Source organism: Nicotiana tabacum, chromosome 4, assembly GCF_000715075.1.
Source record: "Nicotiana tabacum cultivar K326 chromosome 4, ASM71507v2, whole genome shotgun sequence".
In the NCBI taxonomy this organism is placed as follows: Eukaryota; Viridiplantae; Streptophyta; class Magnoliopsida; order Solanales; family Solanaceae; genus Nicotiana; species Nicotiana tabacum.
In genome coordinates this window covers 15,773,189-15,845,277 of record NC_134083.1, presented here as the reverse complement: position 1 = coordinate 15,845,277, position 72,089 = coordinate 15,773,189, and the positions used below count along the sequence as shown (strand labels likewise).

Sequence of the window (72,089 nt, the reverse complement as noted above, 5' to 3'; positions counted from 1 at the left end):
TTTTGGAAGTGACACACATGCTAGGTGACTGGCATGTGGGTGTGCACCAAGGTGATTATGACTTGGTCCGTCCCGTGGAAATTGTAAAGTTGAATAACTTGTTGTTAGTTATGCGCTCTCTATGTGTTGTGGAAATTTGACTATAAGTCATGTTAGAAACCATGTTTAGGCTATATATTGGTACTGTTGGGACCCACAGAGGTCGTGTACATGATGAATTATCTGCTAAATTGTTGTTTTGTACTCAGTCACAGTTCACTTGTTAATTTATCTCAGTCTCTATTGTTCCTTATTGATGCATCATATTATTGTTGTTTGGGCTGATTATCATGACTATTGAGAGCCCGAGAGACTGGAGAGATTTATTACTGAGTGTGGCCTAGGGCCTGATTGTGAGATATTATACTATAGCACGTGAGTTGTCCGTGCAGCATATGAGTTGTCCGTACAGATCCTTATATTATACTATAGCACGTGAGTTGTCTGTGAGGATGCAGATATTTATACTATGGCACGTGAGTTGTCCGTACAACACGTGAGTTTTCCGTGCAGATTATAGCGCTTGGGCTGTAGGAGACCCTCATGAGTCTGTACACCCCCAGTGAGCACGGGTACCCATTGAGTGTGAGTGCTGAGGGCTGAGAGCCGAGTGGTTGAGCTGTTGTGACGAGTTGAGTGACTGTTTCCCTGAGAGGCTATACCTGCTTTTCATTTGTTGTTGTACTTAGTTTCTATCTGTCATTGTTGTGAAATTCTCTGAAAGATTTTATATCCAGATTACATGAACTTGAATTGTATAAAACAGATTTGTCTTAAACTGCTGGAATTACTGAAAATGAACTATAACTGTGTAGCTTGTCACTATCTTCAGTTCCTTATTTATTATTTTTATTTGCTGAGTTGGTTGTACTCATACTACACCGTGAAATTTGTGTGCAGATCCAGGTGTTCCCGGATATAGTGGGTGTTGATTCTTTGGCACAGTTGACTTTTTCGGAGACTCAGAGGTAGCTGTCGTATTCCGCAGACCTTACCTCTCCTTCCCTATCTTCTTATTTACTGCATTTGGTCTCAGACTATTATGGACCGTATTTTCAGACTTGTAATCATATTAGATGCTCATGTACTCAGTGACACCAGGTTTTGGGAGTATTTATATTTGTACTTGTGAGATTTCTTTCGCTGAATTTAATCATTCTCTTTTCAAATTTAAAAGAATACGTGGTTTATTGAGATTGTTGGCTTGCCTAGTATTGAGATAGGCGCCATCACGAAGGGTGGGATTTTGGGTCGTGACCAGTTGGTACCAGAGCCTAGGTTACATAGGTCTCACGAGTCATGAGCAGGTTTCGTAGAGTCTTGCGGATCGGTATGGAGACGTCTGTACTTATCTTCGAGAGGATGCAGAACCCTTAGGAAAATTTCTCTTTCTTTTATTCTGTCGTGCGAATTTGTTGATTCCGGAAACTAAATTTCTGTTATTCTATTCTCTCACAGATAGTGAGGACACGTACTACAGGATCAGACGGTCAACCACCAGTGCCACCAGTTAGGGTCGCGAGTGGCTGGGGCCGAGGTATAGGTCGAGGCATAGCTCGTGCAGCAATTGGAGCAACACCTGTAGTACCACCAGTTGCTCCAACTCAGGAGTAGATTTTGGATACAGTTGAGCCGGCAGGACCAGCTCAGGCACCAGCTACACCTATTGTGATTCCAGGCCTTTAGGAGGCTCTAGCCCATATATTGACAGTTTGTACTGGTCTTGCTCAGGTGGTTTCGGCTCAGGCCGCACCTGCCACTTCTCAGGCCGGGGGAGGTACTCATACCCCTGTTGCCCGTACTCCAGACCAGGTAGTACAGGGACTTCAGATACCGGGGGCACTCCTAGCCCAGCCGGCTGCAGCTGCTCAAGCCCTAGTAGTTCCTGTTATGGTAGATGATGATAGCAGAGGAGACTTGAGAGATTTGAGAGGCTTCGACCTCCACCATTTAGCGGTACTGAGTTAAAGGATGCTCAGGGTTTTCTGGATAGGTGTAAACGGATGCTTCGGACAGCGGGTATACTGGAGACCAGTGGGGTCTCGTTCACTACTTTTTAGTTTCCTGGGGCTGCCTTCAGATGGTGGGAGGTTTATGAGAGGCACATGCCAGTTGGTGTAGTACCACTTACATGGCAGGAGTTCTCTGTTCTCTTTTTGGAAAAGTTTGTGCAGTCTCGTAGAGAGGAGCTGTGCAGACAATTTGAGCAGTTACATTAAGATGGTATATCTGTGACGCAATACGAGATGAGATTTTCAGAGTTAGCTCGTCACGCAGTCTGGTTTGTTCCCACTGATAGGGAGAGGATTAGGAGGTTCATTGATGGCCTTACATATCAACTGCGGTTACGTATGACTAGGGAGAGGGTCTCTGGTGCTACTTTTGATGAGGTAGTTGACATTGCTCAGCAGATAGAGATGGTTCATAGCCAGGAACGTGGAGAGAGGGAGGCCAATAGGCCTCGTGGTCCAGGTGATTATAGTGGTGTTCCTTCAGGGGGTCAGTTTTACCGCGGTAGGGGTCGTTCTTACAGACACGCTCAGACAGGTCGTCCAGCTCATCGTGGTACATCAGCTAGCCACGGCTCTTATAGTGCTCACTCAGGCCAGTCTTCATTTAGTGCACTACCAACGCAGAGTTCTCATCATGCCTCGTCCGCTCAGGCTTCTACAGGTAATTCTTCGGGTTATCAGGAGCAGCAGTTCTGTCAGAGAAGGGGTTGTTTCGAGTGCGGAGAATTTGGTCATTTCAAGAGAGATTGTCCTAGGCTGTTGAGTGGGACTCCACAGCAGAGTTCTCGACTGACGGCACCAACACCAGCAGTTCTACCACCCGCCTAGCCAGCTCGGGTAGGGGTCGCCCAAGAGGGGGAGGCCGATCAGGTGGCGGTTAGGCCTGATTCTATGCTTTCCCTGCTATGCCAGATGTTGTTGCTTTAGATGCAGTGATCACAAGTATTGTTTTAGTGTGCCACATCAAAGCTTCTATATTATTTGACCCCGGTTCCACTTATTCATATGTATCATCATATTTTGCTTATTATCGCCCATGACTAAATTGACCCAGAAAGGTGCTCCGTTCAGGTGGTCGGATGAATGTGAAGAGAGCTTTTAGAAGCTCAAAACAGCTTTGACTACAGCTCCAGTATTGGTGTTGCCTACAGGTTCAGAGTCTTATACAGTGTATTATGACGCATCGCGTATTGGTCTCGGCGCAGTGCTTATGCAAGATGGTAGGGTGATTGCTTGTGTGTCCTGACAGTTAAAGGTACATGAGAAGAATTACCCGGTCCACGATCTTGAGTTAACAACTATTGTTCATGCCTTTAAAATTTGGCGGCATTACTTGTACGGTGTCCAATGTGAGGTATATACCGATTATCGGAGTCTACAACATTTGTTTAAACAGAAGGATCTTAATTTGCGGTAGTAAAGGTGGTTGGAGTTGCTTAAGGATTACGACATTACCATTCTCTATCATCCCGAAAAGGCCAATGTAGTGGCCGATGCGTTGAGTCATAAGGAGGAGAGTTTGGGCAGCTTAGCATACTTACTGGTATTAGAGAGGCCTTTAGCCTTGGATGTTCAGAGCTTGGCTAACCAGTTTGTTAGATTGGATGTTTCGGAGCCGAGTCGAGTTTTGGCTTGTGTGGTTTCTCGGTCTTCTTTATATGATCGCATGAGAGAGTGCCAGTATGATGATCCTCATTTGCTTGTCCTTAAGGACACGGTTCAGCACGGTAATACCAAGGAAGTCACTATTGGAGATGACGGTGTATTACAGATACAGGGCAGGCTATGTGTGCCTAATGTAGATGGTTTGCGTGAGCTGATTCTCCAGGAAGCTCACAGTTTGCGGTACTCCATTCATCCAGGGCCGCGAAGATGTATCAGGATTTGAGGCAGCACTATTGGTGGAGGCGAATGAAGAAAGGTATAGTTGGGTTTGTAGCTCGGTGTTTAAATTGTCAACAGGTAAAGTACGAGCATCAGAGACCGGGAGGATTTCTTCAGAGACTTGAAATTCCAAAGTGGAAATTGGGCACCCAGGTTGAATTGAGTACATCATTTCACCCTCAGACGGACGAACAGTCCGAGCGTACTATTCAGATATTAGAGGATATGATATGCGCTTGTGTCATTGATTTTGGGGGTTCATGGGATCAATTTCTGCCACTCGCGGAGTTTGCTTATAATAATAGCTACTAGTCAAGCATTCAGATGGCTCCTTATGAGGCTTTGTATGAGAGACGGTGCCGGTCTCCGGTGGGTTGGTTTGAGCCGGGTGAGGCTAGGCTATTGGGTACTGACTTGGTTTAGGATACTTTAGAGAAGGTCAAAGTGATTTAGGAATGGCTTCGCACGACGCAGTCTAGACAGAAGAGTTATGCCAACAGGAAGGTTCGTGATGTTGTTTACATGGTTGGGGATAAGGTTCTGCTCACGATTTCACCCGTGAAGGGTGTGTTGAGGTTCGGGAAGAAGGTCAAGTTGAGCCCTCGGTATATTGGGCCTTTTGAGATACTTAAGAAGATTGGAGTGGTGGCTTATGAACTTGCTTTACCACCTAGTCTATCAGGTGTTCATCCAGTTTTCCATGTATCCATACTCCGAAAGTATGTTGGGGATCCGTCTCATATTTTGGATTTCAGTACATTACAGCTGGACGGTAATTTGACTTATGATGTGGAGCCAGTGGCTATTTTAGACCGGCAGGTTCGAAAGCTGAGGTCAAAGAATATAGAATCAGTAAAGGTACAGTGGAGAGGCCAGCCAGTCATAGAAGCTACTTGGGAGATTGAGCAGGATATGCGGAGCAAATATCTACACCTATTTGAGACTCCATGTATGATTCTAAACCCGTTCGAGGACGAACGTTTGTTTAAGAGGGGGAGAATGTAACGACACAGCCGGTCATTTTGAGTATTATAGCCCCGTTGCCCCATTTCTACTTCTTTTTGTGTTCTTCAGCTATATTATGATATGTCGGGTTAGTTGGTTCGGGTCCGGAGTGGTTTCTGAGTGAATTGAGACACTTAGTCTCTTTATTAAAAGCTTAAGTTGGAAAAGTCAATCGGATGTTGACTTATTTGTAAACGATCTCGGATTTGAATTTTGATGGTTCCGTTAGCTCAGTTAGGTGATTTTGGACTTAGGAGCACATTCAGGATGTGATTTGGAGGTCTGTGGTAGAATTAGGCTCGAATTGGCGAAAGTTAGAATTTTGGCGATTTTGGCCGGTAGTGGAAATTTTGATATCAGGGTCGGATTGGATTTCCGGAAGTTGGAATAGGTTCGTGGTGTCATTTCAGACTTGTGTGCAAAATTTGAGGTCATTCGGACGTGGTTTGGTAGGTTTCGGCATCGTTTGTGAAATTCAGAAATTTCTAAGTTCATTAGGCTTGAATCCGTGTGTAATTCATGTTTTTGGTGTTGTTGGAGGTGATTTGAAGGTTCGACTAAGTTCGTATGATGTTATGGGACGCGTTGGTATGTTTGGTTGAGGTCCCTAGGGCCTCGGGTGAGTTTCGGGTGCTTAACGGATCATTTTTGGCCTTGGTCAAATAGCTGATCTTCTGTGGTATTTTGGTTCTGGTTTCCTATTAAACGTTCGCGAGAGGGGGCTCGCGTTCGCAAAAAGTGTTTCTGAGATAGTGAATTTTTGTTCTACGCATTCGCGAAGGTGAGGACATGAACGCGAAGGGTAGGGCAGTGTGTGCATCGCGAACGCATGAGTGGTGTCGTGTTCGCAAAGAGGAGTAAGGCTGTTGGGACCCCAGGTCCTTGGTATACGCGTTCGTGAGGTGAGGGTCATATTCGTGAAGGTTTGAGCTGATAAGGCATCGCGTTCGCGAAGCAGTTGTCGCATTCGCGAAGAATAAATCGGAGAGGCAGTCTAAGTTGGTCTAAGCGAACGCGAGTGGACGATCGCGTTCACGAAGAAGGAACCTGGGCAGACAGTGTTAAATTCAAAAATCGAGGGTTTGATCTCATTTTTCATATTTTAGCTAGAGATCACGGATTTGGGCAATTCTTGAAGGGATTTCCGCGGAGTTGATTGGGGTAAGTGTTTCTCACTTGGTTTTGGTTAAATTCTATGATTATATCTTGATTTTTATCATCTAAATTGTGATTTTGGGTGATTAATTTGGGAAAATTTGGAAGAGTTCTTGAGATGGAATTTTGAGGTTTTGAAGGGGATTTTGTTGTCGGATTTTGGTAAATTTGGTATGACTAGACTCGTGAGTGAATGGGCTTTCGATTTTTGTGACTTTTGTCGGATTTCGATACGTGGGTTCGGGGACCGGGTTTGAGCCGATTTTGGATTTTGTTATAATTTTGTATTTTTCTTGTGGAATTGATTCCTTTAGCCTATATTGATTGTATTGTATTGCTTGTGGCTAGATTCGGGACGTTTGGAGGGCTATTTGAGAGGCAAAGGCATTGTGGAGTAGGAGTTTACTCGGATTGAGGTAAGTAACAGTCTTAAATCAAGTTTTGAGGGTATGAAATCCCGAGAATTTGTATTATGTGAATATTTGGAGGTGACACACATGCTAGGTGATGGGCGTGTGAGCGTGCACCATGAGGGATTGTGACTTGGTCCGTCCCATGAGACTGTAAAGTCGAATAGCCATTGTTATTACTTGTTTTTCCTTGTCTTTGAGCAATTGACTGCCTTTCATGTTAGAAACCATGCTTAGGCCATATGAAATCACTATTGGGACCCGTAGCGGTCGTATACTTGTTGAATTGACTGCTAATTGTTGTCTCGTACTCAGTCAAAGTCTTATTGTGTGTTATATCTCAATTTCCTCTCATTTCTTGTTGATACTTGTTGTATCCTCTGTTTGGGCTGGTTATTATGATATCTTGTGAGCCCGATGGGCTGGAGAGGTTAGTGACTGAGATAGTGCCTGAGTGTCGGGTTGAGAGCTATGTGAGATATATTGGATCGAGCTGCACGCTGCAGCAATATTGGATCAGGTTGCACGCCGCAACAAGCCTTCGGGCCATATATCGGATCGGGTTGCATGCCACAGCAATATATGGATCGGGTTGCACGCCATAGCACTATTGGGTCGGGCTGCACGCCGCAGCAATATATAGCGCTTGGGCTGTAAGAGCCCCTCCGGAGTCTGTACACCCCCAGTGAGCACAGGTACCTTTGATTGTGAGTATTGAGGCTGGGAGCCGAGTGATTGAGCTGTTGAGATAGATGAGTGACAGTAGCCCTGTGAGGCTGTACTTGCTCTTAATTGTTGTTGCACTTCGTTGCTAATTGTTGTTGTTGCGAAATTTTCTGGAGGGCTTATATTGTTGTACCTAAGCTCGAAATGTTTTGATTTAAAACACCGGATTGAAAGCATGCCTATTTTCCTTGCTGAAATTACTGAAATGAACTGCATTTGTGTAGCTCGTCACTGCTTCTCAGTTCCTTATTTAATTTTATTACTTACTGAGTTGGAAGTACTCACATTATTCTCTGCACCTTGTGTGCAGATTCAGGTGTGACTGGACGTGGAGGTTATTGAGTTCGTGCGCAGTTGATCTTCCGGAGATTTACGAGGTAGCTGACGGCGTTTGCAGACCTTGTGCTCCTTCCTTATTATCTTTCTTTCTCGGTATTGATATCTAGACGCAGACTATTGTAGACACTATCTTGTAGATTGAGAGTCTAGTTGCTCATGACTTAGTGACACCACGATGTCGGGCTATTTTTCTGTTCTTATGTTTTGTTTGGGTTTTACCCCGTATTTATGAGAAACTCCGATTATTTTAAATGTCTTAATTCATTTTTGTTAATTATTTTGAAAGTGTTTTGGAAAGGTCGGCTTGCCTAGTACCACGATAGGTGCCATCACGACGGGTTAGGTTTTGGGTCATGACAATACTACACCCTGCACTTCGTGTGCAGATCCAAGTGTTCCCGGATATAGCGGGTGTTGATTCTTTCACACGGTTGACTTTTTCGGAGACTTAGAGGTTGCTGCCATGTTCCGCAGACCTTGCCTCTCCTTCCCTATCTTCTTATTTATTGCATTTGGTCTCAGACTATTATGGACCATATTTCCAGACTTGTATTCATAGTAGATGCTCATGTACTCAGTGACACCAGGTTTTGGGAGTATTTATATTTGTACTTGTGAGATTTCTTCCGCTGAATTTAATCATTCTCTTTTCAAATTTAAAAGAATACGTGGTTTATTGAGATTGTCGGCTTGCCTAGTATTGAGACAAGCGCCATCACGACGGGTGGGATTTTGGGTCGTGACAAGTTGGTATCAGAGCCTAGGTTACATAGGTCTCACGAGAAAAGAGGAACAAATTTATAACAAAATAACACTGCCATCTTAATAGAATCTTCATTAGAGTCAAATGTTTTTGTAAGAAAACAATGCACAAGGTGTTTTTTAGAAACAGAAGGGTAATCCACAAAGTACTTTCCAATTGAACGATTATTCTTTTGCGTAGCTTCACTAGAAAGTTGTACATCACCGGTACATTTTAATCCACTCACACAAGCAAACTCAGCCAAACCAAAACGTAGCTTAACCCCATTGACAAGAAACACCATTTCATTCCCATTCCCCTTTTCAACCTCCTTGGTTAACAAATAGTATATCAATTGTGTTTGCAGTTTTATACTAGGAAAATCCAACAAATAGCCAAAACAAGTTGACTTAAAAAGTTCAAGTTGTGTTGTTAATAATTTTGTTTTCAAATTGCTAACAATCTCAGAATTGAAGTCACGGCCAAGTTTCGGTCTATCACTTGCACTAAGCTATAATAGAATACATTGTGATGACCCAAAAGGTCATCTTATGTTTTAGAACTCGAATCTGTGCTCTTAAGCCTTAAAAATCTCATTTTTACCCTCCTTGATTTGCGTGCGCAGTTCGGGCAGGTTTCAGGAAAGCTTTTATGTTGAAAATTGATGAAAATAAGAATTTATGCCTTTAAAAGTTGATTTTATTTGACTTCGGTCAACATTTATGGTAAACGGGCCCAGATCCGTATTTTGACGATCTTGTTGGGTCCGTATCTAATTATGCGACCTAGGCGTATGCCCGTAATCGAATTCGGAGGTCCCTAGCATGAGTTATGAATTTTTGATGAAAATTAAAAGTTTGAAAATTATTTATTTTTAAGAATTGATTGATATTTGGCATTGTTAGTACCGGGTCCGTATTTTGGTTCCAGAGCCCGGTACAAGTTCGTTATGATATTTAAGACTTGTCTGTGAAATTTGGTGAGAAACGGAGTTGATTTGACGTGATTCGGACGTCCAGTTGAGAAGATAGGAATTTTAAAAGTGTTTTGAGAATTTCATTTGATTTGGTGCTAAATTCGTAGTTCTAAGTGTTATTTTGGCGATTTGATCGCGCGAGCAAGTTCGTATGATGTTTTTAGACTTGTGGGCATGTTTGGTTTGGAGCCCCGAGGGCTCGGGTGAGTTTCGGGTAGGCCACAGGATGTTTTGGACTTTGAAAATCTAGTATTTTGCTGCAGCAGGTGTTCTGGCAGGTCCTTCTTCGCGTTCGCGAAAGTGCTCTCGCGAACGTGAAGAGTAAACTGAGCAGCTGAAGTTTTCTTCTTCGTGAACACGAAGGCTGAGTCGCGAACGCGACCAATTCCTCGCGAACGCGTAGTGTTAGGCACACCTGGGGGAGGGTTGGTCGTTCCTTCATCCCAAACGCGAGCAATGTCTCGCGAACGCGAAGGCCTGGGGGGAGTAACCATTGCGAATGCGAGCAGGGTCTCGTGAACACGATGGCTTGGCAGCCAGTACCCTTCGTGAATGCGACAGTGGCCTCGCGAACGCGATGCACACTGTCGTCCAGTGCATAAAACAGAATCAAACACGGGTTTAAGCCATTTCTTCAACATTTTTCAAGAACCAAACGGGTAGAGGCAATTTTCAAGAGTCATTTTCTTCCCCAAATTGTTGGTAAGTGATTCTAAACTATTTTCTTTCAATTACCCATTACATTTCTTGAATTATCAATCTAAAATCTAGAGTTTTCATGGTAGAATTAGGGGTTAGGGTAGAAACTAGAAATTTCGGAACCTCGGGTTTTGACCAAGCGGGTCCGGGGTCGATATTTCGACTTTTTGGAGGAAAATTTAATTTATGCAATATAATTGATTTCTTTAGCAATATTTGATATTATTGAGTCATTTTTGAATAGATACGAGTAGTTTGGAGGTGAATTCCAAAGAAAAAGCTGTGATTGAGAATTAAGTGGCCTTCGGAATAAGGTAAATGTTGTGTCTAACACTGACTTGAAGGAATTAGAAACCTTAGATTATTTTCTAAGTGAAATTTATGAGAGCGGCGTATATGTGAAGTGACGAGTACTTATGCGCTGCCAATTTACCTGTTTTTCCATGTTTCTTCCGTTTTTTTATATTGTCTCTTCCTATGCCTAATTGCTACATGTTTATACTAGTGTTGTTAAATTGATCGGCATTATCATGTTTACGGATTTTTTGTCGGTAATCGAGTATTTATTTAAAAGTTGAGATTTATATTGTGGAACCAAATGTTGAAGTAAGGTTTGTACTTGTTATTTTATCTCTCTGTTGTTATTTATGCATTGCATTATGGTAAGGGGGAGTGTTAATAAGGGTGATGCCGTGCCATATTATGAGTGTAAAAGCACGAAGGGTGATGCCGTGCCATGATACGAGAGTTAATGCACGAAGGGTGATGCTGTGCCATTTCTATTGATTTTATGGTGAGATTGAGAGTAAAAGCACGAAGGGTGATGCCGTGCATTTTTTTCCTTACTGTATTTACTATTCCTGTTGATTCATGGTATATTGACTGCTCCGGTTATCATTATGTTGTAGTTCTTTATCTTGTATTCCCCTCAGTATGTTCCCCTCCTGACATTTCCTGTTTAGTTCTTCATTTCTGTTATTTGTATATACACTGTTAAATTGTACAGGTTGATTTGCAGGTGCCTTGCCTTAGCCTCGTCACTAATTCATCGAGGTTAGGCTCGACACTTACCAGTACATGGGGTCGGTTGTACTGATACTTCACTCTGCACTTTCTGTACAGATTTTGATGCCGGCTCGAGTTGATCAAGATTTTGTTATTGGTCCGCTGTCCGGAGACTCAAGGTAGATCTGTCGGCATTCACAGACCTTGAAGTCCCCGTCTATCTAATCTGTTCTACTGTTTCTTTCATTCAGACAGTTGTATTTCTTTCAGACTATTACTTGTAGTAAATTCTAGAATGTTTGTGAATTGTGACTCCAGATCCGGGTGGTAGTAATTAATACAGTTTTATAATATTCCGCACTTATTATATTTCATCTTAGTTAATTATTGTTATTTACTGAATGGAAAAAAGGAATTGGTTTAATGATTCTCTAACGTTGGCTTTCCTAGCAAGTGAAATGTTAGGTGCCATCACGGTCCCATTGGTGGAAATTCCGGGTCGTGATAAGTTGGTATCAGAGCACTAGGTTGCCTAGGTCTCACGATTAACAAGAAAGCTTAGTAGAGTTTGGAGGATCGGTACAGAGACGTCTGTGCTTATCTTCCAGAGGCTATGAAGTTTAGGAACAAGTTTCACTTCTATTCTTCTCTATCGTGAGATTTTGCTTTCTCAATGCTGATTGAACTCTTTTACTCTTATTCTCTCGTAGATGGCGAGAACATGAACTGCTTCCTCAGCTGAGCAACAGCCAGAGCCTCTAGTGGCAGCTCCTACGCGGGGTAGAGGTCGAGGCCGAGGCTGTGCCAGAGGCCGAGGCAGGGGCAAGGCTCAGCCTAGAGCCCGAGCAGCAGCCCCAGCAGTGGAGCCTCAGATAGATCTTGATGAGGAGATTCCAGCACAGACTATTCCTGCCGGACCAGCTCAGGTTCCGGAGGGGTTCATTGCTACTCCAGTACTTCAGGATGCTTTGGTCCGTTTGGTGTGCCTTATGGAGAGTGTGGCCCAGACTGGCGCATTTCCCATGGCATCAGCAGTCTCTCAGGCTAGAGGAGGAGCCCAGACTCCCACCACTCCTGCTCCGGAGCAGATAGCTCCCCAGTATCAGGCTCCAGCAGCTCAGCCAGTTGGATCAGTTCAGCTGGTTATTGCGGCACAGGTCAGAGATGGGCCAGCTATGTCTTCTGAGGCTTTATGGAGATTGGACAGGTTTACCAATCTCTTTCCTGTTCACTTCAGTGGTAATCCTTCAGAGGACCTCCATGAATATCTTGACAGCTGTCACGAGGTCCTACAAAACATGGGTATAGTGGAGACCAATGGGGTCGATTTTGCTGCATTTCAGATGACTGGTTCCGCCAAGAAGTGATGGAGAGATTACTTGTTGACGAGACCAGATGAGTTGCCTGCTCTTACTTGGGACCAGTTCTCTCAGCTCTTCATAGAGAAGTTTCTGCCTATCACATTGAGAGAGGAGCGTCACCGTCAGTTTGAGCGTCTCCAGTAGGGCGGTATGACTGTTACTAGTATGAGACCCGTTTTGTGGATTTGGCTCGTCATGCTATTCTTCTACTTCCCACCAAGAGAGAGAGGGTGAGGAGGTTTATTGATGGACTTGCTCAGCCTATCAGATTGCAGATGGCTAAGGAGACTGGGAGTGAGATTTCTTTTCAGGCGGTTGCTTTTGTCGCCAGACGAGTTGAAATGGTTCTTACTCAGGGAGGTCAGGGGCTGACAAGAGACCTCGTCATTCCGGTGAGTTCAGCGGTGCCTCATCTAGAGGCAGGAGTACTTTTGGTAGAGGCCATCCTCCCAGGCCGTTTCATTCAGAGCTCCAGGCATCCCACGCTGCCTCAGGTGGTCGTGGCCCTCAGATGCATTATTTCGACCAGCTAGCCTATGGTGCACCACCAGCTTCTATTAGTGCACCTCCACTCCAGAGTTATCAGGGTGGTTATTTAGGTCGACAGGGTTAGTTTCAGGGTCAGCAGTCACATCAGCTGAGGTTATGTTATACTTGTGGTGATCCGAGGCACATTGCTAGATTTTTCCCTCGGGCAACGGGCAACGGGAAGCTCACATCATCAGAGTTCTCGTGCTATGGTTCCAAAACCAGTTGCTGCACCACCTACTCAGCCAGCCATAGGCAGGGGTCAGGCAACCAGAGGTAGAGGCTCAGGCCGTTAGAGGTGGAGACCAACCAGTTAGAGGCCATCCCAGGGACGTAGTTTAGGGTGGTGAGGCCCAGCCCCGGTGTTATGCTTCCTATCCTGGCCTGAGGCTGAGTCATCTGACGTTATCACATGTACTATTTCAGTTTGCAGTAGAGATGCTTCAGTTTTATTTGATCCGGGATCTACTTACTCTTATGTGTCATCCTATTTTGCTTCCTATTTGGTTGTGCCTCGTGATTCTTTGAGTGCTCCTGTGTATGTGTCCACACCAGTGGGAGATGCTATTGTTGTATATCATATTTATCGTTCGTGTGTGGTCACCATTGGGAGTCTTGAGATTCGTGTAGATCTTCTACTTCTCGACATGGTTGATTTTGATGTCATACTGGGTATGGATTGGCTGTCACCTTATCATGCTATATTAAATTGCCATGCCAAGACGGTGACTTAGCCTTGCAAGGTTTGCCTCGATTAGAGTGGAAAGGGAATCTTGGCCATTCTACTAGCAGGGTTATCTCTTATGTGAAGGCTCGGCATATGGTCGAGAAGGGGTGTCTAGCTTATTTGGCTTATGTCCGCGATTCTAGTGCGGAGGTTCCTTCCATGGATTCAGTGCCGGTTGTTCGTGAGTTTCCAGAGATGTTTCCTACAGACCTACCAGGGATGCCATCCGACAGGGATATTGATTTCTGCATTGATTTGGCTCCGGGCACTCATCCTATTTCCATTCCGCCATATCTCATGGCCCCGCTAGAGTTGAAAGAATTGAAGGAGTAGTTGCAAGATTTGCTTGATAAGGGCTTCATTAGACCTAATGTCTCTCCCTGGGGTGCACCTGTGTTGTTTGTGAAGAAGAAATATGGATCAATGAGGATGTGTATAGATTATCGGCAGTTGAACAAAGTCACTATCAAGAACAAGTATCCATTGCCGAGGATTAATGATTTATTTGATCAACTTCAGGGTGCCCAGGTGTTTTCGAAAATTGATTTGAGATCCGGCTAACATCAGTTGAGGATTAGGGCATCCAATGGCCCTAAGACAGCTTTTCGGACTCGGTACGGGCATTTCGAGTTTCTAGTGATGTCATTTGGGATGACAAATACCCCAGCAGCATTCATGGAGTTGATGAACCGGGTGTTCAAGCCCTACTTGGATTCCTTTGTGGTTGTGTTTATTGATGATCATGATCTACTCCCACAGCCGAGAGGAGCATGAGCAGTACCTTCGGATCGTTCCTCAGACTCTGAGAGACACCTAGTTATATGCTAAGTTCTCAAAATGCGAGATTTGGTTGAGTTCAGTTGCTTTCTTGTGTCACGTTATATCAGTAGAGGGTATTCAGGTGGATCCTAAGAAGATTGAGGCAGTTCAGAACTGGCCTAGACCCACATCAGCTATAGAGATCCGTAGTTTCCTGGGTTTGGCGGGCTATTACCGTAGATTTGTGGAGGGGTTTTCATCCATAGCAGCCCCATTGACTAGATTGACCCAAAAGGGTGCCCCGTTCAGGTAGTCACACGAGTGTGAAGTGAGTTTTTAGAAGCTCAAGACAGCTTTGACTACAGCACCGGTATTGGTGTTACCCACAGGTTTAGGATCTTATACGGTATATTGTGACGCTTCTCGTATTGGTTTGGGTGCAGTATTGACGCAGGGGTTCAAGGTTATTGCATATGCTTCGTGGCAGCTGAAGGTTCACGAGAAGAATTACCCTGTTCATGATCTAGAGCTGGCAGCCATTGTTCACGCGCTGAAGATTTGGAGGCACTATCTTTATGGCATGCCATGTGAGGTATTCACTGATCATCGGAGCTTGCAGTATTTGTTCAAGCAGAAGGAACTCAATTTGAGGCAGATGAGGTGGTTGGAGCTATTGAAAGACTATGATATCACTATATTGTATCATCCTAGGAAGGCCAATGTGGTGGCCGATGCCTTGAGTAGAAAGTCAGCCAGTATGGGCAGCCTTGCTTATATTCCAGTTAGTGAGAGACCGCTAGCATTGGATGTTCAGGCCTAGGCCAACCGGTTCGTGAGGATAGATGTTTCTGAGCCCAGCCGTGTTCTAGCTTGTACAGTTGCTCGGTCTTCTTTATTTGAGCGCATCAGAGATCGATAGGATGACGATCCTCATTTACTTTTCCTTAGAGACACCGGTGGTGCCAAGCAGGTTACTGTTGGAGATGACGGAGTTTTGAGGATGCAGGGTCGTATTTGTGTGCCTAATGTGGATGGACTTCGTGAGTTGATTCTTGAGGAGTCCCACAGTTCCCGGTATTCTATTCATTCGGGCGGCGCCAAGATTTATCAGGACTTGAGGCAGCATTATTGGTGGAGACGAATGAAGAAAGACATAGTTTCCTATGTAGCTTGGTGCCTAAATTGCCAGCAGGTAAAGTATGAGCATCAGAGACATGGTGGTTTACTTCTAAGGTTAGAGATTCCTGAGTGGAAATGGGAGCGTATCACTATGGATTTTGTTGTTAGACTCCCACATACTCAGAGGAAGTTCGATGCAGTTTGGGTCATTATGGATAGGCTGACTAAGTCAGCGCATTTCATTCCTGTGGCAGTTACCTATTCCTCAAAGCGGTTGGCAGAGATTTACATCCGGGAGATCGTCCGTCTTCACGGTGTGCCCGTGTCTATTATATGTGACCAAGGTACATAGTTCACCTCACAATTCTGGAGGGCAGTACAACGTGAGTTGGGTAAGCGGGTTGAGTTGAGCACAGCATTCCATCCTCAGACGGACGGGCAGTCCAAGCGCACTATCCAGATCTTGGAGGATATGCTCCGCGCATGTGTTATAGACTTCGGAGGATCGTGGGATCAGTTCTTTCCCCTTGAAGAGTTCACCTACAACAACAGATACCAGTCAAGCATTCAGATGGCTCCCTATGAGGCATTATATGGTAGGTGGTGCCGGTCGCCAGTTGGGTGGTTCGAGCTAGGAGAGGCTCGGTTGTTGGGCACAGACTTAGTATAGGATGCCTTGGATAAGGTCAAGATTATTCAGGATCAACTTCGCACAGCTCAGTCCAGGCAGAAGAGTTATGCCGACCATAGAGTTTGTGATGTTTCATTCATGGTCGGAGAGAGAGTGTTACTTCGGGTACCACCCATGAAGGGTGTAATGAGGTTCGTAAAGAAGGGCAAGTTGAGCCCTAAGTATATCGGACCTTTTGAGATTCTGGAGAGAGTGGGAGAGGTGGCTTACAGGCTTGCGTTGCCACCTAGTTTAGCAGCTGTTCATCTGGTATTCCATGTGTCCATGCTTCGAAAGTATCACGGCGATCCGTCCCATGTGTTAGATTTCAGCTCTGTCCAGTTGGACAAGGATTTGACTTACGAGGAGGAGCCGGTGGGAATTCTAGCCCGGCAAGTTCATCAATTGAGATCAAAGAGTTACCCTTCAGTTTGAGTGCAGTGGAGAGGTCAGCCTATTGAGGCAGCTACTTAGGAGTCCGAGTCCGAAATGTGGAATAGATATCCCCACCTTTTCACCATCCCACGTACTTTTCTATGTCCGTTCGAGGACGAACGGTTGTTTTAGAGGTGGAGAATGTGATGACCCAAAAGGTCATCTTATGTTTAGAACTCGAATCTGCGCTCTTAAGCCTTAAAAATCTCATTTTTACCCTCCTCAATTTGCGTGCGCAATTCGGGCAGGTTTCCGGAAAGCTTTAATGTTGAAAATTGATGAAAATAAGAATTTATGCCTTAAAGGTTGATTTTATTTGACTTCGGTCAACATTTTTGGTAAACAGGCCCGGATTCATATTTTGACGGTCCCGGTGGGTCCGTATCGAATTATGGGACTTGGGCGTATGCCCAGAATCGAATTCGGAGGTCCCTAGCTTGAGTTATGAATTTTTGATGAAAATTAAAAGTCTGAAAATTATTTATTTTTAAGAATTGATTGATGTTTGGCATTGTTAGTACTGGGTCCGTATTTTGGTTTTAGAGCCCGGTATAGGTTCGTTATGATATTTAAGACTTGTCTGTGAAATTTGGTGAGAAACGGAGTTGATTTGACGTGATTCGGACATCCAGTTGAGAAGATAGGAATTTTAAAAGTGTTCTTGAGAAATTCATTTGATTTGGTGCTACATTCGTAGTTCTAGGTGTTATTTTGGCAATTTGATCATGCGAGCAAGTTCGTATGATGTTTTTAGACTTGTGTGCATGTTTGGTTTGGAGCCCCGAGGGCTCGGGTAAGTTTCGAGTAGGCCACGGGATGTTTTGGACTTTGAAAATCTGGTATTTTACTGCAACAGGTGTTCTGGCAGGTCCTTCTTCGCGTTCGCAAAGGCGCTCTCGCGAACGCGAAGAGTAAACTAGGCAGCTAAAGTTTTCTTCTTTGCAAACGCGAAGGCTTAGTCACGAACCCGAAGCGATGGGGGCGTTACCTTTCACGAACGTGACCAGCGCCTCTCGAACGCGACCAGCGCCTATCGAACGCATAGTGTTAGGCACACCTGGGGGAGGGTTGGCCGTTCCTTCATCGCGAACGCGAGCAATGTCTCGCGAACGCGAGGGCCAGGGGGAGTAACCATCGCAAACGCTAGCAGGGTCTCGTGAACGCGAAGGCTTAATACCCTTCGCGAATGCGACAGTGGCCTCGCGAACGCGATGCACACTATCACCCAGTGCATAAAACAGAATCAAACACAGGTTTAAGCCATTTCTTCAACATTTTTCAAGAACCAAACGGGTAGAGGTGATTTTCAAGAGTCAATTTCTTCCCCAAAGTGTTGGTAAGTGATTCTAAACCATTTTCTTTCGATTACCCATTACATTTCTTGAATTATCAACCTAAAATATAGAGTTTTCATGGTAGAATTAGGGGTTAGGGTAGAAACTAAAAATTTCAGAAATTTGGTGATTTAGACCTCAATTTGAGGTCGAATTCCAAAACCAATTATATATTCGGGCTCGGGGGTGAATGAGTAAATTGATTTTGGTCCGAACCTCGGGTTTTGACCAAGCGGGCCCGGGGTCGATTTTTTGACTTTTGGAGGAAAATTTGGGAAATTTAATTTATGCAATATAATTGATTTCTTTAGCAATATTTGATATTATTGAGTCATTTTTAAAGAGATACGAGTGGTTTGGAGGTGAATTCCAAAGGAAAAGTTGTGATTGAGAATTAAGTAGCCTTCGGAGCAAGGTAAGTGTTGTGTCTAACCCTGACTTGAGGGAATTAGGAACCATAGATTATTTGCTAAGTGAAATTCATGTGAGCGGAGTATATGTGAGTTGACGAGTACTTATGTGCCGCCAATTTACCTATTTTTCCATGTTTCTTCCGTTTTCTTATATTGTCTCTTCCTATGCCTAATTGCTACATGTTTATACTAGTGTTGTTAAATTGATCGTCATTATCATGTTTACGGATTTTTTGTCGGTAATCGAGTATTTATTTAAAAGTTGAGATTTATATTGTGGAACCAACTGTTGAAGTAAGGTTTGTACTTGTTATTCTATCTCCCTGTTGTTATTTATGCATTGCATTATGGTAAGGGAGAGTGTTAATGCACGAAGGGTTATGTCGTGCCATATTGTGAGTGTTAATGCACGAAGGGCGATGCCGTACCATATTGTGAGTGTACAAGCACGAAGGGTGATACCGTACCATGATACGAGAGTTAATGCACGAAGGGTGATGTCGTGTCGTTTCTATTGATTTTATGGTGAGATTGAGAGTAAAAGCACGAAGGGTGATGCCGTGCATTTTTCCTTTACTGTATTCACTATTCATGTTGATTCCTGGTATATTGACTACTCCGGTGATCATTATATTGTAGTTCTTTATCTTGCATTCCCCTCAGTATGTTCCCCTTCCGACATTTCCTGTTTAGTTCTTCATTTCTGTTATTTGTATATACACCGTTAAATTGTACAGGTTGATTTGTAGGTGCCTTGCCTTAGCCTCGTCACTACTTCGTCGAGGTTAGGCTCGATACTTACCAGTACATGGGGTCGGTTGTACTGATACTGTACTCTGCACTTTCTGTGCAGATTTTGATACCGACTCGGGTTGATCGAGATTTTGCTATTGGTCCGCTGTCCAGAGACTCAAGGTAGATCTGTCGGCGTTCACAGACCTTGAAGTCCCCGTCTATCTTTTTGTTTTATTGTTTCTTTCATTCAGACAGTTGTATTTCTTTCAAACTATTACTTGTAGTAAATTCTAGAATGCTCGTGAATTGTGACTCCAGATCCGGGTGGTAGTAATTAATATAGTTTTATAATATTTTGCACTTATTATATTTCATCTTAGTTAATTATTGTTATTTACTGAATGGAAATAAGAAATTGGTTTATTGGTTCTCTAACGTTGGTTTGCCTAGCAAGTGAGATGCTAGGCGCCATCACGGTCCCGTTGGTGGGAATTCTGAATATAATACACACACATATATAAGTATATCACATGGGTATACATTATACAAACTATCTATTAATAAATAAGGTGTAATATAATTTACCTTCAAATAGGATTTGGAATGTCTTCTCTGATGAATAGTTGATTCAGAAACCTTCCTTTCTTTTGTAGGCCTTATATTATTTTGAGAAACATCAACTTCTAGTTCCTTTGCACTTTAAGAACCACTAATTTCGCATTCATTAGCACTTTGAGAACGAGTTATTCTAAGACTAGCTTATCCAGAGGCATTCGAAGCTGATCCAGAGGTATTTTGTGCCTTAGCCCTTTGTAAACGTGACCGTCCCAGACTAACAGCTTTTGTTCCACTTGCTGAAGATGATTCTTCAACCGCAAGCGCACTTGGAGCATCTTTCATATAAGACTCTAACATTGTAAGAGAATGATTTTCCACATTCATAACAAAATTAGAAAATTGTGATGATGCTGAGATTGGATGAATAAGTTTTCCACGCTTGAGAGAGTGCTTTCTACCCATAAAACTTCAATACTTTTTACTCGAAATTAAACTTGACATTTAAAAAATTAAAGTTCAAGAATATCCGATTAAACCCTAACAGTTGTGTATTTTGAAATTGAACGTAAATATGTGGGGCACACATGGTATAAACGTACGCTTTAGGGAATGGCGCGTCATTTGGAAAAGAGAGACACCGTACGCTTTTTAGAGTGAAGTTATTTTTTTACTATATAAAAATTGTTGACTTATTAATCTGAAGTTACATTTCTATTTGCATTTATCACCTACTTGTTGTCTTTTACCACCTACTTTTCTTGGAATGTGCAAAAAGTTACATTTCTGAAATCCATATATCTATCAAATTTTCTATCTAATACTCAGTTAAATATACTGGAACTTATTACATAGTATATAGCAGCATATTATACATAATATACTAGATTAGTATAATATACTGATCTAGTATAGTATACCATACAGTATATTATACAGATCGAGTATATTATGCATGAAAGTTTATGAGTTTTACATATCAATTCAGAAAGCTCCAGCATATTATACTGGTGTTTTATTGTTGTTTTGCAATATTTTATGCAACATTTTTCTCTGGTTTTGAAAATTATATGAAAATAACAACTCCAGGATAGAACGATAAAAAATCATGAAATGCAGCAGATTATACAGCTTGTAAAAATAATTGTGCATCAAATAATTATCCAGTATAAAATACTGGATAATATGCTTTCACATGATATATCTCTAGCATAATATACATGAAGCAAAAATTTTGAAGTCTTTAATTCCAGCAAATTGTTATGGATACAACTTCTCCATTGTTTTACACTGCTCCATTTTTTATAATATACTAGCTTATATCGCTTCATAAGTAGCATTTCCAGCATAATATATAGGAACCATCAATCTTTATATACTAGAATAGCATCAACAAAAATTATGAAATCTAACTTATTATACATAAAAACACACCATGAAAAATATAAACTCCAATCCATTAATCTTTATTTCAATCAATAAATCGCTTAAATTCCATAAAACAAAACTAGATTGTAGACATCCAGGAAAAAATACTGGATAATATGCTTTCACATGATAGATTTACAGTATAATATACAAGAAGTATTTAATTCGAGCAAATTGTTATGTATACAACTTCTTCATTATTTTACACTGCTCCACTATAATATACTGGCTTATATCGCTTCATAAGTAGCATTTCCAGCATAATACATAGGAAGGAAACAAAAATAAAAACTCCAGCTAATTATACTGGAATAGCATCAACAAAAATTATGAAATCTAACTTATTATACATAAAAATACACCATAAAAAATATAAACTCCAATCTATATATCTTTATTTCAATCAATAAATCGCTCAAATCTAGAAAAAATAAAACTGGATTGTACACATCCAGGATAAAATACTGGAGAATATGCTTTAAGATGATAGACCTCCCGTATAATATACAGGAAGAAAAATTTTAAAGTATTTAATTCCAACAAATTGTTATGGATACAACTTCTTCATTATTTTACATTGCTCCATTATAATATACTGGCTTATATCGCTTCATAAGTAGCATTTCTGTAATGACCCGGCCGGTCATTTTGAGAGTAATAGCCCTGATCCCCTATTAACTGCTTTCCCCAAATCTTTTTCTGCTATTGTGACTTACCGGGATGATTGGTTTTGAGTTTCGGAGTGTTTTGGGACACTTAGTCCCTAAATGAGAGCTTAAACCTTAGGATTTGGACCGTAGTCAGAACTATATAAAGACGACCCCGGAATGGAATTTCGTCAGTTCCGTTAGATCCGTCAGGTGATTTTGGGTTTAAGAGCGTGTCCGAATTGTGTTTTGGAGGTTCGTAGCTCATTTAGGCTTGAAATGGCGAAAGTCGAATTTTTGGAGTTTTGGGCCGATAGTGGAATTTTTGATATCGGGGTCGTTTTCCGATTTCGGAAGTTGGAGTAGGTCCATAATATTGACTATGACTTGTGTGCAAAATTTGAGATCAATCGGACGTGATTTGATAGGTTTCGGCATCGGTTGTAGAATTTTGAAGTTTCAAGTTCTTTAAGTTTGAATTGGAGGGTGGTTCGTGATTTTAGCATTGTTTGATGGGATTTGAGAGCTCGACTAAGTTTGTATGGTGTTTTAGGATTGGTCGGTATGTTTGGTCGAAGTCCCGGGGGCCTCTGGTGTCTTTCGGATGCTCAACGAGTCATCTTTGGACTTAGAGAAGTGGAAGATTTCTGGTGTTTTATTGCAGAAAAATCCTTCATCGCGTTCGCGAGAGGTGCCTCACAATCGCGTAGTGCATCTGGGAAAGGCAGCAAAGTTGTTCTTCGCATTCGCGATGTTGTTCCCGCGTTCGCGAAGGTGTGGGACCTTAAGCCTACGCGTTCACGATATGTTCTCCGTGTTCGCGTAGAGGAACGGGGCAGAGAAAGCTTCGGGCATTAAGCCTAAGTGTTCGCGAAGAGGTTCCCGCGTTCGCGAAGGGTCCGTCAGTGGAAGGTTCGCGTTCGCGAGAGTCCCCTCACGTTCGCTAAGGACGAATTTTGAGCCAGTGGAAGATTGTTCATCGCGTTCGCGATCGTGATGTCGCGTTCGCGAAGAAGAACGCACCTGGGCAGAATTTAAGGTTCAAAAATGAGGGTTGAGTTCATAACACAAAAATTTGATTGAGAGATCGGTAGAAGGCGAAATTTGGAGAGATTTTCGGAGGAAGTTTTTGGGTAATGATTCCTAACTCTTTTATGGTTATATTCCACTAATCTATGGTTGATTTCATAGATTAGTCTTGGCACTAATCTATTGTGGTGTTGGCACTTACTGGGTACCATTGTGGTGTACTCATGCCCTTCCCTGCATATGTTTTCGTGTGCAGATCCAAGTGCGAGCTATCAGCCTCGGGGTTAGTACGTGTTGCTGATTCTAGGAGACTTCAAGGTACTTCTGCTTGCGTCCGCAGATCTTTGGAGTCCCCTTCTACTCCCTCGCCTAGATACTTTCTTTATTATCCTCAGACTTTCATATAGAGCTAAATAGATTATAGCAGCTTGTGACTTAGTGATATTCCGGGTCTTGGGAAATTATTTTGTATATGCCGAGTGGTACTACTCTTGGCTATTTATAATATGTTATTTATCTTTAAAATGTTGTGTTTCTTTATATTTTTCACAATATTAGACTTACCTAGTCGTAAGGACTAGGTGCCATCACGACACCTTACAGAGGGATAATTTAGGGTCATGACAAGTTGGTATCAGAGCACTAGGTTCATAGGAGTCGCGAGTCACAAGCCGGTTTATTAGAGTATCGCAGATCGGTGCGAAGACGTCCATACTTATCTTCTGGAGGCTATGTAACTGTTAAGAACAATCATATTTCTTTGATTTCCTTGTCGCGCGAGTTATTGACATCAAAAATTCTAAGATTCTATTCTATTCTTTCTCAAAGATAGTGAGGACCCATACTGTGAGGACCAACGATCAGGCACCCGAGCCCCCTGTCAGAGCCGCCAGAGGCCGGGGTCGGGGTAGAGGACGACCACGAAGTGCATCCCAAGCACCAGCAAGAGCTGCATCAGAGGAGCCCCCAGCAGCTCCAGCTGGAGGGCCAGCGCCGGAGATCCCTATGGCTACTCCAGCCCTCCAGGAAACTTTAGCTCAGTTCTTGAGCATGTTCAGCACTCTGGCTCAGTCTAGACTATTTCTGATAGCTCCTGCTATATCTCAGGCTGGGGGAGGGGCACAGACTTCGGCAGCCCGCACTCCTGAGCAGAGGGTCCAGGTTGATCAAGCCCTAGAGTATATTCCTATGCCCCAAGTGGCTCCGGTTCAGCATGAGATCAGGGTAGCTGCTTCTGAGGCAGAGCAGCTCAGACTTGAGAGGTACAAGAAGTAGCACCCACTTACTTTCAGCGGACTAGCTTCAGATGATGCTCTGGGTTTTCTTGAGGAGTGTCATCGTATTCTCCGCACTATGGGCATTGTGGAGACGAGTGGGGTTTCTTTCACCGCTTTCCAGCTGAGGGGAGCAGCATATTAGTGGTGGCGTGCCTATGAGCTGAGTAATCCGGACGAGGTAACCTTACTCACTTGGACTAAGTTTTCAGAGATGTTCTTGCGTGAGTATGTTCCTCAGAGCCTCAGGGATGCTTGGCGCGCAGAGTTTGAGCAGTTGCGTCAGGGTGCTATAACTGTGTCAGAGTATGTAGTCCGTTTCAGTGAGTTAGCTCGCCATGCGCCGGCTCTGGTTGCTACAGTCATAGAGAGGGTTCGTCGCTTCATTGAGGGACTCCACCAAAGTATTCGGACTAGTATAGCCATGGAGTTGGAGATGGACATCACTTATCAGTAGGCAGTGAGCATTGCCAAGAGGGTGGAGGGCATGTTTGCCCGGGACAGAGAGGCGAGAGAGGACAAGAGGTCTCGAGAGACTGGTCATTATTCAGGAGCTCGTGCACCAGCAGCACGCTATGGTAGGGGTTTTGTGAGTCGCCCTGTTCATTTAGCTCTTCCAGCAGCCAGCGGTGTTCCAACACCTCCTAGACCTCAGGAGCCCTATTATGCACCGCCAGTATCCAGTATGCCTCCTACTCAAGGTGCTATTACCGGCCAGTCCAGCAGGCCAGGTCCGAGTCAGTCTCAGCCGCCGCGTCCTCCGAGAGGTTGTTTTGAGTGTGGTGACACTCGTCACCTGGTTAGAGATTGCCCCAGAGCCAGGAGGGGTGCACCTCCACAGACTTATCAGCCTCTACGTGCTCCACCGGGTCCTCCGACCATTCTTTCAGCACCAGCTGCTACCCCACCTCCTCAGCCAGCTTGAGGTGGAGGTCGGGGAGGTCAGGGAGGTTGAGGTCGCCCTAGAGGGGGAGGCCAGGCCAGGTACTATGCCCTTCCAGCCCGTTCAGAGGCCGTTGCTTCAGATTCAGTCATCACAGGTATCGTCCCTGTCTGTCATAGGGATGCATCAGTATTATTTGACCCAGGCTCTACGTATTCATATATGTCTTCTTGTTTTGCTCCATATTTGGGGATATCTCGGGATTCTTTGAGTTCCCTGTTTATGTATCTACTCCTATGGGAGATTCTCTCGTTGTGGACCGCGTATATCGGTCGTGTTTGATTGCTCTTAGTGGTTTTGAGACCAGAGCCGATTTGTTATTACTTAGTATGGTAGATTTTGATGTTAATTGGGCATGGACTGGTTATCTCCTCATTATGCTATTCTTGATTGTCACGCTAAGACCGTGACGCTGGCTATGCCATATTTGTCGAGATTAGAGTGGAGAGGTACCTTATAGTATACTCCATGCAGGGTCATTTCATTTCTTAAGGCTCAGCGAATAGTTGAGAAGGGGTGTGATTCGTATTTGGCCTATGTGGGAGACGTCAGTATTGATACCCCTACAGTCGAGTCGGTTCCAGTAGTGAGGGACTTCCCATATATGTTTCCAGCTGATCTTCCGAGCATGTCGCCCGATAGAGATATTGATTTTGGCATTGATTTGTTGCCGGACACTCAATCCATCTCTATTCCTCCAAACCGTATGACTCCTCCTGAGTTGAAGGAGTTGAAGGAGCAGTTGCAGGAGTTGCTTGATAAGGGTTTCATCAGGCCTAGTGTATCACCTTGGGGTGCTCCGATCTTATTTGTGAAGAAGAAGGATGGTTCTATGCATTGATGATTTATTTGATCAGTTACAGGGTGCCAGGGTGTTTTCCAAGATTAACTTGCATTCTAGCTATCATCAGTTGAAGATTCGGGAGCCGGATATCCCGAAGACTGCTTTCAGGACCAGATATGGTCACTATGATTTTCTTGTCATGTCATTTGGGCTGACCAATGCCCCAGCAGCCTTTTATGCATTTGATGCACAATGTATTCCGACCTTATCTTAATTCTTTCGTCATTGTGTTTATTGACAACATCCTGGTATATTCCCGGTCTCGAGAAGATCATGAGCAGCACCTGAGGACCGTGCTTCAGACTTTGAGGGAGAAGAAATTGTATGCAAAATTTTCTAAGTGCGAATTCTGGCTTGATTCAGTGGAATTCTTGGGCCACATAGTATCTTGTGATGGGATCAAGGTAGATTCGAAAAAAGTGGAGGCAGTGCAAAATTGGCCCAGACCGTCATCAGCTACGGAGATCGGCAGTTTCCTTGGTTTGGCGGGGTATTACCGTCGCTTTGTGAAGGGATTTTCATCCATTGCAGCACCTATGACCAAGCTGACATAGAAGGGTGCTCCATTCAGGTGGACCGAGGAGTATGAGCAGAGCTTTCAGAAGCTCAAGATAGCTTTGACTACAGCCCCAGTATTAGTATTGCCTACAGGTTCGGAGTCCTACACTGTCTATTGTGATGCCTCGAGGATTGGCCTTGGAGCGGTATTGATGCAGGACGGTAGGGTGATTGCCTACGCGTCTAGACAGTTGAAGGTGCATGAGAAGAATTATCTAGTTCATGATCTCGAGTTAGCAGCTATTGTTCACGCCCTGAAGATCTGGCATCATTATTTGTACGGTGTTCCCTGTGAGATTTACACTGACCACCGGAGTTTGCAGTACTTGTCTAGTTAGAAGGACCTTAATTTGCGTCATCGGAGGTGGTTGGAGCTACTTAAAGACTATGATATCACTATATTGTACCATCTGGTGAAGGCCAACGTAGTGGCCGATGCCTTGAGTCGCCGGGTAGAGAGTTTGGGGAGTTTGGCATATCTTTCGGCAGCTGAGAGGCCCTTAGCCTTGGATGTTCAGGCCTTAGCCAACCAGTTCGTGAGATTGGATATTTCAGAGCCTAGCCGGGTATTAGCTTGTGTGGTTGCTCAGTCTTCTCTTTATGAACGTATCAGGTAGTGCCAGTATGATGATCCTCATCTTCTAGTTCTTCAGGACAGGGTTCGACGAGGTGATACTAGAGATGTGACTATTGGTGATGACGGTGTGATGAGGATGCAGGGCCGGATCTGCGTGCCCAGTGTAGATGGGCTTCGGGAGTTGATTCTTGAGGAGGCCCATAGCTCGCGGTACTCCATTCATTCGGGTGTCGCGAAGATGTACCAGGACTTGAGGCAGCACTATTGGTGCAGAAGAATGAAAAAGATATATTTGGGTTTGTGGCCAAGTGTCTCAACTGTCAGCAAGTTAAATATGAGCACCAGAGGCCGGGTGGATTACTTCAGAGGTTAGAGATCCCAGAGTGGAAGTGGGAGCGGATCACCATGGACTTTGTAGTTGGACTTCGATGGACTTTGAGAAGGTTCGATGCTATTTGGGTGATCGTGGATCGGCTGACCAAGTCAGCTCATTTTATTCCTGTGTTGACCACTTATTCTTCTGAGAGGTTGGTTGAGATTTATATCAAAGAGATTGTCCGCCTTCATGGTATTCCAGTATCCATCATTTCAGAAAGAGGTACACAGTTCACATCACGGTTTTGGAGAGCCGTACAGCATGAGTTGGGTACTAGGGTGGAGTTGAGCATAGCCTTTCACCCTCAGAAGGATGGGCAGCCCGAGCACACGATTCAGATTCTTGAGGATATGCTCTGCGCCTGTGTGATGGAGTTCGGAGTTTCATGGGAGCGATACTTGCCACTTGTAGAGTTTGCTTACAACAACAGTTATCAGTCCAGCATTCAGATGGCACCGTACGAGGCTTTGTATGGTAGGCGGTGCCGGTCCCCAATGGGATGGTTTGAGCCGGGCGAAGCCTGATTGTTGGGTACATATTTGGTCCAGGATGCCCTGGATAAAGTGAAGGTGTTTCAGGAGAGACTTCGCACAGCCCAGTCCAGACAGAAGAGTTATGCAGACCATAAGGTTCGTGATTTGGCATTTATGGTTGGTGAGCGTGTCTTGCTTCGGGTATCGCCTATGAAGGGTGTCATGAGGTTCGGGAAGAAGGGCAAGCTGAGCCCAAGGTTCATTGGTCCTTTTGAGATATTGCGGCGAGTTGGGGAGGTTGCTTATGAGCTTGCCTTGCCTCCCAGCCTAGTAGGAGTTCACCCGATATTCCACGTGTCCATGCTCCGAAAGTATCACGGTAATCCGACTCATGTATTGGATTTCAGCTCAGTCCAGTTGGACAAAGATCTATCTTATGTTGAGGAGCCAGTAGCCATTTTGGAAAAGCAGGTCAGAAAGCTCAGGTCAAAGAATATTGCTTCAGTAAAGGTCCATTGGAGGGGTCAGCCGGTCGAGGAGGCGACTTGGGAGACCGAGCAGGATATGCGCAGCCAGTACCCTCATCTTTTCACAGTTTCAGGTATGTCTTTATACTCGTTCGAGGACGAACGATTGTTTTAAGAGGGGGAGGATGTAACAACTCGGCCGGTCGTTTTGAGAGTAATAGCCCCGATCCCCTATTAACTGCTTTCCCCAAATCTTTTTCTGCTATTGTGACTTGCCGGGATGATTGGTTTTGAGTTTCGGAGTGTTTTGGGACACTTAGTCCCTAAATGAGAGCTTAAGCCTTAGGATTTGGACCGTAGTCGGAACTATGTGAAGACGACTCCGGAATGGAATTTTGTTGGTTCCGTTAGCTCTTTTAGGTGATTTTGGGTTTAGGAGCATGTCCAGATTGTGTTTTGGAAGTTCGTAGCTCATTTAGGCTTGAAATGGCGAACGTCGAATTTTTAGAGTTTTGGGCAGGTAGTGGCATTTTTGATATCGTGGTCGTTTTCCAATTTTGGAAGTTGGAGTAGGTCCGTAATGTTGATTATGACTTGTGCGCAAAATTTGAGGTCAATCGGACGTGATTTGATAGGTTTCGGCATCGGTTGTAGAATTTTGAAGTTTCAAGTTCTTTAAGTTTGAGTTGGAGGGTGATTCGTGATTTTAGCTTTGTTTGATGGGATTTGAGAGCTCGACTAAGTTCGTATGGTGTTTTAGGATTGGTTGGTATGTTTGGTCGAGGTCCCGGGGGCCTCGGGTGGGTTTCAGATGCTCAACGAGTCATCTTTGGACTTAGAGAAGTGGCAGATTTCTGGTGTTTTGTTGCAGAAAAATCCGTCATCGCGTTCGCGAGAGGTGCCTCGCGATCGCGTAGTGCATCTGGGAAAGGCAGCGAAGTTGTTCTTCACGTTTGCGATGTTGTTCCCACATTCGCGAAGGTGTGGGACCTTAAGCCTACGCGTTCGCGATATGGTCCTCGCGTTCTCGTAGAGGAACGGGGCAGAGGAAGCTTCGGGCATTAAGCCTACGCGTTCGCGAAGAGGTTCCCGCATTCGCGATGGTTCCATCAGTGGAAGGTACGCATTCACAGAGGAGGAATTTTGGGCCAGTGGAAGATTGTTCATCGCATTCGCGATCGTGATGTCGCGTTCGCGAAGAAGAACACACCTGGGCAGAATTTAAGGTTGAAAAATGACGATTGAGTTTATAACACAAAACTTTGATTGAAATCTCGGTAAAAGGCGAACTTTGGAGAGATTTTCGGAGGAAGATTTTGGGTAATGATTCCTTAATCCTTTATGGTTATATTCCCCTAATCTATGGTGGATTTCATCATTTAATTTCGGATTTGGGGTTTTGATCGAGATTTTGGTATTGGATTTGAGCAATTTTGGTACGAGTAAACTCGTGAGTGAATGTGTGTTTGTATTTTGCGACTTTTACCCAATTTCGAGACGTGGGCCCGGGGTGACGTTTTGGGCGTTTTTCCTAATTTCACGCTTTAGCTTCGAATTAATTAGCTAAATTAGTTACTCGTAGTTATATTTACATTATGCAATTTATTTGAATAGATTCGGGCCATTTGCAGTCGGATACTCGTGGCAAGAACGTGTTTTCGAGGTGATTTGAGCGGTTCGAGGTAACTGGCTTGCCTAACCTTGTGTTGGGGACTTCCCCCTTAGGATATCGTGATATTATTTGGTGTGTGGGCGCCGTGTACGTGAGGTGACGAGTACGTACACAGGCTATTATTGCAAAAATCATGTTTAACCTTTTTAAATCATAAATTGTTTGTCTTATTAAGTCGTACTAATATGTTTAATTATGTAGTTTAGACTAGAAAAGCATGTTTACGTGTTTTAACTGCCTAATTGACATTTTGTGCGTCATGTTTAGCTAAATCCTCATTTTCCTTATCTGTGTCCAGTATAAACTATATAACTCGATGTCATACCTGTCATTTCATCTTGCGTTGCATATTTACTTTGGGACTACGGACGTATTCTGGGAGACCCCCCTGTATTGCATATTTACTTTGGGACTACGGACGTATTCCAGGAGATCCTCCAGCACTACATATTTACTTTGGGACTACGGACGTATTCCGGGAGATCCCCCTGTACTGCATATTTATTTTGGGACTACGGACGTATTCCGGGAGATCCCCCTGTACTGCATATTTATTTTGGGACTACGGACGTATTCCGGGAGATCCCCATGTACTGCATATTTACTTTGGGACTACGGACGTATTCCAAGAGATCCCCCTATACTGCATATTTATTTAAAACTACGGGACGGTATCCCAAGAGAATTTCCCATTGTGTTTACCTTGTTTTGAGCCGAGGGCTCCCTTAACTGTTAAATTTTCGAGAATTTCTCTAACTATGTTACCGTACATTTCACTTATATCTTTTACTGTTTAATTTATTATATTTACTCCGGTAGGGCCTTGACCTGACCTCGTCACTATTCGACCGAGGTTAGGCTTGGCACTTACTGGGTACCATTGTGGTGTACTCATGCCCTTCCCTGCACATGTTTTCGTGTGCAGATCCATGTGCGAGCTATCATCCTCGGGGTTAGTACGTGCTGCTGATTCTAGGAGACTTCAAGGTACTTCTTCTTGCGTCCGCAGATCTTTGGAGTCCCCTTCTACTCCCTCGCCTAGATACTTTCTTTATTATCCTGAGACTTTCGTATAGAGCTACATAAATTATAGCAGCTTGTGACTTAGTGATATTCCGGGTCTTGGAAAATTATTTTGTATATGCCGAGTGGTACTACTCTTGGCTATTTATAATATGTTGTTTATCTTTAAAATGTTGTGTTTCCTTATATTTTTCACAATATTAGGCTTACCTAGTCGTAAGGACTAGGTGCCATCACGATACCTTACGGAGGGATAATATAAGTAGCATTTCCAGCATAATACACAGGAAGTAAACAAAAATAAAAACTCCAGCTAATTATACTAGAATAGCATCAACAAAAATTATGAAATCTAACTTATTATACATAAAAATACACCATAAAAAATATAAAATCTAATCCATATATCTTTACTTCAATCAATAAATAGCTCAAATATACCCAAAAAAAACTGGATTGTACACATCCAGGATAAAAAAACTGGAGAATATACTTTAAGGTGATAGACCTCCAGCATAATATACAGGAAGCAAAATTTTAAAGTATTTAATTCCAGCAAATTGTTCTAGATACAAATTTTCCATTGTTTTGCACTTCTCCATTATAATATACTGGCTTATAGCGCTTCATAAGTAGCAATTTCAGCATAATTTATAGGAACCAACGTATATAAGAAACTCCAACTAATTATACTAGCATAGTTGCATCAACAAAAATTATGAAATCTAACTTATTATTCATAGAAACACACCATAAAAAATATAAACTCCAATCCATTAATCTTTATTTCAATCAATAAATAGCTTCAATTCCATAAAATAAAACTGGATTGTACACATCCAGCATAAAATACTGGATAATATGCTTTCACATGATAGATCTCCAGCGTAATATATAGAAAGCAAAACATTTTGAAGTCTTTAATTCAAGCAAAACATTATGCATATCAATCAACAAAGTATTTATATTTTATATATGATGCAAAAACTAAGTTTATGAATGTATTTACACTTAAGGATAACAAAGTGCTAAAAGATATTTACAAAAGTTATTTCCATTCTCTCCTTAATCATCACCAACCACCTCTGTATGTAATGGCACGGCCGGTCATTTTGAGAATTTAAGTCTCGTTCGACGGCATAAGGCCCTGAGCAGCTTCATATTATGTTTATTGACTTGCGTGGTTTCGAAGTGATTTGGGACACTTAGTCCCTAAAACGGAAGCTTAAGTCTTAGAATTTTAACGTAGTCGGAACTATATGAAGACGACTCCGGAATGGAGTACTGTCGGTTCCATTAGCTCCGTTGGGTGATTTTAGACTTAGGAGCGTGTCCGGACTGTGAATCCGGGGTCTGTAGCTGATTTAGGCTTGAAATGGCAAAAGTCAAATTTTTGGAGATTTGGACCGGAAGTGGACTTTTTGATATCGGGATCGGAATGCGATTCTGAGAGTTGAAACAACTCCGTTATGTTATTTGGGACTTGCCTGCAAAATTTGACGTCATTCCGGATTGATTTGATAGGTTTCGGCACGAGTTTTAGAAGTTGAAAGATTTGAAATTTATAAGTTCGATTCATGGTGTGATTCGTAGTTTCGACATTGTTTGATGTGATTTGAGACCTCGAGCGGGTCCGTGTTAGGGTATAGAAATTGTTGGTATGTTTGGACGGGGTCCCGAGGGCCCCGGGTGTTTTTCGGACGAGTTGCGGATGATTTCCATGGTTTTGGGAAGGTCTGAGTTATGGTGTAATCGCACCTGCGGACCTTGGGCGCAGGTGCAATGGTCGCAGGTGCGAAAAATAAGGCGCAGGTGCGGGAAGAGCTGGACTTGGTAGTCTCCGCAGGTGCGGAGAATTTGTGCACATCAGCGGACTCGCACGTGCAGAGATGGAAGTGCAGATGCGAGAATTTGAGAGTTGGCCTGGGGTCGCAGGTGCGAGGAAGTTCCGCATCTGTGATGCCTGCATATGCGTAGAAGACTCACAGGTGTGGAGGCTATGGGAGTTAGTGACTTCCGCAGGTGCGAGTAGACCGCAGGTGCGAGAAATGATCGCAGGTGCGAGGATCGCTGGGCAGAAAGGAGTTGGAATCGAGGGTTATTTCATTTTTCACTCCATTTTTTATTTTGAACTCGGGAGAAGGCGATTCTTTGAGGAATTTTCAGAGAAATCTTGCAGGTAACGATTTCTTACTCGAATTTGGTTTTATTGCATTAATCTATAGTTGTTTTCTCAATTTAGTTTTGGATTTTTGGGGTTGAAATTGGAAACAAATTGGAAGAACTTCTTCAATAAATATTTCGAGTTTTGAAAGGGGATTTGTGGTCAGATTTGAGTAATTCCTATATGGTTGGACTCGTGAGTGAATGGGTGTTCATATTTTGTGATTTTTTCCCGATTTCGAGACGTGGGCCCGGGTGGACGTTTTAGGGCAAATTTCAGAATATTTTGTTAAAATATTGATTTCATTAATTAGATGAGTCTATTATCGTTGTATTCATGATATGCAATTGTGTTTGGTTAGATTTGGACCATTCGGAGTCTGATAATTGAGGAAAAGGCATTCTTACAGACTGTTTGAGCTTGGTTCGAGGTAAGTATCTTGCCTAACCTTATGTGGGGGACTTCCCCTTAGGATTTGAGTCTTCTATGTTGATTGTAGTCCGTGTACACGAGGTCACGAGTGCGTGCACAGACTTATTTGTGGAAAATTGGTCTTTTAGGGTTCTTAGGTCATTGTATTCATTGAATTTACAGTTGTTCTTATTATGATTATATATCTTAATTACTAGATTCACATATACCTGCTTAATTAGAATCAATTGCTTCATGATCCACTATTATTGTTACTTGATTCATATGTGCCTTAACTGAAACTGTTATCTCTTTTATAGCCATGCTATCTTTTCATAACTGCTTATCTTTATTTGGAATTTATATTATTTCATCCTATAATTGTTCAGTCTTAATTGAGGTTATGATTATTTTTCCGCTGCTTATCCTTAATTGAATTGTTGAATATCCTTCGTAATTTCCTCAACCTTAAAAGAAGTTTAGATATCCTATATCTTAGTCGACTTATTTTATTTGGCATTATTTGACTCGTGTTAGCTTCCCTGTTGTTGAGGTGTATATTGTGGGATCGTTGCTACACATTAGTTTTCCCTTGTTGAGCTGTTCTCTTTACGCCTAGCATTTCAGACTGTGGTTATTCCTTGTGAATTGGTTCCACATTTTCTTGTGATTTAAAGGTTGTTGAGTTGATTTACTTGGCGTACTTTGTATTATTGCCATTGTTGTTGTTTTATTCATTGTGGTAATGCATGAGGTTTCTGCCGTGCGATTGTTATTATTGTGATGCACGATATTTCAGCCGTGCGGTTGTTATTATGGGGTTGCACAAGATTTTTGCCGTGTTATTGTTACTATTAATATTTGCACATGCGGCGTGACAAGGCGGGATATTGTTACTATTGATATTTGCACATGCGGCGTGACAAGGTGGGATATATATATGTGTGGGTTGCGCATGTGGCGAGACAAGGTGGGAACATTATTATGCACGTGTGGCGAGACAAGGCGGGCATTTATGTTACTATTGCACACGTGGCGAGACAAGGTGGGCTGTGTCAGGGATTGATTTGTGATGATTTATGGCCTGGGGGCATTCTTGTTGTTGATATTTATGTAGTGGTATACGTACCTGTGTGAGCTTTATCTTGTGAAAGCTGTGAGAAAATATTTTACGTGTTGTCCGTTCTTCTTCTTCCTTATGCTTATTTGCTGGTATGGACTATGTTAGGACACTTGCACAAGCATACGCATAGTTAAACACTCTTATCGGATAAGAGGTGTTCTTGATATTTTTGAGCATAGATGCTCACCCTTGTTTACTTGCCTTCTATGTGAGAATGGCTCTATTGGCACATGAGTCGTTAGTGTGGTTATGAGGTGTTATGAGGGCACAGGATGCCAAGTGTTAGGGTTCAGGTATTGAGACCCGTGAGTTGTGAATTGTCCGAGGTTCGGTACCTCGTGGAGTTGTTGACTAAAACTTGATGTAAAAGCGGTTGTAAATACTGAGTTATTATTTGTCCTTGTTGTATTCGTGATTTCGGATTTAGGTTGTGTTCCATTCACTTTGTCTGCGTCATTTTCATGATATTCCACTGATACTTGTTGTTTCTTGATTTAATGTCATTACTGTATTGTGAGCCATATTGCATAGTCTTTATGTAGACATCATACTTCTATTATTCATGTACTTATATCTATTCAGTTCATTAGACCAGTGGGTGTCTTGACTGTTTCTCGTCACTACTCCACCGAGGTTAGTCTTGATACTTACTGGGCACCACTGTGGTATGCTCATGCTACTCTTCTCTACATTTTTGTGCAGATCCAGGTACTTGTTCGTTAGCTAGCTATGTGGATTGTTGCTGTGGAGACTCAAGGTAAACCTGATGATGCGTTCGCAGGCTTCGGAGTCACCTTCCAATTTTTGTTTTGCAATGTTTATTCTTATTTCTGGACAGTTGTATTTAGAAGTTTTCTAGCAAACACTCTGTAAAGTTTATGACTTGTACTACCAGTTTTGGGAATTTTAAGAGATTCTATTTAAATAATGTTGTTGTTTTAATTATTGTTAGGCTTACCTAGTCCCTAAGACTAGGTACCATCAGTTACCTAGTGGAGGGAAAATTGTGTCGTGACAAGTTGGTATCAGAGCTCTAGGTTCATAGGTGCTACAAGTCATAAGCGAGTTTAGTAGAGTCTTGCGGATCGGTACAGGGACGTCTGTACTTATCTTCGAGAGGCTACAGAACTATTAGGACAATTTCACTTCTTTCATTCCTATCGTGTGAGCTTGTTGATCTTGGAGTTTGAACTTTTATCATTCCATTCTCTCACGGATGTGAGGACATGAGCTGCAGTTATCGACGACGCTGCTCCCGGAGAAGGTATCGCTAGAGGCAGAGGCCAACGAGGAGTAAGTGCCACAGCCAGAGCACCTACCAGGGCAGCAGTTGAGGAGCCACCAGTAGTTCCAGTTAGGGGGCAGGTACCGGAGGCGCCTGCTATTACCCCCGGACTTCAGGAGACCTTAGCACAGTTCCTGAGCATGTTTGGTACATTGGCTCAGGCGGGGTTGATTCCGATTGCACTAGCTATTTCACAGACCGGGGGAGGAGCCCAGACTCCCGCCGCCCACACCCCAGAGCAGCGAGTTCATGTTGGTCAGGTTCCAAGTGTCATGGAGACACAGCCTGTGGTCCCAGTTCAGCCTGTGGTCAGGACAACAGCATCTGAGGAAGAGCAGCTTAGACTTGCAAAGTTCAAGAAATATGACCCTCCTACATTTAGTGGTTTGGCTTCAGAGAGTGCACAGGGTTTTCTGGAGGAGTGTCACCGCATTCTCCATACTATGGGTATTGTGGAGATGAGCGGCTTATTAGTGGTGGCGGGCATATGAGTTGGGTAGCCCAGCCGAGTTAGCTTCACTTACATGGGTTCAGTTTTCAGAGATGTTCCTGAGAGAGTTTGTACCTCAGTTCCTTCATGATGCATGGCGCACGGAGTTTGAGTAGCTGCCCCAGGGAACTATGTCAGTGTCAGAGTATGCCGTGAGATTCAGTGATTTGGCCAGGCATGCACCTGCTTTAGTCGCCACAGTTAGAGAGCGTGTCCGTAGATTCATTGAGGGACTCAGACATGATATTCGGTTTAGCATGGCTCGGGAGTTAGAGTCAGATGTTTCGTTTCAACAGGTGGTAGGGATCGCTCGCCGTGTAGAGTGCATATGGGATCAGGAGAGAGAGGACATGCGGGGCCATAAGAGAGAGTACAGGCAAGATCAGGAGAGAGAGGACAGGGAGGTGAGGAGGCCTCGTAGACCGGAGAGATCTACTGGTCCTTATTTTGGAGGCACGGTACGACATGGTAGAGGTTTTGTGGGTCAGCCATTTCAGTTTGCACTTCAGGATTTGCACAGTGTTTCAGGTGCTCATGGGTCTCGGAGTACCCGTATCGCACATTTCCCACAACCACGTCAGCAGAGAGGTTTCTTCGAGTGTGGAGATACCAGCCACAGGTTGAGAGATTGTCCTAGACTCCGGACAGGTGTATCACAATGGAGTATTCAGGCGAGTAGAGGGTGCCCAAGAGGGTAAGGCCCGACTCGTTGATGTGTTTCATATAGTAGGCTCGAGGCCACTGCGCCAGATGATGTCATACATGTATGCTTTTGATTTGTTACAAAGGGGCACTATTCTTGTTTTGATTCGGTCCTGCTTATCGGGGCGAGTTCCCCTACTTGTGGTCCCACCTATGGGTGAGTTTATGACTTAGTATTATGTTTAGATGTTTACCCCGTTGGGAGATTCTATGAGTGATAGCCGTGTCTATTGTTTGTTTCTATCCATTATTGAAAGTTACGAGACTATAAGTGAATTCATGTTGTCCATTATGGCAGGTTTGATGTGATTCTTGAGTAAATTGGTTATAATTTGTGATTTGATACTCTACCGGGGTAAGAATTTAACAAGTGTTGAGATTTTATTGGCAGAATTGAGTTAGTGGAGGATTTCCATTGGTATGATGTGTACTTGACTTGTGATTCAGAGTTGAGGGCGAGACCCTCGCGACTCCATGTGATTTGATATGTTTGAGCCGGGCTGCGTGCCGCGGTGGAGGGTCATACTAGGATGAGATCCTTACGATTTGTTCATGTACTTTGATTTTTCCTTTTGAATTGATTTGTAGTAGGGTATTGTTAGAAAGTTGTGCCTATCAGGCTTGTTAGATATTTCTCTTACGTGTTTCTCTTTACATATTCAGTCATTGTCGTTATGTGCTTCTTAAGTTTTGGCTTGCGAGTGTGTGCCCGATAGTGTTAGTTGACTTACTGATTCGGGAGTATAGTTATGAGGTCTTCGTGTTTCTTGCATCATTGTCAGCATTATGGAGGTTTGAAACGGGTTGCTAATGGATATGGGTCTAATTGCCGGTGCTGGTTTTGATTTTGGGCAGCTATTGTGATAAGAAATGTTATTATGGGCCTATATGTGGTGTGTCTTGTTATGTGGTCGTACCTTATGGGTGTAGGCATGAGTTGTTACCACTGGTTGAGACTGATATCTGTTATGGATTTAGAATCGGATCTTTTGAAGATAAATGGAAGGTGAGAATTTTTTACTCTAAAGCTTATCGGTGTTGGCAGAAAGGATAAATTACAGTTGAGATGGAGTCGTCAGGCTTATGCGGATTTGGGGTGACGTGGGGTCACCCACGGGTGTGTGTTGGGTATGTACTTTAAGTGATTTCAAGACTTCGAGGCGATGCTTAGCACGTTCGAGGACGGACATTTGTTTAAGAGAGGAAGGATGTAACGACCCGGCCAGTCATTTTGAGAATTTAACTCTCGTTCGGTGGCATAAGGCCCTGAGCAGCTTCATATTATGTGTATTGACTTGCGTGCATGGTTGAATTCGGTTATCGGTTGTTTCGGAGTGATTTGGGATACTTAGTCCCTAAAACAGAAGCTTAAGTCTTAGAATTTTGACCGTAGTCGGAACTATGTGAAGACGACTCCGGAATAGAGTTCCGTCGGTTCCATTAGCTCCGTTGGGTAATTTTGGACTTAGGAGCGTGTCCGGATTGTGAATCCGGGGTCTGTAGCTGATTTAGGCTTGAAATGGCGAAAGTCAAATTTTTGGAGATTTGGACCGGAAGTGGACTTTTTGATATCGGGGTCGGAATGCGATTCCGAGAGTTGGAAAAACTCCATTATGTTATTTGGGACTTGCCTGCAAAATTTGACGTCATTCCGGGTTGATTTGATAGGTTTCGGCACGGGTTTTAGAAGTTGAAAGATTTGAAATTTATAAGTTCGATTCATGGTGCGATTCGTAGTTTCAACGTTGTTTGATGTGATTTGAGACCTCGAGGGGGTCCGTGTTAGGGTATAGAACTTGTTGGTACGTTTGGACGGGGTCCCGAGGGCCCCGGGTGTTTTTCGGACGAGTTGCAGATGATTTCCATAGTTTTGGGGAGGTCTGAGTTCTGATGTAATCACACATGCGGACCTTGGGCGCAGGTGCGAAGAACGAGGCGCAGGTGCGGGAAGAGCTGGACTTGGCAGTCTCCGCAGGTGCGGAGAATTTGTGCGCATCAGCGGACTCACACGTGAGGAGATGGAAGCGCAGATGTGAGAACTTGAGAGTTGGCCCGGGGTCGCAGGTGCGAGGAAGTTCCGCATCTGCGATGCCCGCATATGCGTAGAAGACTCGTAGCTGCGGAGGCTGTGGGAGTTAATGACTTCCACAGGTGCGACTGGTTAGACTGCAGGTGCGGTAGGCGCAGGTGCGAGAAATGATCGCAGGTGTGAGGATCGCTGGGCAGAAAGGGGTTGGAATCGAGTGTTATTTCATTTTTCACTCCATTTTTGATTTTGAGCTCGGGAGAAGGCGATTCTTTGAGGGATTTTCAGAGGAATCTTGTGGGTAACGATTTCTTACTCAAATTTGGTTTTATTGCATTAATCTATAGTTGTTTTATCCATTTAGTTTCGGATTTTTGGGGTTGAAATTGGAAAATAATTGGAAGAACTTCTTCAATAAAGATTTCAAGTTTTGAAAGGGGATTTGTGGTCGGATTTGAGTAATTCTTATATGGTTGGACTCGTGAGTGAATGAGTGTTCATATTTTGTGATTTTTACCCGATTCCGAGACGTGGGCCCGGGTGGACTTTTTAGGGCAAATTTCGGAATTGTTTTTTAAAATATTGACTTCATTAATTAGATGAGTCTATTATCGTTGTATTCATTATATGCAATTGTGTTTGGTTAGATTTGGACCATTCAGAGTTGGATAATTGAGAAAAGGGCATTCTTACGGACTGTTTGAGCTTGGTTCGAGGTAAGTATCTTGCCTAACCTTGTGTGGGTGACTTCCCCTTAGGATTTGAGTGTTCTATGTTGATTGTAGTCTGTGTACACGAGGTGACGAGTGCGTGCACAGACTTATTTGTGAAAAATTGGCCTTTTAGGGTTCTTAGGTCCTTGTATTCATTGAATATGCAGTTGTTCTTGTTATGATTATATATCTTAATTACTAGATTCACATATACCTGCTTAATTAGAATCAATTGCTTCATGATCCACTATTATTGTTACTTGATTCATATGTGCCTTAACTGAAATTGTTATCTCTTTTATAGCCATGCTATCTTTTCATAACTTCTTATCTTTATTTGGAATTTATATTATTTCATCCTATAATTGTTCAGTCTTAATTGAGGTTATGATTATTTTTCTGCTGCTTATCCTTAATTGAATTGTTGAATATCCTTCGTAATTTTCTCAACCTTAAAAGAAGTTTAGATATCCTATATTTCAGTCGACTTGTTTTATTTGGAATTATTTGACTCGTGTTAGCTTCCCTGTTATTGAGGTATATATTGTGGGATCGTTGCTACACATTAGTTTTCCCTTGTTGAGCTGTTCTCTTTACGCCTAGCATTTCAGACTGTGGTTATTCCTTGTGAATTGGTTCCATATTTTCTTGTGATTTAAAGGTTGTTGAGTTGATTTACTTGGCGTACTTTGTATTATTGCCATTGTTGTTGTTGTATTCATTGTGGTGATGCACGAGGTTTCTATCGTGCGATTGTTATTATTGTGATGCACGATATTTCTGCCGTGCGGTTGTTATTATGGGGTTGCACGAGGTTTTGGCCGTGTTATTGTTACTATTGATAGTTGCACGAGGTTTCTGCCGTGCTATTGTTACCATTGATATTTGTACATGCGGCGTGACAAGGCGGGATATGTATATATATTTATGGGTTGCGCATGTGGCGAGACAAGGTGGGAACATTATTATGCACATGTGGCGAGACAAGGCGGGCATTTATGTTACTATTGCACACGTGGCGAGACAAGGTGGGCTGTGTCAGGGATTGATTTGTGATGATTTGTGACCTGGGGGCATTCTTGTTGTTGATATATGTGAAGTAGTATACATACCTGTGTGAGATTTGATCTTGTGAAAGCTGTGAGAAAATATTTTACGTGTTGTCCGTTCTTCTTCTTCCTTATGCTTATTTGCTGGTATGGACTATGTTAGGACACTTGCACAAGCATACACATAGTTAAGCACTCTTATCGGATAAGAGGTGTTCTTGATATTGTTGAGCATAAATGCTCACCCTTGTTTACTTGCCTTCTATGTGAGAATGGCTCTATTGGCACGTGAGTCGTTAGTGCGGTTATGAGGTGTTATGAGGGCACAGGATGCCAAGTGTTAGGGTTCAGGTATTGAGACCCGTGAGTTGTGAATTGTCCGTGGTTCGGTACCTCGTGGAGTTGTTGACTAAAACCTGATGTAAAAGCAGTTGTAATTATTGAGTTATTACTTGTCCTTGCTGTATTCGTAATTCTGGATTTAGGTTGTGTTCCATTCACTTTGTCTGCGTCATTTTCATGATATTCCGCTGATGCTTGTTGTTTCTTGCTTAAATGCAATTACTGTATTGTGAGCCATATTGCATAGTCTTTATGTAGACATCATACTTCTGTTATTCATGTACTTATATTTATTCAGTTTATTAGACCAGTGGGTGTCTTGACTGTTCCTCGTCACTACTCCACCGAGGTTAGTCTTGATACTTACTGGGCACCGCTGTGGTATGCTCGTGCTACTCTTCTGCATATTTTTATGCAGATCCAGGTACTTGTTCGTTAGCTAGCTGTGCGGGTTGTTGCTGTGGAGACTCAAGGTAAACCTGTTGCTGCATTCGCAGGCTTCGGAGTCACGTTCCAGTTTTTGTTTTGCACTGTTTATTCTTATTTCTAGACAATTGTATTTAGAAGTTTTCTAGCAAACACTCTATAGATCTTATGACTTGTACTACTGATTTTGGGAATTTTAAGAGATTCTATTTAAATAATTTTGTTATTTTAATTATTGTTAGGCTTACCTAGTCCCTAAGACTAGGTGCCATCACAATACTCAACGGAGGTAAAATTGGGTCGTGACACTGGAGGAGTTGAATACCCTGATTTGCATTTCCATTCTGCATGTCCCCATAGACCTAAACCAAGATAGTCACGATAATATTTGATTGTAGTGAGCACAAATGTCATAACATCTTCACCCTTCATCAACATATCAACATATCTTATAACAAATACATCACAACTTTTGATTCCTTTCTGTTTTGTTGCTTCTTTCCAGTGAACCACAAATGGTTCATATACATGCCCAAATATAGGATGCAAGTCACCAAATTTATAATACTCCAAAATCACAGGAATGAAATGCTTATAAGGAAGAACCTGCTCCACTATAACATCATACTCATTGTTCTTATACACTGAATCATATACATCTATGTGGTCTTCTCATTCATGTCTAACACTGTCAGAAAATAATGAGTGCTAGAATCTAATGGAATTTTACCATTTACCAAAACTGCAGGAAGTTGAACCGGACAGAATACTTTTTCAATAGATGTCCATGAAATCCCACATTTACGATTCTCACCCAATATATACTAACAAAGCCCAAATCCCAGTCCAGAAGGGTCATTCCAAAATTCAAACTCATTCCACTCTTTTGGATTATTAGTCCAATCCTTATGTGCAAGATCCAAAGTGTCGTCAAAACCTACATCAGTTGTTGTCGAAGCAAATGGATAGTCATTGATGTGATATATATGCTTCTTCCTCAGATAATACAATAAAATATCTATGTGCTGAATAAAAAATATAAATAAATTTATGTCAAGTATAATACAAAATAAAATCATGAATTCACAACGTAAAAGAGATATACATACCGCATCATGAAAATAATACTTATCATCTACAATCTCTTTAAAGAACATTCTTGACTGAATTTTTTCATTGTAAAGTTCATATGGCTTTACTTGTAGTAAAGGGTCTATTTTGTAAATATCAGTTACTCCCCAAAAAAAAAAAAAGACAGAACAAATATGAAAAATACAATAACAAAAGATTTATTAATAACATCTAAATCATATAAAAATACAATAAACAAATAGCAAAACTTACTTTGGAAGAGGACCTTTTCTCTTGTTTTATTTTAAATATGTTTCAAAATTTTCCTCCACCTTTCTGATTACTTTCTGATAATGCCAGCAGTATTTACGAATTCTTTTTCCTCTACCAAGCAATTCTTCTACTACATATGCACTTTGTCCAAATTGTGGTGCTTGTCCTCCTGCAACTTCTTTTCCTTTATAGGAGCCAAAATTTAATTTTTTATTTTCAACTTCTACCTCCTTTATATTTTTTTATTTCAGATTTCAAAGTGGGTTGCAGATTAGAATGAACATCCAAGTGAGCAACAAGCTTAACAATTTTAAGAGGAGAAACATCAACTCCCTCATCCACACTTGAATATAAAATAATCTTTCTATCATAATCATATTTCTCTATATCAGCAGCAACAGAGTGTTCAGCAGGGTCATGATCAATAGAAGCACTGATGTTGGTAGTAGCATGATTCACTGCATTATCACTTGATTGACTTGACTGAGTCAAAAGATTAAAATTAGGGCACGAATCCACAGATTTTCCCTTTCTTTTTTTATTATACGACAATGTTTGCTTCTGCAAAAAACAAAAAACAAATGCAGAGATTAAGGTCCATTATAACATTTTACAACTGTTAAATAAAAAAATAAAACTGCTCACACTAACCTGCTGAATCTTTTCAATAATCTCATGAACAGTAAAAGGTGCTTTTTCTATCAATACCCTTTTATTTCCTTGCAACTTACTTTCACTTTCTTGCATGCATATATCAGAAAGAGTTGCTACACCGGTAGAATCAGGTTTCCTTTCCTTTGGTGCGGATGGTGTGTTCAAGTTTGATATAGAAATATGTTATTCCTCTTCAGGTGAATCCAAAATTATATTCTCATCTTTAATATTGTGCAAAATAGCATCAGCATCTGTACCTCATGTTACAACATCTGTTCCACTTCCCTGAGAGAGTGCAAGTACGCTATTTTGCAAAATATTTTGACGCTATTATCCAATCGATTTTTTAATAGATAATATGAGTGGATAACTATTTTCTTTTAACTATTTTGCCACCACCATATGTAGCAACCGCAATCACCATTGTCCAATGAACAAATCCTTGTGTCAAGAAAAAAACTATGAAGAATGTCAAAAATATGATATGACACAATCACCCGTTCTAAAAAGAGAGAGTCATTGTTCGACGCCTGTACTTTTTTATCAGACGTGGTGCGTAACCTTTATTAAAATAATAATTAATGCACAACTGTATTTGTTAACGGTAACAGCTATTAAATTTACTCTTTCTTTCATTAATTGATATAAAGAGACATAACTTTTAGGCTTGTTAAAGCATTTCTTTCATTAATTGATATAAAGAGACATAACTTTTAGGCTTGTTAAAGCAACAACAACAAACACCCAACTGACAACAAACACCCAACTGATATCGTACAAGTGGGGTTTAGAGAGAGTAATGTGTACGCATACCTTATTTCAGGTTGTTTCCGATAGATCCTCGACACAAGAAGAAGGAAAGAGACAATGTATCAGTAACAACAAAGGAATCCAGAAGGATAACACCAGCAACGCAATAACCAGAAAATAAAGAGAAAAGTAACAACACTAAGCAGTAATAAATGGACGGTACTACAGACGCAAAGGAATAATATGGACACAACAAGGGCCACTAAACATTCTACAGCCTAACCTACAACCTTAACGAAGTATTAAGAACACAACTGGCGTCACTAGCAGCCTAAAACAAAACAGTATCATACTAGCCTCCTATCTCCTAACCTACAACCATAATGCTCGACCTCCACAACTTTCTATCCAGGGTCATGTCCTCAGAAATCAAAACAAAACAAATAAAGTAAAAAAATCTAAGAAAATAAATAAATGTGATTTTTGGTCCTAGAGAGGTACAAGTCACTTCTTCCATGGCCTCCCCTATATATAGAGAGGGAGAGATGTAGCTAACATCATAAGAGGAGAAGCCGAATAAGAAGGACACATGCGATGATACCTTTTTAGTGCTACGGAAAAATTACCAATTTAGTTCCAGTAACTAAACCAAAGAATCACAAGGCGAAAGTCCAGCATAATGAAGTTCCATGGTAATAAGCTTTACATTCCAATATCTCTGTTTTATGTAAGTACACGTCCCAAAATAACTAAAATATGAATGCGTAAGAGAAGATAAAAAAAAAAAGACAAAACCAACGAACTGCTCATTAGAAACACAAAGTCATTGTAAACACTCTCAAACAAGATTCGCTCGGCTTCTGCCGGAGCAGTTTTTAAGCAGCATACCTCTTTTTCTTTGTCTTTGCCTTCAACCTATCACATAGGAAAGCTTTCTCTAATTGCGCCACCCTCTGCGCCAGCGAATTCAGCATCAGCGTTTGCATTTCGTTTCTATGGCACAGCTCATTCATCATTCTCATCATCTTCTCATTCTTTTCCACCATTTTCTCCATCAACTCTCTGCTTTTTCTACTCTCATCTTCCCCATGTAACCCTAACTTCATTCTCCTCCTCATCAGTTCTTTCAATCACATCTCCTACTTCGCTTCTCTCCACACTTACCTCCTTTACCTCCGGCAACTCATCCGACTTCTCAATTGATGGTGCTGCATCGCATTCGCCCTCTACTTGTGTTTTCTCATCTTTCTTCGTACAATTCAATGCTGCTTGATTTTCTGCTTCCACACTCTGCTCCAATAGATCAGAAACTTCACTCTGATATGTCGATTTTTCAATTTCGTCCTGATTTCCTGTGGAATGGGGGATGTATTCGGTCGGATTGACCAGTTTAGGGACTTCATCGGAATCATTGTATTTATTCTCCTCTTTGACTGCAATTTGATTACCTGCGGAAACAATAAAGTCAATTTTCTCTTGCAAAGAGATTGCCTTTTTAATCGCAGCCTTTCTGCAGTCCCTAACACCGGAATCAACTCCACGAGCGGAATCCAATTTCAAAAGCAGAGACATGAGTGTCTCATTCACCCGCAACCTCTCCCTTTCGTCTCTCTGAATCAACTCCGCCATTTCGCCGCAGAAAATCTTGCGCTCTATTTCGTCCACCTCTTTTCGTATTGATATGATTTTCTTCACGCTTTTTCTCACTAAAAAGCCTCTGAATACCTTCTGAATCCTTAAGGAGAAAAGGGACTGGTCCGGCTTAGATTTCTGAGTCTTCAAGACTGAAACAGACCGCTCAGGATCCGAACCGACGAAGTGGACCGGAATCTGAACAACCGGCTTAATACCGATAGCATTTTGATGTATCGGCAGCACGGGTATTCCTTTCATGTTTGAGGAATAGCGAGGGCGAGTCGGCTGGGACCAATAGCTTCCGTATAATGGGCTTTCCATTTGTTAACTTTGTTGATATTCTTTTGATAGCTAAAGTTATTAGTTGTGTTTTACGATGAGAGAAACGGGGAGTTTTTCTGCTATTTATGTGTGTGTGAGAGAAAAACTGAATTGAATGTTCCAGAAGTTTCAGGAGTTCTTTTTGGAAGGCATGGAAATATAGTGATGTAGAATGTTCCTCAAACTGTTGCACCCCAATCAACTCTGACCTTTGAAAAAGTAATACTTTGAGTATATATAAACTAGTGAATTTATTGCGGTACAATGATAAAATTAAAATCATTTCTTTAAAATTAACTAGAGATTGAAAAATAAAATATTTACTAACAAAATGCTCCAATTGAAAAAAAAAACTTACAATAAGTTGACGCTATAGAAATTGATCGGAAGGAAATATAATTATCTTTTTGGATTGAGGACCCTATAAAACTTAGTACTGGTATTATATTAGCACACACAATTGTCATTCATCATGGAAAAAAAATCATCATTATTAAAAAATCAATTGGAGTACTGAATAGACAATACGAAAATATTCACATATCTTGATTAAATTCGATATAGATAAAGAAATTGCGAATATTTAACTCTCATACCCTTATTATTATATATAAAACTTTTATAGTCAACAGCTAAAACTCGAAGGAAGATCCTTATTTATGAGCATACATAATAATTCATTGAATAACTCTGTTTCTCGTAATTTCGAATGGCTACAATATAATTGTCATTAGTAAAAATTAAATGTTAGTCCTGAAGGATAACCCCAGAAGATAAATACACTTCCTCTTTCAAGAATGAAAACATCTAACCGAGCATAATAATACATCAAGTAAGATAACCACTAATTAAATAATTTATTTACTTACCTAGATATTGTAACTAATAAATACAAAAAATGAAGAAAATTTTCCATGTCTTGCATACTAAACTTCAGAGCAACATAAATATATACTTTTGTTTTTGTATGAGAAGATAGGAAGTTATTTGCAGCCAAGTATGTAAGGTTCCACACTTTAAGAAAATATTATTATCCAATTGCACAAGCGAGGAAACATATATAAAATGCGCTCTGTACTTATCCGGAAAAGTCACTATTTCTGCTTCTATTTTTAGGAAGAATTTATTTTTTTACTTCTCATAAACTGTTTTGCTTCTTCCCAAAAATATTTTTTTTTCATAAAAAAGCTTGGTCAAACACCTTAGGTTGAGAGAAAAAAAGTACTTTAGGGAAAAAAACACTTTTGACCTTTAATTTTAAAATTTTCTACCAAATGAATCGCAATTTTAAATATTTTTTTAATTATGAATACCATTTGGTACTTTCTTCATGTAATTTTCAAAATATTATATAATTTAATAACATTTAAATAAGGGGGTCATTTGGTACAAAATTGGGATATCCCGCCTTTTATATGAGATAAATTACATCAAAATTTTGAAATAAAATAAAAACTAATTTTGGCTAATATCTCCAACAAAATATGAAATAAATTTAATTCTAAAATTTATCACGAAATAATTCACCTAATCCCTTGAACGAAACGGCCCTACATATGAAACGCTGGAGCTCGATAATTAGAAGGGTATTTTTATATAAATGTTTTTTTATTTATAATATAATATTAATTTTATGTTGGAATAATCAACCTAATTCCTTGAACCAAACAGCTCTTAAATATAGTATTTGGAAAAAGTTATAAATTATATTATTTTTCTAGTATTTAGAAATCTAAAATTGCCTAAAACTTCTACTATTTGAACCATTCTTTATATGTAAGAATTTTTAATATTTAGTATTTCGAATTTTTAATATTTAGTATTTCAACATAGATTAAAATTTACCATAATCTTCTGAATAGGGGAATAACTAAATCCAAGAATTTATTTTAAATTGTCGAGTCTGCATAGAAAAGAAAATCCGAATGGCTGGGTCAAAAGGAGTATATGCTAGCGTTTAGGAGCACTAATATCTTTTTTGCTTATTTCTCAGCGCCTTAGAAGTATCTGTAATTCATTGATCCACAATTACAAGTAAAAAAGAGTCTAAAAGGTATAAAAATAAATATTAATACTAATCATTATAACAAATTGTATTACTGAAAAGTAAAAGTATTGAAAATTTACTTTTGCATCTAGACTTTTCGAATTATAGGAAAGAAATTTTCATTCCTTTAAAAACTACGGAAAATATGTATAATGATATACATTAATCAACGACCTCAAACATTTATCACCAATATTTTTGCTATCAGTAAAAGTTCCTAATCATAAAAATATATAAGCGAGCACGATATCAAACTTATAATTCTAAAGCTAACGAGCCTTAAACCTTCAATAGTGTCGTCTCAACGAAAACATATATAGAGTTTGTTTGGCTAAGTTTATAAGCTGGTCAAACCAGCTTATAAACACTTTTTGACTTATTTATGCATTTGATAAAGTTAAAAGTGTTAGATCTAAGTTGATTTCAATGATCCAAAATAACCAATTACTCCTTATGTGCAGGAACAATTTCTGAGCAATAGAATGGAGGCATAAATGAATCAAACGAAAAAGGAAAGAGGAGAGTAAAAAATCAATCAAGGGAGCTAGCAAAATCAATCAAAAAAGATATTATATGAAGGATCTCAATCAAAGGAGGTCAAGGGCACGAAATTATATGCTAAAGATTCTCCCACATAAATACGTCAGTCGAAGCATCAATCAAGGAATTTGGCAACGAGAATATTCTCTCATTAAAGGAAGAAATAAATCAAGCTCACGAGTCAAGGCAAATAAACAGAGAATTAATCTTGGAAAGAATCAATTTACGATTCCTTCTTAGTACAACTCCCGTGGGTTTGCAATCTCTCAAAAAGACGTACAAGACATGAAAGCCTCCAGAAGTATAAATACCTACTGCATCAGTCTTGGAAATATATACTTTAATCAAACCAATTTCAATCTCTTTGTTCTACTTCAAACAAATAATGTAGTTTACTTTAGATTTCTTGTGTAACAAAGAAGATAAGAGAGAGAGAAAAGAATACTGGTGAGGCATTGTATCAATTATGGAGAAAAGAACAAAGTGACATAAGCTGTTGGTGTATAACAACATCAACCCATCTGTACTAAGCTACTTCATACTTGGAAGAGATCACCCTTGCAACCCAAGAGGAATGGACATAGGATTCACTCTGAATCCGAACCAGTATAAAATACACTGTGCCATTTACTTTCTGCAATTTATCTTCTATATTCTATTCCTGAAAAGTTTAGTCGACTAGAATACAAATTAGTCGACTACCTCAAAAAAGAGAAGAAAAATACAATTCACACCCTCTTGCACTTTCAATTGGTATCAGAGCAGGTCTCACACTTTTTGGTTAACAGCTTGTGAGAAAAAATTATGGCAAATCAAGTAACTGTTGGAGTACTCTTTCAAGAAGGTACGTCTCAAGTCAGGCCACCATATTTCAATGGACAACATTTTTCTCACTGGAAAGTACGAATGAAAATTTATGCAAAATCTTATGATGTGAAACATTGTAGCGTTATCAGATAGGTAAACTATCCACTACCAGCAGCAACTCAACCACTTGTTGATCCTAAAGATATAGATGAATATACAAACGAACAAATGGCAGTCGTTCAGGTTAATGCTAAGGCATAAAACCTGTTGTATAAAGCTATAAGTTGAGAAGAGTATGAGAAAATTTCAAGCTGTGATATGACCAAAGAAATATGGGACAAACTGGAAGTCACCTATTAAGGAACCAACAAAGTGAAAGAAACTCGGATAAACATGTTGGTTTATGATTATAAAATTTTTCAGATAAAAGAAGGAGAATCCGTTGAGCAAATGTTCGCAAGATTCAGCAAAATTATTGGCGATCTAAAAGCCTTTGGTAAACCTTACTCAAGTGGTGATCAAATTCGAAAAATCCCAAGGAATTTACCTACCACTTGGCAGACAAAAGTAGTTGCACTCGAATCTCAAGATCTAAATAAACTTTCATATGGTTAACTACAAGGAGATCTTATAGCATTCGAGGAAACCCATCTCAAGGAAAAAAAAGTCAGTAAGAAAAGAAGAAAACAGTTGACTTCAAAACTACAACTGAAGGACCTGAGAATGATATTGATGACGACCCAGAAGCTCTTGAAGAAGAAATTGCAATGGTATCAAGAAACATGGATGGATTAATGAAAAAGTATAGAAACACAAGAAGGGGAAGGATGCTATCTAGGCGAACCAGGCAATACAATGAACAAGGCAAGAATGACGGAAAGTGTTATGAGTGTGGAAGATATGGGCATGTTCAAGGTAAATGCCCATATCTTAAAAGAAAAATCTCCAGGGGGTTCAATAAAAACAAATCCTTCGGAAGCTGGAGTGATGAAGATAGTTAAGAACACGAAGAAATAGCAAATTTGTGCTTCATGACCATCCTGGAAAATGACATGAACAAATATTCTGGTTGCTAGACCGATGAAGATACATCAAACGATGAATGCAAGGAAGATAATAAAAATTGTTTCATGGCACGAGGTGAAACAAGCGAGGTAAGATCCTATAACTACGATAGATGTAATGAATTGAAGAATATTCTTGACCTTACCCTAAAGGAGTCTCAAAAAATCACTACTAAAAAATAGCAAATTTGCGATAGTCAAATCAGTCGGAAATCGGTCGAAAATCGTATTTTTCCGATGGATTTCCAACTGAAAAGTGTCAGTCGAAAAATACGTGGTCGCAATATATTTGCGACTGAATCAGTCGCAAAATTAGCGACGGATTCAGTCGCAAATTGAATAATACAGGACATTTGAATTAAAGTAATTTGCGGCCGAATCAGTCACTAATTTTGCGACTGATTCAGTCGCTAACCAGAAATAAAAAAACAAATACAAATTTAATGTCACGACCCGAAATTCCCACCATCGGACCGTGATGGCGCCTAACATTTCACTTTCTAGGCAAGCCAATGTTAGAATAATATTAACTAATTTTTAAACAATCTTTAAATTATTAATAATCAAAGAAATAAATGCGGAAGCAAAGTTTGAAATATAGTGAAATAACCCATAAAAATAACAGTGTCTAAATACCATTCCGGAATTGGTATCACAAGTACACGAGCTTCTAGAATAAATACAAATAAAGGTCTGAATAAAATAAAGTTGTCTGGAAATAAACACACAGCTAAAGTAAAATAGATGGGGACTTCAGAACTGCGGACGCCATGCAGTTATACCTCAAGTCTCCTCTGGTAGCTGAAATCCGAGCAAGTCTATGGTACGCCGCTGGGATCAACTCCAAAATCTGCACAAGAAGTGCAGAGTGTAGTATCAGTACAATCGACCCCATGTACTGGTAAGTGCTGAGCCTAACCTCGACGAAGTAGTGACGAGGCTAAGGCAGTTCACTTACATTAACCTGTACGTAATATTAATAACAACAACAAATATTAAAAATAAATCAGGTAACTTATTTATAGTAATTGAAGCCAACTCAACAATCATAATCCATTATTATTTCAACCAATTCTGTTGCAGCGTGCAACCCGCTCTCATAATATTTTCACATTCAATACTGTTGCAGCATGCAACCCGCTCTCCCCATATATTCCTTTTAATCAAGTCTGTCATATATTTATTTCAATCAAGTATATATATAGACTTTTAAATAAGTCTGTTGCGGCGTGGAATCTGATCCCCCAATATTGACTTTTTAATAAGTCTGTTGCGGCGTGCAACCCGATCCTCCAATATGGACTTTTAAATAAGTCTGTTGCGGCGTGCAACCCGTTACTCCAATATATCCATTTCAATCAATTCTTATAGAAGAAATTTTTCCAATTAATACAATAATTAATATAAAATTATAAGACAACAAGCATTCAATAATTATAATTTAATTATGAAACAGACAATGACAATAACAATTTATTTTGAAAATCAGGGAGAAAATAGATAGTTTAATATTTAATATGCTAAATGTCAAGTAAAAATTAGTGCACATAATTCAAATAAGCATGTAGCGATTATTACAGGATTTTAAGAATTAATATTTGGCAAAGAATAAGAGATAAATAATTATTATAACAATTAATTTATGATTTTTCAAGTAAGCAGGCAAACAATAAATTTCACGACGTATAGACACTCGTCACCTCGCCTATACATCGTTCACATGTATTTCACATAACAAATAATTTAAGGGTTCTATTCCCTCAAGTCAAGGTTAACCACGACACTTACCTCGCTTTGCAAATTCCAATCAATTACTCAACCACAACTTTTCCTTTTAAATTTGTCTTCGAAAGCTTCAAATCTATTCACAAATAATTCGATATATTCAATACTAATCATAGGAATTAATTCCATATGAATTTATAAATTTTTCGGATAAAAATCTGAAATTCATTTAAATATTCGATAGTGGGACCGACGTCTCAAATTCTGAAAAAACTTACGAAATCCGAACACCCGTTCCGCTACGAGTTCAACCATATAAAAATTATCCAATTTCGATATCAAATGGACCTTCAAATCTTAATTTTTCATTTTTGGACGATTTTATAAAAATCTGATTTTTCTTCCATAAATTCACTCATTCATGATATAAATGAGTATGAAATCATGAAATATAATCAATATAGGATAAGGAACACTTACCCCAATATTTTTCCATGAAAATCTCCCAAGAATCGCCTTACCCGAGATAAAAAATGGAAAAGAGTTGAAAATGGGTCGAAACACCATTTCCAGAACTTAAGTTCTGTTTCTAGGATTTTTACTCATCGCGATCGCGGAAATTCGTTCGCGATCGCGTAGAACAACTTTTGCCCAGGTTCATTTTACTCTTCGCGATCGCGGGAATGGCTTCACGATCGCGAAGCACATTTTGGCTGCCCAGACTTTTAACTCTACGCGATCGCGTAAATGCTCATGCGATCGCGGAGTATATTTTTCCAGCCTTACGCGATCGCATAAATGCTCATGCAATCACGGAGCACAATTGACGTGCCTAGCTCCTGCCTTCATTCCTTTTACACGATCGCATCTAGTCCCTTGCGTTCGCAGTGCACTGAGAGTTTACCTTCTGCGATCGCGTGCCTATCTTCGCGAACGCGAAGGGTAAAACTCACTACTTATAATTTACTCTTCGCGATCGCAGGAATGGCTTCGCGATCGCGAAGCACAATGCACCAGATGACAACAGAAGCTCAAAATCCAAAATCATCTTGTAGCCTATCCGAAACTCACTCGAGCACTCGGGACTCCAAACCAAACATGCACACAAGTCCTAAAACATCATACAAACTTGCTCGCGCGATCAAATCGCCAAAATAATACCTAGAACTACGAATTGGACACCAAATCAAAGGAAATTTTTAAGAAAACTTTAAAACTTATATTTTTACAACCGGACGTCTGAGTCGCGTCAAATCAACTTTGATTCTCACCAAATTCGGCAAACAAGTCATAAATATTATAGTGGACCTATACCGGGCTTCAGAACTAAAATACAGACCCGAGGTCAATAAATCGAATATCAGTAATTTCTTAGAAATCATTAAGCTTTCAAGCTTTTAATTTTTCATCAAAATTCCATATCTCGGGCTAGGGACCTCGGAATTCGATTCCGGGCATACGCCCAGGTGCCAAATCACGATACGGACCTACGGAATTGTCAAAACACTGATCCGGGTCCGTTTGCTCAAAATGTTGACCAAAGTCAACTTAGTTGAGTTTTAAAACTCTATTTCTAATTTTAATCCATTTTCACATAAAAACTTTTCGGAAAATTTTACGGACTGCGCACGCAAGTTAAGGAATGATAAATGGTGCTTTTCGAGGTCTTAGAACATAAAATTACTTATAAAATTTAAAGATGACATTTTGGGTCATCACATTCTCCACCTCTAAAATAAACGTTCGTCCTCGAACGGAGTTAGAAAAAAGTACTTGAGCTGGTGAATAAGTGTGGATATTTACTCTGCATGTCTGACTCGGACTCCCAGATAGATGCCTCTACTGGCTGACCTCTTCATTGCACCCGAACTGAAGGATAACTCTTAGACCTCAACTGTCGGACCTGCCGGGCTAGAATAGCCACCGGCTTCTCCTCGTAAGTCAAATCTTTGTCCAATTGGACTGAGCTGAAATCTAACACATGGGACGGATCACCATGATATTTTCGGAGCATAGACACATGGAACACCGGATGAACCACTGATAAACTAGGTGGTAATGCAAGCCTGTAGGCTACTTCACCCACCCTTTCAAGAATTTCAAAGGGTCCGATATACCTAGGGCTCAACTTGCCCTTCTTTCCGAACCTCATTACACCTTTCATAGGTGAAACCCGGAGCAATATTCTTTCTCCAACCATGAATGCAATATCACGAACTTTACGGTCGACATAACTCTTTTGCCTAGACTGAGCTGTGCGAAGTCGATCCTGAATAATCTTAACCTTATCCAAGGCATCCTGTACCAAATAGGTACCCAACAACGGAGCCTTTCCCAGTTCAAACCAACCAACTGGCGATCAGCATCGCCTTCCGTATAATGCCTCATATGGAGCCATCTGTATGCTCGACTAGTAGCTATTATTATAAGCAAACTCCGCAAGTGGCAAGAAATGATCCCAAGAAACTCCAAAGTCTATAACACAAGCACGGAGCATATCTTCCAATACCTGAATAGTGCACTCTAACTGTCCGCCTGTTTGTGGATGAAATATTGTACTCAACTCCACCCACGTGCCTAACTCACACTGTACAGCCCTCCATAAATGTGAGGTAAATTGCGTACCTCGATCTGAAATAATAGACACGGGCACACCGTGAAGGTGGACAATCTCACGAATATAAATTTCAGCTAACCTCTCTGAAAAATAGGTAAATGCCACTGGGGTGATATGTGCTGACTTGGTCAACCTGTCCACAATGACCCAAACTGCGTCAAATTTTCTCTGAGTCCGTGGGAGCCCAACAACAAAATCCATAGTGATACGCTCCCACTTCCACTCAGGAATTTCTAACTTTTGAAACAAACCATCTGGTCTCTAATGCTCGTATTTAACTTGCTGACAATTCAGACACTGAGCTACATATGTAACTATATCCTTTTTCATTCTCCTCCACCAATAATGTTGCCGCAAATCTTGATACATTTTGCCGGTACTTGGATGAATAGAATACCTGGAACTGTGTGTTTCTTCAAAAATTAATTCACGAAGCCCATCCACATTAGGCACACAAATACGACCCTGCATTCGCACAACCCCGTCTTCCCCCACAACAACCTGTTTGGCATCACCGTGCCCTACCGTGTCCTTAAGGACAAGTAAATGAGGATCATCATACTGCCTCTCTCTGATGCGCTCATATAAAGAAGACCGAGCGATTGTGCAAGCTAGAACCCGACTGGGTTCTGAAATATCTAACCTCACGAACTGATTAGCCAAAGTCTGAACATCTGCAGCTAATGGCCTCTCACCAACCGGAATATACGCAAGACTGCCCATACTCAGAGTCTTTCTACTCAAAGCATCGGCCACCATATTGGCCTATCTGGGGTGATGCAAAATGGTGATATCATAGTCTTTAAACAACTCCAACCATATTCTCTGCCTCAAATTAAGATCTTTTTGTTTGAACAGATACTGAAGGCTGCGATGATCAGTAAATACCTCACACGAGACACCGTAGAGGTAATGCCTCCAAATCTTCAGCGCATGAATAATGGCTGCCAATTCTAAGTCATGAACAGGATAATTCTTCTCGTGAACTTTCAACTGCCGCGACGCATATGCAATTACCTTGCCATCTTGCATTAATACTGAACCAAGCCCAATGTGAGATGCGTCACAATATACCGTATACGATCCTGAACTTGTGGGTAATACCAACACTGGCGCTGTAGTCAAAGCGATCTTGAGCTTCTGAAAGCTTAACTCACACTCGTCTGACCATCTGAATGGGACACCTTTCTGGGTCAATCTGGTCAACGAGCTTGCTATAGATGAAAACCCTTCCACGAACCGACGATAATAACCTGCTAAACCCAGGAAACTCTGGATCTCTGTAACTGAAGTAGGTCTAGGACAATTCTGAACAGCCTCAATCTTCTTAGGATCCACCTTTATGCCTTCTGCCGATACAATATGCCCCAAAAAGGCAACTGAGTTTAACCAAAACTCACATTTTGAAAACTTGGCATATAACTGATTATTCTTTAAGGTGTGAAGCACACTTCGAAGATGCTGCTCATGTTCCTCTCGACTGCTGGAGTAAATCAAGATATCATCAATGAATACAATCACAAAAGAATCCAAATATGGCTTGAACACCCGATTCATCAAATCCATAAATGCTGGTGGGGCATTTGTCAACCCAAATAACATCACTAGGAATTCATAATGACCATACCGAGTTCGAAAAGCTGTTTTAGGGACATCAGATGCCCTAATCTTCAATTAATGGTAACCAGACCTCAAATCGATCTTCGAAAATACCTTGGCACCCTAAAGTTGATCAAATAAGTCATCAATTCTTGGCAGCGGATATTTGTTTTTGATAGTGGCTTTGTTCAACTACCGATAATCTATACACATTCGCATAGAGCCATCTTTCTTCTTTACAAATAATATTGGTGTACCCCAGGGCGAGACACTGGGTCTAATGAATCCCTGATCAAGCAAGTCTTGTAACTTCTCTTTTAATTCTTTCAACTTCGGTGGGGCCATACGATATGGTAGAATATAAATGGGATGAGTGCCCGGAGCCAAATCAATACAGAAGTCAATATCTTTGTCGGGTGGCATCCCCGGCAAATCTGCAGGAAATACTTCTGGAAATTCACGAACAACTGGTACTGAGTCCATAGAAGGAGCATCCGCACTGGGAACGCGAATATAAGCCAAATAGTCTAGACACCCTTTCTCTACCATACGCCGAGCTTTCATATAAGAAATAACCCTGCTGGCAGAAAGACCAGGAGTTCCTTTCCACTCTAACCGAGGTAACCCTGACATGGCTAGAGTCACTGTTTTGGCATGACAATCCAATATAGCATGATAAGGTGACAGCCAATCCATACCCAAGATGACATCAAAATCTACCATATCAAGAAGTAGAAGATCCACACTAGTCTCAAGATTACCAATAGTAATCACACACGAAAGATAGACATGATCTACTACAACAGAGTCTCCCTCCGATGTAGATACACACACAGAAGCACTCAGAGAATCACAAGGAACAACCAAATATGAAGCAAAATAGGAGGACACATAGAAATAAGTAGATCCTGGATCAAATAGAATTGAAGCATCTCTATGGCAAAATGGAATAATACCTGTGATCACAGCATCAGATGACTCGGCCTCAGGCCTAGATGGAAAAGCATAAAATCGAGGCTGGGCCCCACCACTCTGAACTGCGTCTCTGGGATGGCCCCTAACTGGCTGGCCTCCACCTCTAATGGCCTGACCTCCACCTCTAATAGTCTGACCTCTACCTCTAGCTGCCTGACCCCTACCTCTAGCTGGCTGAGCAGGCGGTGAAGCAACCGGTGCCAGTATGATGGCAAGAGAATCTTGCCGAGATCTATTACTCGCCAATCTAAGTGCAATACCTCCTGATGTGACCAATGTTCCCACACTCTTAACACCCATCCTGATGTCGTGGTTGCTAAAGCTGAAGCTGACCTAGATGGGCCGGATAACCACTGTAGTAACTCTAGAGTGATGGTGCACTGATAGGAGCTGAATGTGAACTGAATACTGGCTGCCCAGAGTAAGGCATAATAAGACCGTGACTCCGTGAAGCACCGGGAGATGCATGAAGTGCTGGATGAAACGGTCTGGGAGGATGACCCCTACCAAAATTACCCCTGCCTCTAGACGAGGTACCACTGAAACCACCGAACTGACGAGGCCTCTAATCGGACCTCTGCCCTCTCTGCTGTTCAAGAACCATCTCGATCCTCCTTGCGACATTAACAGCCACTTGAAAAGAAATCTCACTTTTGGTCTCCTTGGCCATCTGAAGTCTGATAGGGTGAGTGAGTCCCTCAATAAACCTCCTCACTCTCTCTCTCTCCGTAGGTAGTAAAAGGAGAGCATGACGGGCCAAATCCACAAAACAGGACTCATACTGAGTAACAGTTATACTGCCATGGTGTAGATGCTCAAATTGCTTGCGGAATTCCTCCCTCAGTGTGATAGGGAGGAACTTTTCCAGAAATAGCTGAGAGAACTACTCCCAGGTAAGTGCAGGCGATCCAACTGGTCTGGTCAATGTATAATCTCTCCACCATTTCTTGGCGGAACCCGTCATCTGAAATACAGCAAAATCAACTCCATTAGTCTCAACTATACCCATGTTCCGCAGAACCTCGTGGCAGCGTTCAAGATAATCTTGTGGGTCCTCAGAAGGTGTACCACTGAAGTGAACTGGAAAGAGCTTGGTAAACTTATCCAGTCTCAATAAGGCCTCAAAAGACATGGCGGGCCTATCACCGATATGTGCCGCAATAACTGGTTGAACTACTCCAACTGGCGAGGCTGTTGGAGCCTGATTCTGGGGAGCCATCTGCTCCGGAGCGGGAATAGTGAGAGTTTGTGCTCCTCCCCCAGCCTGTGAGATGGTTGGTGCCACTGGAAATGTAACATTCTGGGCCACGCCCTCCATAAGACTTACCAAATGGACTAGAGTGTCCTGAAGTAATGGAGTGGCTATGAATCCTTCCGGGACCTGAACTGGTCCAACCGGTACATTCTGAACTGGAACCTTTTCCTGAAGGTCCACTTGTGGTTCTACAACAGGTGCAGCTGCTCGAGCTCTGGACTGAGCTCTACCTCGGCCTCTAGCACGACCTCGGCCTCGACCTCTACCCCTGGCCATAGTTGCCACTGGGGGTTCTAGTCTCTGTCCATCGGTAGAGGTGTTACGTGTTCTCACCATCTGCGAGAGAATAAGAGTAGAAAGGCTCAATCATCGATGATAGAATAAAATCGCACGACAGAATAAGAAAGAAGTGATATTGTTCCTAAACTTCATAGCCTCTGAGAGATAAGTACAGACGTCTCCGTACCGATCCTTCAGACTCTACTAAGCTTGCTCGTGACTCATAAGACCTATGTAACCTGGCTCTGATACCAACTGTCATGACCCGAAATTCCCACCTTCGTACCGTGATGATGCCTAACATTTCACTTGCTAGGCAAGCCAACGTTAGAATAATATTAACCAATTTATAAACAATCTTTAAATTATTAATAATCAAAGAAACAAAGGCGAAAGCAAAGTTTGAAAATTTAGTGAAATAACCCATAAAAACAACGGTGTGTAAATATCATACCAGAATTGGTATCACAAGTGCACGAGCTTCTAGAATAAATACAAATAAAGGTTTGAATAAAATAAAGCTGTCTAGAAATAAACACACAGCTAAAGTAAAATAGACGGGGACTTCAGAACTGCGGACGCCATGCAGTTATACCTCAAGTCTCCTCTGGTAGCTGAAATCCGAGCAAGTCTATGGTACGCCGCTGGGACCAACTCCAAAATCTGCACAAGAAGTGCAGAGTGTAGTATCAGTACAACCGACCCCATATACTGGTAAGTGCTGAGCCTAACCTCGATGAAGTAGAGACAAGGCTAAGGCGGTTCACTTACATTAACCTGTACGCAATATTAATAACAACAACAAATAATAGAAATAAATCAGGTAATTTATTTATAATAATTGAAGTCAATTCAGCAGTCATAATCCATTATTATTTTAACCAATTCTGTTGCAGCGTGCAACCCGCTCTTACAATATTTTCACATTCAATTCTGTTGCAGCGTGCAACCCGCTCTCCCAATATATTCCTTTTAATCAAGTATATATATAGACTTTTAAATAAGTCTGTTGCGGCGTGCAATCCGATCCCCCAATATTGACTTTTAAATAAGTCTATTGCGACGTACAATCCGATCCCCCAATATTGACTTTTTAATAAGTCTGTTGCGGCGTGCAACCCGATCCTCCAATATGAACTTTTTAATAAGTCCGTTGCGGCGTGCAACCCGATCCTCCAATATATCTATTTCAATCAATTCTTATAGAAGAAATTTCCCCAATAAATGCAACAATTAATATAAAATTATAAGACAACAAGCATTCAATAATTATGATTTAATTATGAAACACACGATGAAAATAACAATTTATTTTGGAAATCAGGGAGAAAATAGACAGTTTAATATTTAATATTCTAAATGTCAAGTAGCAATTAGTGCACATAATTCAAATAAGCATGTAGAAATTATTACAAGAATTTAAGAATTAATATTTGACAAAGAATAAGAGAGAAATAATTATTATAACAATTAATTTATGGTTTAAAACATTTTATAGTTTTTCAAGTAAGCAGGCAAACAATAAATTTCACGACGTATAGACACTCGTCACCTCGCCTATACGTCGTTCACATGCATTTCACATAACAAATAATTTAAAGGTTCTATTCCCTCAAGTCAAGGTTAACCACGACACTTACCTCGCTTTGCAAATTCCAATCAATTACTCAACCACAACTTTTTCTTTTAAATTTGTCTCCGAAAGCTTCAAATCCATTCACAAACAATTCGATATATTCAATACTAATCATAGGAATTAATTCCATATGAATTTACAAATTTTCCAGATAAAAATACGAAATTTATTTAAATATTCGACAGTGGGACCCACGTCTCAAATCCCTACAAAACACACGAAATCCGAACACCCGTTCCGCTACGAGTTCAACCATATAAAAATTGTCCAATTCCGATATCAAATGGACCTTCAAATCATAATTTTTCGTTTTTGGAAATTTTATAAAAATCTGATTTTTCTTCCATAAATTCACGGATTCATGATATTAATGAGTATGAAATATAATTAACATAGGATAAGGAACATTTACCACAATGTTTTTTCGTGAAAATCGCCCAAGAATCGCCTTACCCGAGCTCAAAAATAGAAAAGAGTTGAAAATGGGTCGAAACCCCATTTTCAGAACTTAAGTTCTGTTTCTAGAATTTTTACTCATCGCGATCGCGAAAATTCGTTCGCGATCGCGTAGAACAACTTTTGTCCAGGTTCATTTTACTCTTCGCGATCGCGGGAATGGCTTCGCGATCGCGAAGCACATTTTGGCTGCCCAGATTTTTAACTCTACGCGATCGCGTAAATGCTCATGCGATCGCGAAGTACATTTTTCCAGCCTTACGTGATCGCGTAAATGCTCATGCGATCGCGGAGCACAATTGACGTGCCTAGCTCCTGACTTCATTCCTTCTACGCGATCGCATCTAGTCCCTTACGTTCGCAGTGCACTAGGAGTTTACCTTCCGCGATCGCGTGCCTATCTTCGCGAATGCGATGGGTAAATCTCACTACTTACAATTTACTCTTCGTGATCGCAAGAATGGCTTCGCGATCGCGAAGCAAAATGCACCAGATGATAGCAGAAGCTCAAAAACCAGATTTTCTAAGTTCAAAACCATCTCGTAACCTATCTGAAACTCTCCCGAGCTCTCGGGGCTCCAAACCAAACATGCACACAAGTCCTAAAAGATCATACGAACTTGCTTGCGTGATCAAATCGCCAAAATAACACCTAGAACTACGAATCGGACACCAAATCAAAGGAAGTTTTCAAGAAAACTTTACAACCAATATTTTTACAACCGGACGTCCGAATCACGTCAAATCAACTCCGATTCTCACCAAATTCGGCAGACAAGTCATAAATATTATAGTGGACCTATACCGGGCTCCGGAACCAAAATACGGACCCGAGGTCAATAAATCCAACATCAGTAATTTCTTAGAAATCATTAAGCTTTCAAGCTTTTAATTTTTCATCAAAATTCCATATCTCGGGCTAGGGACCTCGAAATTCGATTCCGGGCATGCGTCCGGGTCCCAAATCACGATACGGACCTACCAGAATTGTCAAAATACTGATCTGGGTCAGTTTGCTCAAACTGTTGACCAAAGTCAACTTAGTTGAGTTTTAAAGTTCTATTTCCCATTTTAATCCATTTTTCACATAAAAACTTTCCGAAAAATTTTACGGATTGCGCACGCAAGTCGAGGAATTATAAAATGATGCTTTTCGAGGTCTTAGAACACAAAATTACTTATTAAATTTAAAGATAATATTTTGGGTCATCACATTTAAAGTTTCGGACCGATTTCGTCAAAAAATTTAAAAATAAAATTAATTTTTAATTAATTATTCCGACTGAAACAATCTCAAATCTTGAATTATTAATTAATTAAAAATTCCAGAAATTCTCCATGTGTGACTGATTCAGTCGCAAATCTTAATTAAATATTCTTAGAAATTTTCAATTTGCGACTGAATCAGTCGCAAATATGGGTAATTCCTGGTGAAATTTGCGATTGATTCAGTCGCAAATCTGGGCATTCTTAAGTAGAATCATGTTGTATTTCTAATTACACCACCTGCTAAAGAAAACAGCCAACCAAACACCTAACAATTAACCAAAAACCTAATATAACAATCCAAAATCTAATATTTACTACAAGACGAACAATAACATTTATAACAATTCAACCAACTAATCAAACAACCAACTATCAAACTTGTCTCTAACTTCAACTCTAAACCATTCAAATAGCCTATTCAGAATCAGTTTCCTCCTCAGACTTAGAGTACTCCATTGCAGTTCCTTTCGTGCTTTTCTTTTTTAATAATTTTTGGATCAAAGCCTGAGTTGCTTGAAATTCTTGTGACATATGATCCACTTTTTGGCGAATAACTTACATGTCTTCTTGGGAAACCGATGCCCCACTGAATAATGTTGCTGGTGGACGACTGGAGGATGGTTATACTCCAATCCCGTAAACTCGACCTTTATTTATTATTTTCACGAGAAATAAAAGAAAAAAAAGTAAAAGAAGTAAGAAAAAAAACAAGCAACTTTTAAATTAATACCAAAATAGATAATTACATAATATTTATACCTTTACTCATGCCACCAGCCGCCTGTGTCCAAATTACAGTCATATCCTCGGGTGCCAGCTGAGTTCCTTCATGCTGAGTATGTCGCCATGCATCAAGATCAATATGATACTTGTCCTGAAATAAAAATATTACACGTTATATAAATAAAATAAACCAAGAAAGAAAAATAATATAGTGCTGGTGTTGGGATCATACAAATGTCTCTGAAGCACGTGATTCGATCCATCCTTCTCTTGTGCTGTCATTTTTCTTCTTCTTGTGGGTCTCCGCAAAGACCTCAGCATAAGTCACATCTCCCCCATATTCCTTTTCCTGAAAATTAAGAAATATATATATATATATATATATATATATATATATATATATATATATATATATATATATATATATATATATATATGTGTGTGTGTGTGTGTGTGTGTGTGTGTGTGTGTGTGTGTGTGTATAATTTACATACTTGTAAAACTAAAAATATTTTATAATAAAATTACCATTCTCAAACGATGGGATGCAAAACTAATAGAACATCCAGTATGCAATGATCCACCCTTAGTAGAAGCTCTGTTTAACTTTGCCTGTTCACTCTTCTTCTTCTACTCAGGGGTATTCCACTTCGCCAAAAGCTGATTCCAGACATATTCACGTATCCAATCAGGCCTGTTGTCACCTTTCCTAGCAACATGATGTGAATCTGATATCCGCTTCCGTGTTCTCTTCTCGAAGTTCTCATTCACAAGATTTTCAAGTGCTAGCTTCCATACGCACCTAATCTGCAAAATTGAATGAATAATATTAGACGAATGAGGATAAGTATTAATAAATATTAATTTATTCTTACCTTAAATTGTTGTCACATATTCATTTTGATTTGGTACGGTATCTGTCTCCAGGAATTCTACGGCTCGTGAAAGAATAGCTTCATAGATTCCATCACCATATGCGCGGCCTGAAAGGATGGCAAAAATCTGCATTTAATTTAACATATAAAATGTCATTAGATTCATTATATGAAACATTTTATTGAATGTTTTTAAAAGGAAGTTGAAGGAAAACTCACCCGTCGCCATGGGGAACGATAACCAGCTGATGAAGATGATCGTACTGTACAGTCCCTCCAGTACACTGTCTCACGGTACCAGCAACTGTAGAAGTACTAGTAGATGGGGATGCAGTTGCGTGAGAGCCTCTAATATCCAAGTTAGATATACTTGGAGTGGATGATGATGGAGATGATAATTGAGTGGGCAATGTATGAGCCACAAAAGATGAACCACCATGTTCGCTACTATGATAGCTCGGGGATGCAATCGGTGGTGAGCCACCGAACTGAATAGCAGGATCACACAGGGAAAAAGATGAAAAATGAGGTACTTAATACAATTCCAAATCATTCTTCTCTAAGTTAACAATTCCACTTATGCATAAACTTCGGAATTGTTAAAACCACATATAGGTACTAGCCTCAATTTCAAAAGTGAATTTAGTTTCAAGCTTAAATATTATTACATCTATGGCAATTCAAATAGTTTTAAATTTAATTCAATTAGAGAACTAAAAAGTATCTAAAACCTAGAGGCAAGATTCCTAATGTAAACAGATTCCTAATGTGATTTTCAAGATGTATTTTTAACAAAGAATTTATCAGAACTAATTGAACAGAACAACCTTAAACAGAACTGTAATGAACAACCTTAAATTCCCAACATGATTGAAACAGAATTATGTAGACTCTACCTGTAATGAACATTTTCAAACCTGCATGCTATTACAACAAAATAGTACTCTAACGCACTTATTTTGCCTTGAATTGAAATAACCTTTCGTAAAATTCCCACAATCATGTAGATATACACGGCAAGGTGATAAAATCAAAGACAATGTGAAGAAAGCATCACCACAATGTCGAAACTGTTATGAAAATAATTATATTGTGGATGTCCATTTATTACTCCGCTATAGATAATTTTCTTGAAGAAGATTATCCATTTAGTACTCTGTTGAAGTTTATCTACAAGCAGCTGATGCAGGCAGGTTGCAAGCAGCTCAATAAAATGATTTGTAGCAGTTTCTTATTAAACAGGCAGGTTGCAAGCAGCTCATGCAGACAGCTTATAAGCAGCTAAAGAAAATCCTTGCAACTGCTTCCTGAAAAGCCTCGCAGCTGCTTCCTTTCTTCTATAAATAGAGGAGTTTTCAGTTCATTATGTACATAAGTTTGAATTTTGAATAATATATCAGTTTCTCTCTCTACTTGTCTTTACTTTATAGTCTTTATTTTATCACACGTTATCAGCCCAAGACTCTGCCATCTCGAGCAAATACTTTAAAAGTATCACGTGTACAAACTTTATTTTTCTAAATAATGTCAAATCTTTCTAAATTTTAATTTGTAGCCCTGGATATATCGGGCAAAAGCTACATGTCTTGGGTGCTTGATACCGAAATTCATCTTGATGCGATGGGTCTGGCAGATACCATCACAGACAAAAATCAGGCATCAAACCAAGACCGTGCCAAAGTAATAATATTCCTACGCCATCACCTTGATGAGGGCCAATGCAATATCTTACTATTAAAGATCCAGTCATAATGTGGAATAATTTGAAAGATAGATATGACCACCTGAAGATGGTCGTTCTTCCACAAGCACGTTATGATTGGACTCATCTAAGGCTACAAAAGTTTAAATCTATCAGTGAGTATAATTCTGCTATGTTCAGAATTATTTCCCAATTAAAACTATGTGGTGATAATATTACTGATCATGACATGTTGGAGAAAACTTGCACCACTTTTCATGCCTCGAATATGCTCCTGCAGCAGCAATATCGAGAGATGGGATTCAAAAAGTATTCTGAACTTGCCAGTCGTGGTCATGGCCATGGTCGGGGAAGAAACTCTAATCATGATAATAATAATGCACCAAAGAACCCTCCTCACCACCAGCAGTGGAAAAGGAAGGAACAAAAGCATGAAGCGATGCAAGCAGCAAAGCCAGAAAATGCATGCTATAGATGTGGAGGAAAAGGGCACTGGTCACGTACATGCCGTACGCCAAAGTACCTGGTTGAGCTGTATCAAGCCTCCCTGAAGAAGACAGAGAAAAATGCTGAAGCAAATTTTATTTCTGAAGATAATTTAGACTTCATGCATTTGGATGTAGCTGATTACTTTGCACTCCCAGAAGGAGAAACAAGTCATGTGATGGGTGATGAATCTGTAGAGATGTAAATATTTTAATTTTTTTTTTTTGTAGTAGATAGTATGGTTATGTAATAGTTGTACATAAATAAAAGTTATGCTTTGATAATGATGTTTACTATCATATTTATTTTGTTTATGTCATTTTGAAGAATATGGATAATCCTCAAATTATGTTTGGATCAAAGACCAATCATGAAGATATTTATGTAACTGATAGTGAAACAACTCATGCCATATTCAAAGATCAGAAATACTTTTCTTATTTGCATAAGGAAAAAATAAATATTTCTACAATTTCTGGTAATATAAGTTTCATTGAAGGCTCCAGAAGAGCTACTGTATTTCTGTCTAAGGGAACAAAACTTATTATAGACAATGCATTATTCTCCTCCAAGTCCCGAAGAAACTTGTTGAGTTTTATGGATATCCGCCGAAATGGGTATCATGTTGAGACAATAGATGAAATGAACGTGGAATATCTTTGTATTACAAAGAATATTTCTGGCCAGAAATACATTGTAGAAAAGTTACCAACTTTATCTTCTGGCTTATACTATTCAAAAATTAGTACAGTTAAAGCACACTCTATCGTAAACCAGAAGTTTGCGGATTCAAATATTTTTGTGCTTTGGCATGGCCGTTTGGGTCATCCTGGATCAATAATGATGAGACAAATTACTGAAAATTCGAGTGGGCATCCATTAAAGAACCTGAAGATTCTTACAAATAATGAATTTTCTTGTGATGCTTGTTATCAAGGCAAAATGATCACTAGACCGTCACCAATGAAGGTCCGCATTGAATCCCTTCCTTTTTAGAATGTATACATGGGGATATATGTGGACCTATTCACCCACCAAGTGGGATGTTTAGATATTTTATGGTCCTAATAGATGCATCTTCAAGATGGTCTCATGTGTACCTACTATCATCTCTCAACCTGGCATTTGCAAAGCTCTTATCCCAAATAATTCGATTAAGGGCACAATTCCCAAATTATCCTATAAAGGCTATTCGCCTTGATAATGCTGGAGAATTCTCATCTCAAGCTTTTGATGATTATTGTCTATCAGTTGGGATAAAAGTTGAACATCATGTAGCTTATGTTCATACTCAAAATGGCCTTGCAGAGTCATTTATTAAATGCCTACAATTAATAACAAGACCGCTACTTATGAAAACACAATTGCCCACTACTGTTTGGGGCCATGCTATCTTGCATGCAGCATCACTTATTCGTCTCAGACCGACACATTATAATAAATATTCTCCGTCATAATTAGTTTTTGGTCATGAACCAAATATTGCCCATCTATAAATTTTTGGATGTGTTGTATATGTGCCAGTAGCACCACTACAACGCAGTAAGATGGGCCCCCAAAGAAGATTAGGAATATATATTGGGTTTGAATCACCCTCTATTATTCGCTACCTTGAACCATTGACGGGAGATTTATTTACTGCTCGATTTGCAGATTGTCGATTTGATGAAACAAATTTCTCACAATTGGGGAGAGAAAAAGGAAATCAAAAGAGAAAATGTGGAAAGTTTCATCATTATCTCACTTTGATCCACGTACCCCTATATATAATCAGGAGGTCTAGAAGATCATCCATTTACAGAATATAGCAAATCAAATGCCAGACGCTTTTACTGATTTGAAAAGGATAACTAACTCACATATCCCTGCAGAGAATGTGCCTATCCGAATTGATGTCCCAGCAGGACCATCTACTAGCATGAGAGCTAGTGAACTAAAGCACGCCTGAAGCATGGTAGGCCTTTGGGTTCTAAGGATTGAAATCCTAGAAAAATAAAATCGATAAATAATCGAAATGATATTATGAAGGGATCTCCTGAAGAGACCCAAGATCTGATTAGTTTTGAGATTCCTGAAGAAATCAATGAACCCGAGACTCAAGTGAGTGAGGAACTTTTAATAAGTTCTACTGGTAATGGGATTAATTTAAATCGATCTGAAATAGTGGTGGATAATATTTTTGCATATAATGTTGCACTTAACATTATGCAAGATAGTGAGAATCTTGAACCCCGATCTGTCAAAGAATGTCGACAAAGATCTGATTGTCCAAAATGGCAAGAGTCAATTCAATCGGAATTGAAGTCACTTGCTAAAAGAGAGGTCTTTGGACCAGTAGTCCAAACACCTGCTGGTATAAAGCCAGTTGGTCATAAATGGATTTTTGTGCAAAAAAGGAATGATAAAAATGAAGTTGAAAGATACAAGGCTCGCCTTGTTGCACAAGGATTCTCACAATGACCTGGAGTCGATTATGAAGAAACATATTCACCCGTTATGGATGCCATAACATTTCGATATCTCATCAGTTTAGCCTTACGTGAAAGGCTTGAAATACATCTAATGGATGTGGTTACAACTTATCTGTACGGGTCACTTGATAATGAAATTTACATGAAAATCCCTGAAGGATTTAAAATACCTGAAGCATATTTAAAATCTCGGGAAATGTACTCAATCAGATTACAAAGATCTTTGTACGGTTTAAAGCAATCTGGGCGCATGTGGTATAATCGCCTCAGTGAATATTTGCTGAAAGAGGATTACATAAATGATGTTATTTGTCCATATATTTTTATAAAGAAAATGGCTTCAGAATTTGTTATACTTGCTGTTTATATTGATGACATAAATCTTGTTGGTACTCTAGAAGAGCTCCAAAAGGCAATTGAATATCTTAAGAAAGAATTTGAGATGAAAGATCTTGGAAAGACGAAGCTTTGTCTTGGTCTGCAAATTGAACATTTAGCAGATGGGATCTTTATCCATCAATCTGCCTATACAGAAAGGGTCTTAAAACGCTTTTACATGGACAAAGAGCACCCATTGAGTACACCAATGGTTGTTCGATCACTTGAAGTGAATAAAGATTTATTCCGACCTCCAGAAGAGGATGAGGAACTCCTTGGTCCCGAAGTACCCTATCTCAGTGCAATTGGTGCACTAATGTATCTTGCTAATGCTACAAGGCCTGACATAGTATTTTCTGTTAATTTACTAGCAAGATATAGTTCTTCTCCTACACGGAGACATTGGAACGGGATTAAGCATATATTGCGATATTTAAAGGGAACTCTTGATATGGGTTTGTTTTATGCTAACAAAAATAGTGCAGATCTTGTTGGTTATGCAGATGCAGGTTATTTATCTGATCCCCATAAAGCTAGATCTCAAACCGGGTACGTGTTTATATATGGAGGTACTACCATATCATGGCGCTCCACAAAGCAATCTATTGTTGCTACTTATTCAAATCATACTGAAATAATAGCTATTCATGAAGCAAGTAGGGAATGCGTATGGTTGAGATCAATAATTTATTTTATTCGAGAAAAATGTGGTTTGGAATGTGAGAAAAGACCCACAATTTTATACGAAGACAATGCTGCATGCATAGCCCAATTGAAGGGAGAATTTATAAAAGGAGATAGAACAAAGCACATTTCACCAAAATTATTCTACACACACGATCTTCAGAAAAATGGTGACATTGATGTGCAACAAATCCGTTCAAGTGACAATCCGACAGATTTATTCACTAAATCTTTGCCAACTTCAACTTTTGAGAAGATGGTATACAAGATTGGAATGCGGAGACTCAAATATTTGAAACAAGGTTTTCATCAGGGGGGAGTAAAATACGCGATATACTCTTTTTTCCTTACTAAGGTTTTTTTTTCACAGGGTTTTCCTTATAAGGTTTTTAATGAGACAGCTAGAAATGCGTATTACTAAATATGTGTACTCTTTTTCCTTCACTAGGATTTTTCCCACTGAATTTTTTCTAGTAAGGTTTTAACGAGGCACAATACCTTTTAATGAACATCCAAGGGGGAGTGTTATGAAAATAATTATATTGTGGATGTCCATTTATTACTCCGCTATAGATAATCTTCCTGAAGAAGATTATCCATTTAGTACTTTGTTGAAGTTTATCTACAAGCAGCTGATGCAGGCAGGTTGCAAGCAGCTCAATGAAATGATTTACAGCAGCTTCTTATTAAACAGGCAGGTTGCAAGCAGCTTATGCAGACAGCTTACAAACAGCTAAAGAAAAGCCTTGCAGCTGCTTCCGAAAAGCTTCGCAGCTGCTTCCTTTCTTCTATAAATAGAGGAGTTTTCAGTTTATTATGTACATAAATTTGAATTTTGAATAATATATCAGTTTCTATCTGTATTTGTCTTTACTTTACGGTCTTTATTTTATAACAGAAGCAATCAACCTTCTATCATCTATTACTGTTCACATAGGGAACCAAACTAACTTCATGCTCAACAAAATAATACTTTGTCGCACAAATCCCATGATTCTCTTCATAATTACTCCCCGCAAACATTCCTAACCTCTGAAAATATTCTGAATAATGTATTGGACAAGAAACAGTATATTAAGCAAAAGTTAACCAATTATTTCAAGCTTTTGCAGCCATGCTTTTAACTTGATGTTTTTACATGTTTACAAAATGATAATCGTCAGTTCATCAGATTGAAGGCCAAACTTTGCCTCCTTCAACCACACATATCCTAACAATCAAGAATGTAATTCTTAGAGAAATTTATAAGTTATTTGAAGTGTCCAACCACTGATATTGTCTACCTGAAGTTTGAAGTAACGAATTGAATTTCAGAGGTCAATCCTTTTTTGGTGATATATAGATTTTATCTTCAATAGAATAAAATTCTTAGAAAAATTTTGAACATCAGTACTTCTGCAGGCATTTATATCTTCCGAACAATAGACCATTAAGTCTGATCTTTGTTTAGCAATTTTATCTCATTTCTCCGTGGAAAAATGCAGGCAAATATCTTAGATTAGACAAAGGTACAGATTATCTTAGATTAGACCACAAAAGGAGGGTTGGGGAAGAAGAGGGAAGGGAGTGACGTACCTTTTCCGGCGAGCAGCGGGCTGGGGGTCTGGGGGTCTCAATAGAGGAAGAAGATAGAAGAAAGAAAGCAAAGAGAAGAAGAAAGAAATGGGGGCGGGGCTAGGGTTTTAAAAAAGATCTGCTACTGATTCCATTGCAAATATAGCGACCGTTTCAGTCACAAGTTTAAAAATATAATTTGACCAAAATTTAAATAAATGTGCGTCCATTTCGGTCGCAAATGGTTCAATAAAATTGTTTGACTTTTAGTTTCCGACTAAATCCGTCACAATTTTTTAATCCGGATTTTTGCGCCAAATGTTGCGACCAATGTTGTCGGAAAAATAGTCGATAGAATTAAAAAAATATAACAATTATTATTTTGAAAATTTCGACCGAGTCAGTCGGAAATTTTCGACTGATTTTTACGGTCGCAAATCAACTGTTTTTTAGTAGTAAATGTTGCATGAACTAAGGAGACTCAATAGGGAAAAGAAAGACTGAAACTTAAGCTTGAGGTATGTGAAATTGAAAGAGATATACTACAAGATGAAGTTGAGGAATTGCAAATGC

The 72,089-nt window shown here is 40.4% G+C and overlaps 1 protein-coding gene across 1 annotated transcript; it reads right to left on the bottom strand.

Annotated features, from left to right (window-relative positions):
• Window positions 1-42,936: 42,936 nt before the first annotated feature.
• On the bottom strand, window positions 42,937-46,431 carry LOC107781112 (uncharacterized). The gene is made up of 3 exons (XM_075251438.1): window positions 44,482-46,431; window positions 43,666-44,109; window positions 42,937-43,575 (listed from the first exon to the last, which is right to left on the bottom strand). The coding sequence occupies exons 2-3, from the start codon at window positions 43,759-43,761 to the stop codon at window positions 43,231-43,233; spliced, it is 441 nt and encodes a 146-aa protein (XP_075107539.1). The 5' UTR covers window positions 43,762-44,109; window positions 44,482-46,431; the 3' UTR covers window positions 42,937-43,230.
• Window positions 46,432-72,089: the final 25,658 nt, after the last annotated feature.

Coding starts and splice junctions, on each gene's coding strand:
- LOC107781112 (XM_075251438.1), bottom strand. CDS start 43,761: ATGCAAGAAAGTGAAAGTAAGTTGCAAGGAAATAAAAGGGTATTGATA. Junction 43,576..43,665: donor TTATTGAAAAGATTCAGCAG/GTTAGTGTGAGC, acceptor TGTTTTTTGCAG/AAGCAAACATTGTCGTATAA.